The sequence below is a fragment of the Arvicanthis niloticus genome, chromosome 2 (assembly GCF_011762505.2).
Source record: "Arvicanthis niloticus isolate mArvNil1 chromosome 2, mArvNil1.pat.X, whole genome shotgun sequence".
Lineage (NCBI taxonomy): Eukaryota > Metazoa > Chordata > Mammalia > Rodentia > Muridae > Arvicanthis > Arvicanthis niloticus.
The window spans coordinates 119,951,096-120,013,076 of record NC_047659.1 but is presented as its reverse complement, the minus strand read 5'-3'; the positions used below and the strand labels follow the sequence as shown (position 1 = coordinate 120,013,076).

Sequence of the window (61,981 nt, the reverse complement as noted above, 5' to 3'; positions counted from 1 at the left end):
TCCTTAGTCTTCTGCAAAGGACATGGCAGCATGATACAGTGTGTTCTTCTGAGGGACCAAATATGGGGACCATTGGTGAACTTTCTGCTCAACAAATTTGGACCATGTTTCTCTATGTAGATGCCAGAAGATAATCAATTAGTTCTTTTTTTTTTTTAAAAAATTATCTTTTTATTGGATATTTTATTTATTTACATTTCAGATGTCATTCCCTTTCCCCATTTCACCTTCCTAGAACTTCTCCCCATCCCATCTCCCTTCCTCCTTTTTGCTTTTATATCATTTTAATTACATGCAAGTATTCAGGTCAGTTCTAGGTTGAGCAACTAGCAATACAATAAATGCAAATAGTCAAGGAACAAGCAAGATGATGAACACAAGCAAGGCAATAAACAAAATTCCGTAAACATTCCTGTGATTACTGTTTCTAAGGGCTTATCAGGATAACCAAAATATCTGAGCCAACTTCTGTGTCCTAGCCCAAAGTCATCTTCATGTCTGAAGTCTACTTCCTTGTTCTAGCCTAAAGCTTAGATTCCTGTCTGAAATTACTTCTTTGTTCCAGCCTAATATCAGATTTCTGTCTGAAGCCTACTTCCGTGTCCTTGGCCAGTTTGGAAGTCAGGTTCAGGACATTTTCAGAGACATATTTGGCAGTTAGCTGAAGTTTTCTATGATGTTATGTTAGCAAGAAATAAAATTGGGGCAGGATCTGAATTTTAAACCCGTCTTAGCACATGTGTTAAGGCTCTTTTAATTGTCAAGTTAAAATTACTTTTCTTTCTTCAACAGTATTTAATGTAAGCTGCATTGATTGTACACTTTGTAATTGAGTTAGTGTGTTGAAATCTGGCATGTCAGGGAAGTCTACCAACCAGCTTTTGTTTTATTGCCCTGAGTATCACAGAACCTTGGTATTCTGAAAAAAGCTTGCAAGTACTGGAAGAAATGAGTCAGGTTTTAAGCAGAAGCAAGTGGGTAGTGGGCTTGATTATTGCTGGTATAACATCTTTAATTACATTAATTGCTAGCACCACTGCTTCTGCTGTTGGGGGCCAACTTTTAGCAGAAAGCGGCTATCAGCTTTGCAGCCATCTTGAGCCATATACCCTGACATGAGACTTGGATTACAATAGCCTACAACAGCTGAGCACACTCTGATAATCTTGGTTTAGATACCTTGGGTGTGTGAGATTAAAGGTATGTGAGATTAAAGGTGTGTGACTTAACAGTGTGACCTAGAGATCAGATTTAGAGACAAGACCTAAGGGCATGATTAAAGGTGTAACTTAGAGGCATGGCTTAGAAGTGAGACATATAAAAGGCAGAGGCAGATCAGAGAATCAGACACTTTAGAGAGAACAACTTGGAGTTAGTTATTAGACATTAGGCACTTGGCACTTGGAAGAAGAAACTTCGAACTTGGAGGCACTAGGGACTAGGAACTAGGGACTAGGAACTCAAGACTTGGGACTTGGAGAGAAGAAGAGAGACTGAAGAATAAACAGGATTGAAAAACACTCTGTTTGGTCTCCATTCTTTGAGTCTGTCCTCACTCTCTCTCTTGCTGAACCCCGACACGGGGACCGGAACGGCAGCTTGAGCTGGGATACAGTGGCAGCCCAAACTCGGGGCAGCTTGGGCCACAACATTTTTGGCGCCCGAACAGGGACTTGAGCTCGGGCGACATTTTTTGGCGCCTGAACATGGGGCTAGTGCGGTTCCCAACATTCTGCAATTGCTTTGACACAAGAAGTTAAGACAACTACTTTTGTTAATAATTTAGCAAAAAATGTTACTAATGTGTTGAATATACAAGAGGATTTAGATAGGCATTTGGAAGAATGGATTGATGATCTTTATCCTATTCAAATTTTTGGAAGGAGGTTCAGAATTTAAAAGAGCCATCTCGAGAGTCATGCCAAATACCATTGGATTCATTTTAGTTCTAAAATTTACAGGAGTAGTCATTATAATTACGAAAAAGTTTAAAGACAGTTGCAGTGTATTTAGCATAATTTTTAACACCTCTCTGGATGTTTTAACTTTACATAGTGAGCTTATGAATTTCAAGAATGCTGTTCTGCTGAGAATTAATGTGGTAGATAATTCTGATAAAATTATCCATGGCCTGAGTTCAGTATTTCTATTTTGGTCAAGTTTCAAGAATGGCATATATAGCTTGATCCTGCTAACCCTTTTTGTCCTGGGTATACTTACCTTCCTGCCCATCATGTTAAAGCTTGTCTTTAACAACATCAACATGTTGACAGCCAAGGTACATGGCTTGAAACTAAAACTGGAACCCCAAATTTAACAGGCTGGCAAGCCAAGGACAGGCAACCTTCGCAGCACCTTACCAACCTAAGACAGAAATGCATTGCTTTTGGTAATGCATATTTCATGACAGGTAAGGAAGGCATTCTTGTCAGAATAACCTAAGACAGGCTCAGTCTTGTAAATGAAATAAAAAAGGGGAAAGGTGGAGAGCTTTTGGGGCTGCTTGGTAAGAATCTGACATTAGCCAAGGACAGGGAAATGGGCTGCTTGGCAGGAACATGACATTGCCCAATTAGTTCTTTTATTTAAGTCAATTATTTATACTTGCCAATTTGGTACTAGGGGATTGGATAGTTTTATTTGCTATTTACCTTGCTTTTGAAATGTATACAAAAATCTGTATTGTTTCTTGTGAATAAATTGAGTAGTTAAGAAAAAACCACAGGGATTTAACTAAGCAACAAAATGACTATTGTAATTAATTTTTCATGTTATTTTTATTCTTCATGTGTGTATATGTGTCTAAGTTAGGATTTTACTGCTGTGAACAGATGCCATGACCAAGGCAACTTATAGAGACAGCATTTAATTGGGGCTGGCTTAGGAGTTCAGAGGTTCACTCTGTTATCATCAAAGCACAGCATGGCAGTGTGGAAGCAAGCATGGTGCAGGAGGAGTTGAGAGTTCTACAACTTCATCTGAAGGCCACTAGAAGACTGGCTTCCAGACAGCTAGGAAGAGGGTATTAAAGGCCATGCCCACAGTGACACGCCTACTCCCACAAGGCCACACTTCCAAATAGTGTCATTCCCTGGGCCAAACAAATCACAACGTGTATTTGTATTAGGTTTCTGAAAACCACAGTTAATAAGTAGAAATCATAGGACAATTTGTAGGAATTGCTTCTTTCCTTATATCAAGTGGATTCCAGATATTGAACTCAGATCACCAGGCTTGGTGGCAGGTAACTGTACTTCTCAACCTTTGATCAAATCATCTAATTAAATGTATATACAATTTTTATTGTTCCAATACATTAGCAATCACACTAGAATATATCAACAAACTTCTGCATCCTCTAGTTGTACTTTTAAAATTTTTGAGATACACATTTCATAAACAAAAGAAAAATTCTACCAGTTTATTAAAATTTCACATGATATCCCTAATTGTAAAAGACCTACCAATTGTATTGTAAAAACATGCCCATTTCTATTCCATCTTATATGTGATAAGAACATATTCAGAGAAGTTAGTCACATGCCAACTGTGAATGTTAAACATAATATTGAAATTTTAACACAGATATGTGACTTTTACAAATGATTTCTATTCCATATTACTTGGCTTCCAGGTATTTCCGTGCTTATCAATAGGATATATGCCGTTTTTATGTAGTGTATTTGTACAGAGAGAAAGTAAGGAAATTTCTTATTGAACTGATACAGGAGGTATCAGTCTCTGTGAATTGCGTGAATTTTTAAATTATTTTTTAATTTATTTTTATATTTTATTTACATTTCAGATGCCACCCCCTTTTCCCATTTCCCCTCCCTAGAAAACCCCTATCCCATGCCTCCTTTCCTTTTTGCTTTTATACATTTTTAAAAATGTTAATCAAAAGCTTTATAAGTTTGGTAATGCTCAATCAGAAGTGTAACCCAATACCCAACCTAGATATATCAACTATCTTTGACTGGTAGAGAACATCTAATTGCATGAATTTTTAAGTCAACTATAAGCTATTTAAAACAGATGAAGGAAACACTGTTGATATAATAACATGTTCTAAGAGGCACAAAGAATCTCCTGGGTGAGGATAAAGGAAGGAGAAAGGAAATCTAAGAGAGGTTAGCAGCAGGATGAAATCAATGTCAGTAGCTAGATGGCCAGACATAGAGATGAGGATATATTTGTCACTTCAATGAGGGTACAATTCTCAGAATTAAGAAGTATTGAATACCACAGTGTTCACAAAATATTAAAAAGACACACAGATACAACTCTAAAAATCTTCATAGTGAGATACAAGAACAACAGAATATATGTGAGCTCTCAGAAAGACAGGAGAAATGTAAGTATTGCAGCCCTGAAGGGAACAGTTTCCCCCTCACAAGTTCTGCTCAGCTGCAAGAAAAGTTCCCTCAATACAACTGTAACATCTCTGCTCTGCATAGGGATGGTTTCCCAGAGAAAGAGTTACAGCTCTGTTGTGGCAAGGGGGAAGTTCCAGAGAAAATGTTATAGCTCTGCTACTGCTGGGAATGTTTACCCAGTGAAGGTGTTACAGCTCTGCTCTGATACAGCTCTGCTTCTAAAAGTATCCTGGTGTCTTAGTCACAGTTTCTATTCTTGCACAAAACATCATGACTGAGGGGCAAGTTGGGGAGAAAAGGCTTTATTCAGCTTATACTTCCACATTGCTGTTCATCACCAAAGGAAGTCAGAACTGGAACTAAGCAGGCCAGGAAGCAGGAGCTGATGCAGAGGCCATGGAGGGATGCTACTTACTGGCTTGCTTCCCCTGGCTTGCTCGCTTTGTTTTCCTATAGAACCCAAGACTACCAGCCTAGGGATGGCACCACCCACAGTGGGCCTTCCCCCCTTGATCACTAATTGAGAAAATGCCTTACAGCTGGATCTCATGGAGGCATTTCCTCAATTGAGGCTCCTTTCTCTGGGATAACTCCAGCTTGTGTCAAGTTTACACACCAAACCAGCCTGTACACCAGGCAACAGAGAACCAAAGGAATGCCACAAAGTCACATCACACAACAAACCTCACACAAGAAATATATTGGGAGGGAAAACCCCAGGAAGGTGGCTTCCTGACCAGAAGCAGAAGAGAAATGAGCAGAACCAGATGTAGAAGATCCAGGCTTTAAATCACATGCCTACTTTCAATCACTTGAGGATCTGCAACAAACATGTAAGGAATAGTAAGAGCAGAGCTCAGCATCACTGTGTTTATTACTTTATTTTCTTGTTGCTTTGAGCAAACAGCTGTCAACAAACAAAGAAATTGGACATGCCTGTCATCCTATGAGCAGGGAGGGAGGAGAAAGTCAGAAGTTCAAGGTCATTCTTAGCTACAGTACAAACTGGGATCTGGGATATTGGAGACCAAGCCAAAAGTAAATGAAGAAAGGAAAGAGAAGAAGGAAGGAAGGAAGGAAGGAAGGAAGGAAGGAAGGAAGGAAGGAGGGAAGAAAGAAGAAAAGAAGGGAAGAAAGGAAGGAGAGAAAGGGAAAGACAGAAAGAAGGAAGACAAGAGAATGGAAGTAAAAATGGCAACAGGTAATGATGAAGGAAATATAGAAAAGATGAAAAGAAGGAAACAAAGGGTAAATATTAAAATGTTTAAAAGTCACCAATGGATCTTGATGATGTGCTTGCCTTAACTATAGTTTCTTTTTCTTTCTTTCTTTTTAAAAAATTCAGCCAGGGACCTAATCCCATGAAGGGTGATACCCAAAATTGTAGTGTGTCTTCCCTTACAGTGGAACCTCTCTAGAACTCCCCACAGTTAACTGGACATTTTCCCAGTCTCTGCTCCATCCCCCTTGCCTGCATTTCTTGTAGAAAGGATAATTTTAAGGTTGAACCTTTTGAGGGTGGGTTGGTGCCTTTATTGCTCCACTGGGGTTCCTGCCTGGCTACAGGAGGTGGCCTCCTCAGGTTCCAGGTACCCAATGTTGTGATTCACAGCTAGGGTAACCTCCACTGATTCTTGGGCACCTCCCTTATCCCTGTATTTTGTCTCTTCCTGAGTTGCAGATTTCCATTAATTTTCATGGCCATCTAGTCATCTCTCCTGTCCCATACCTGATGCTGAACCCATTGCCTCCTATCTCCCTCCCTCCATCTACTGCTAATGATTATTTTGGTTAAGCCAAATTCCCCTCTTTTATAAGCTGTCTTAGACATTGTGTTCTACCACAGCAACATAAAAAGCACTTTTGTAAATATATTTGCAAGACATACAGAAAACTTTAATACCTACTCCAAACCTTTCAAATCTTTCAAAATGCAAAGTTTTACACCTAGATGAGTTATTTCATGTAATTGTTGAGGAACATGATTCTAAGTGCAAACAAAATAAATGGAGATTACTGTGTTTCCAAGTGCAAAGAAAATAAAGAAGCACATCACATCATAATGCTTGAATGGATTTTTAACACTTGTCACATTTTTTTTTCTCCAGAAAAGTAATATTGTGTAACTGAATGGAAGTGTGACAGCTATACACATTACCAAATCCTTTACAGTCACAGAGTTTCTCTCCAGTAAGAATACTTTCATGAAGATGACTGTAGAATGTTCAAATCTTTCACCGTATTAAATCTTTTTGCCCCAGTATGAATTCTTTCATGATGACGAAAGCTTGTGAAATGTGAAAAGGCTTGATCCAATGTAGTACATTCATAGTTTCTCTCCAGTATGGATTTCTTACATGATAATGAAGACTATAGAAATGTACAACGGCTTCATCATATTAAATACACTCGCAGGGTTTCTCTACAGTATAGTTTCTTTAGTGTCTTTGAAGATGTCTGACATGCAAATGCTACATCACATTGATTACAGTCATAGGGTTTCTCTACTGTATGTGTTGTGTTCTTTTATGATATTGGTGACCACTTTGACACCGAAAGGTTTTACCACATTGCTTACATTCATAAGGTTTCTCTCCAGTATGTATTCTTTTATGCACTTGGAGAGTACTGTGATTCGCAAAGGCTTTGCCACATTGCTTGCATCCATAGGGTTTCTGTCCAGTATGTACTCTTTTATGTTTTAGGAGAAGACTGTTTCGTGCAAAGGCTTTACCACATTGGTCACATTCAAAGGGTTTCTCTCCAGTATGTATTCTTTTATGCATTTGAAGATAACTGTGAACTGCAAAGGCTTTACCACATTCATTACATCCATAGGGTTTCTCTCCAGTATGTGTTCTTTTTATGATACAGGAGACTACTTTGATATGCAAAGGCTTTATCACATTGATTACATCCATAGGGTTTCTCTCCAGTATGTGTTCTTTTATGCACTTGGAGATTACTGTTATTTGTAAAGGCTTTGCCACATTGCTCACATTCATAAGGTTTCTGTCCAGGATGTATTCTTTTATGAGTTAGGAGATGGCTGTTTCGTGCAAAGGCTTTACCACATTGGTCACATTCAAAGGGTTTCTCTCCAGTATGTGTTCTTTTATGTATTTGAAGATAACTTTGAACTACAAAGGCTTTACCACATTCATTACATCCATAAAGTTTCTCTCTAGTATGTGTTCTTATATGATACAGGAGACTTTGACATGCAAAGGTTTTATCACATTGATTACATTCATAGGTTTTCTTACCAGTTTGTGTTCTTTTATGTCATAGAAATTGACTGTTTTGTGCAAAGAATTTACCACACTGATTACATTCATAGGATTTCTCTACAGTATGAATTCTTTGATGCCTTTGAAGATGACAGTGACATGCAAAAGCTTTATCACACTGGTTATATTCATAGCATTTATCTCCAGTATGTGTTCTTTTATGCTGTTGGAGACCACTTTGATATGCAAAAGCTTCATCACACTGGTTACATTCATATGGTTTCTTTCCAGGATGTGTTTTTTTTTTTTTTTTTTATGCTGTTGGAGACCACTCTGACATGCAAAGGCTTTACCACATTGCTTACATTCATAGGGTTTGCAGACTACTTCTCTGTGAAAAGGCTTTACCACATTGGTTGCATTCATAGGGTTTTTCCCCAGTATGAATTCTTTCATGTCTTTTAAGATGACTGTGATGTACAAAGGCTTTACCACACAGATTACATTCATAAGGCTTCTCTCCAGTATGTGTTCTTTGATGTATTTGGAGATTAGTATAACATGCAAAGTCTTTACCATGTTGGCTGAATTTAACAGTATGAATTCTTGCATGCTGTTGAAGATGACTGTGTTGCACAAAATTGTTACCACACTGATTACATTCATAAGGTTTTTCACCTGTATAAACTTTTTTATGCCTTTGAAGAGAATTGTGACATTCAAAGGCTTTACTACATTGGTTACATTTACAGGGTTTGTCTCCACCATGTGTTCTTTCATGTATTTGGAGACTACTGAGATATGTGAAGGCCTCAAAATACTGAATACCTTCATATGGTTTCTCAACAGTTTGAATTCCTTGATGCTTTTGAGGATGGCTCTGATATTCAAAGACTTTACCACATTGAGTAAATTCAGAGGGTTTTTCTTCAGTATGATTTTTATCATGCCTGCAAAGATAACTGGCACATGTGAAAGCTTTCCCACATTCATTACACTGTTGAGTCTTTTTGATCTGTGTGAATTAATCTTAGAGTTTGGTCTAATTATAAGGAGCAATCTGATATTAAGGTGTTATCACCATTTTACATTCATGGTGTTCACCTTCATTATGGGTTGTTTTGCATCTTTGAAGATACATGTCATATAAGAGCACTGATTAAATGGCTCACATTTATAGCATTGTTTTTCTGTAAGAGGCTTGTTCAATATTTGAAGAAACTGGAAAAACCCAGGGCTTTACCACACTGACTGCATTCATAAATTTTGCTTACTGTTAGTCATAATACATTTGCAAAGTGAACCAAGGAAAACAGAAGTATTTCCACTTAGTACTCATAGTCATATTCTTCAGTGTGAGTTTGTATATGGCCCCAATAAAGTTGGAAATCGAATTATTTGGAAACATGTAGTACATTCAAAGAGTCTACTCAAAGTGGGAAATACTATGCATTTTCTAATTATTGTTCTGGTTGAGAGATAGGTTCATTGCTACTTTCAATATTCCTATATTAATACTGCTGGCATCCATTGTGACATATGATAGTAATATCAAAAGAAAAATAGCAGGTGAAGAGGTTCCACATTACATTCAAAGAGTTGGTCCTTTTTTCCTTATCAACATGTAATATTGGGATTAAGGTTTCTCTACACATTCTTGATTCTCATAAACTGTCCCTATCACTAAACTTAGCTACATTATTACAAGAATATGAGTGATACCTGCTTTACTGTGGACTATTTTCTTATTAGAAGGTTTTGGACATAGGCTTATCACCTAATCAATGTGTGTACCCTTTGCAATATCTGAGTGGTCGTAGATTGAACACACTGGTAGTCCTACAGCATAACTACTTGGCTGTGATTCAAATGGTGAGCTCTGTTAAGGCATTGTTTTCTTGTTTTTATACTTAGAGGAATGCTGTGCAGGCACAAACTAGATACCCGACATTGACACACATTTTGTGAGTAATCACCCATAACGTAAAGCAGTGCTTCTTTCCACTCTGTTGCTTTTCTCTAAAATTTGCAGGACACATTAAAATTTATTCAGAGACATATTCTTATCAGTTCGCACATGCAAATTACCTTCCATGTCTTCTAGAACTTTGAAAATGTTCTTCAGTATTATCGTCTTCCAACTGTAGCCTAAATATAATATCAGAGAACATATGTTATATTACTGGAAATTAGGCAAAATTTAAGTTACTCTCTTCAGTGAACCTTAGAACCATGCTTGATTTATTTACCTCATTATTCCTTATTCTCAACTGAAATTACAAAAAGAAATACCAATAAAATATTCAGTTGTCCCTACATTTAAAAAAAATTCACTGTCTTACCTATAGCAGCGAGATTCCTGTAGGTCTCCAGCATCACCTCTTTGTAGAGACTCTTCTGGGAAGGACCTAGCAAAGCCCACTCTTCCTGAGTGAAGTTCACATGCACATGATCATAGGTCACAACACCCTGAAATATTCCATGCATGTGTACATGAGAAAGCATGACACTGACAACACTATAAATGTATGCTTCATTGAGAATACATTCATATAATTCTGGTGCTTCCTTCAATTATTTCCTGAAACAAATTGTTCTTATATTATCCTTCATTTTAGGAGGAAACTCAATAACAAATGAGGTTCACCTCTGTCATTTTTGTGCCCCTTGAAGAGGATAAAGAGTTGCAAGAGAAATGGCAGCTAAGAGCCAATAAAGATGGATAAGAAACAGATCAGCAGTACTGAGCACACATCAGATAAATTGTATGAACAATTGCTAACTACAAAAATGATGAGGATGCTAAGTGTATTCTTTCATGCTACCCAGCACTCAGGAGGCAGACACAAGTGTATCTTATTGAAGTGAATGCCAGCCTGGTCTAAGCCATGAGTTTACAGACAGCACAAGGTAGATATTAAGGCCCTGATTGCCCTGCAAAAATCAAGCAGTCAACAAAGAAGGTAGAAAGACCTCAGAGCTCCTTACTGGAGTTCAGACAAAAAAATTGTACATTCATTTCAGTTGAGTATTCACATTCCAGAAAACTGAAGTGCACCAGTTTAAACTTATCATTAATAAGATCTTACTACAAGGGAATGCATGTTTAAACAATTATAAATAGACAGATAAAAATATCAGCAGTATAAATGTTGACCATGAATTAGCAACATAGGCAAGGAGAGGTGGATCACTAGATCTATTGCTAGTCTTGCAAATAATTGGGGTTAATTGCCAGTATTTATATGAAGGCTTACTACTACCCATTATGCCAAGTTTAGGAGTTTTGAGGTGAGAATGAGGCCATAACATATGAAGTACATACGTGGAAAGTACTCATATTTATTAAAAAATTTAAAACAAATACAACAGTTAGTAATAATGCCAACACTTGCAATCCAATGGAATACCCAGGTAGATTTAATGTCATAAATACAAGACATTCTGACAAATTTAATATATTGTCTGCCAAATTTCAAAATTTCAGATGTGGTTGAAGGTCAGAAACACAGCATATGCTTTCATTTAAAAAAAAAAAAACCAACATTCCAGGCCCATCAGCTAATAATATAGAAACAAACTGAGCCAGTCATTTTGGTCTACATCTGTTCCCAGCACTCAGGAGTTATATGGATTACTAAATTCATACATTCCTACTTTGGACAGCAAGGGCTACAGAGAGATACTTTGTCTTCAATATCAAAAACAACAAAAAATATTAAAAATATAAACATATCATGCTAGCAAAGCAGCTTAGCATTGAATACCAATTGGTTCTACTGTATCTTATGTGGCTTAAGAGATAGAATCTATAATGATGAGGACATGACAGCAGAAGAAGGAAGCTGACTGATCAGTTTCAACCACAACATAGTAGACACAAAAAACAGGAAATGGTATGAGTGTATAGATACTCAAATCCTGTCCCCACTTTGTAATCGAGAAAGGCTTCTTTTTTTTTTTTTTTTTTTTTTTTTTTTTTTCGAGACAGGGTTTCTTTGTGTAGTCCTGGCTGTCCTGGAACTCACTCTGAAGACCAGGCTGGCCTTGAACTCAGAAATCCACCTGCCTCTGCCTCCCAAGTGTTGGGATTAAAGGCATGCGCCACCACTGCCCAGCTGAGAAAGGCTTCTTGACAAAACCTTCCGTAATCTCCTCAAAAAAGCCACAAAAGAGAGACAGGTGTTCAAAGACATCATCCTACATAGGAGCTTTTTTGATTCAATCAACTGCATTGTGATTCTGGTCACTATAGGCTCATGTTCATCTTCTCATGAAAATATATGTAGTCTAAATTCAATGATTCTTATAATCTGCAATAGTCCGTAAAGTGTTCAAAAGCTCAAAGATTTATTTTACACTCTAGTCAATCTCTTGACTGTCATATATTGTGATATCAGATAACATTTTGTGTCTTTTCAGTATACAATGAAACAGAATACTCATTCCTGTTTCAATAGTGAGAATTTTGTACATTAGACCAAGGCAAGAATCCCAACAGGACAAACACTAAATCCTGTAGTTCTGTCACAGACACATGTGGCTCTATCCCTGCAACTTCTCTTACATCTCTCAGTTTCGGTACTTCTACTCTCTATATCCATCTTTCCGTGGAAAATTCCTCATAGCTTAGGTATCTCAACATCTTGTAGTCTCCAAATGCAACTCAGGCACCTTCCTCATAGCTTCATTCAATGAACTCTTACAGAATCCTCACTGGGGCTCTGACTCTGCCAAACATAGATGGCTGAAATAATGTTGAACTGAAACCAGAATGGAAGAATCCATGATCATAATTTTCCATCTTCCTCATTTCCAGAACCAGCACAATATGGGTGAGCCTCTGAAGATTGGCTTCTAATTGGGATGGACCCTGTCACAGGAGGACTATAGTTGCAGCAGGTTTTATATGAAGTTCCTTCCTAGGTATTACTTTGCCTACTCCTTCCATTAATTGAACACTTAGCAGAAGGGGGTCTTACTCTTAGGGCACCATCTTACTTAGCCTTCTAATACAGAGCAAGGACTTTCTCTTTAATGGTGATAATGTCCTTGAAAATTCTTGCCTCTGTGTCAGCACTGACTGCCATCTGAAACTATGTAGTGCTGTTTTTCTCTTCAAACCAGACTTTGCATTTCTTTCTACTCCACTTTTTGTTTTTTGTTTTCTCCCTGAAGTCCTGAATGTGTTACAGGTAATACCATCCAACAGACTCAATATTCAAACTAAGAATCAGCCCCTTATCTTTTGATTCCTCTTACTCAATTTCACAGGTCATGGACAGAATAAAAAACATTTGTGGCCAAAATATCACACATGACCTCTAGCTAAATTTTTTCATAGAATCTATTTCCCAGTGAAATCCTATGACCTCAACTTCCTCTGCCTGTATTGGTCTAAACAGTGTCTTCTGCCAGGTCCTACAAGAAGAGCAGATGAAGATCTGTGTACAGCTTTCTATGCCCTTTGCCATCTCAGTCCTTATATTTTCCACATTCCTCCAAAAGAAGACATCCCCAGGTTCTGTTCAGAATCAAAATCAATTTTTGTGTATCATTTTTGTTCTAACTTGCTACTAAGGTAATGAACAATTTTTCTTTATTTTTTATTTTTTAAAATTTTTTATTGGATATATTATTTACATTTCAGATGCCATCCCCTTTCCCCATTCCCTCCCCCCAAACCCCGGGAAAACCCCTATCCCATGCCCCCTTTCCCTTTTTGCATTAATACACTTTTAAAAAATGTTAATTAAAGGCTTTACAAGTTTGGTAATGCTCAATCAGAAGTGTAACCCAATACCCAACCTAGATATATCAACTATCTTTGACTGGTGGAGACACATGAATATCTGCCTCCCTGTCTTTCTCCCTCTTTCTCTCTCTCATAACCTAGCTTCTCCACTCCTTTTTCTCCTCCTCTCCTTACTCCTTCTCTTCCTCTCAGTACTCCTCCCACCTTAGCTCTTCCTACATATCACTCTTCCTGTTAAATAAAACTTTTCTCTCAAAATACAATTTGAGCATAATTATGCCAATTTGTACCAGTGAGGTACAAGATAGTCCTAATACCCAGTCCATCATTTTGTTGACTAACCAGAACCTCTGTCATCTCTCCTAACTAAAACACTTAGTTCTGAACCTGGCTTTTTCCTTGGCTTTAGAATGAATGTCAGCTGAAAACCATCCACTCAAATCTTTTCTCTCAAGGTAAATAGCCAGGATTGGCTATGAGACCATAAGTTTTCAACCCTGTCAGAAATCCAGAATGACTGAGTTAACTAAAATTGTGGGAAGCACAAAGCATAGCTTCTAAAACTTAGCCAATTTATAGAGACTACTGAACACCTGGACACTCCCTATACTACAAAACGTTGGAGTATCTGTTCTTCTGCCTTCTGGCCCAGGATCATCTGACAGACCTTAGTGCTGCAGAATTATTAAGGGCTGATTACTCTGTCTAGGCAGATATAATCAGTTGACTATTCTGTAAGTGTGTCCTTTTCTGGACAATAATTTGTCTGTAGATGGAAAGAGGCAATTCTTGTCTAGTGGCTGTCTCACACAACTGGAGTAACTCCAAAGATGCTCAATTTCTTCTTAGAATCCAAGACAGGAAGCTGTCAGGAACAGACAGGTCTCTAATCAAAATGAACATTACTACAGAAATGTTTGTAACGTCAATTCTGTGGACTTCTGAGGTTTTGAAAACCAACTATCCATGTAAGGTAATCTGGACTGTTGTCTGCTAACTCCACTCAGCTATTTCTAAATAAAACATAGAAAACACCCTAAAAATAAACTCCAAGCAATGAATTTGCTATAGTCCCTTAACTCACAGGCTAACCATCTCAAATCTGTTAAAAAAAGTTAAAGAAGGACTGGGTCTAAGCCTTGTATTCGTAAATGTGTTATACAGGTACAATGCCTATGAGAGTCTCAATATTCATCTCACTTTTATATCAATAAAAAGCTCATACCAATGAAAACCTTAAATTTGTAATCAAAGTAAATTTGTGCCATTTGAGAAGTTATAACTTCATCTTGATAATAATTGTACAGATTTCTACCAATAGGTTATGGCTATGCAATAAATCCTAGCTAATCCTTTCTGTTTCCACAAAACCACTACTTTTCCCTAGAAAGACAGCCCAATATTTACCCTCTTAGTCCCCAAGCCCAGGGAATAGGGGCGTTGACTCTTCATTAACTTCTTCAAGCTGATTATGGGTGTTGAGATATTAGAAGAGGGGTGGGGGGAAGAGTAAATTGATAAGCCTCTGACACTGTGTCTTCACTGCATCCAGAAGGGAATTCCAGGACCTCAGAAGTTTGAGCAGGTCTGCTCAGTTTGCTTGATGAGTAGATACACCAAGGCTGTGTATTTTGCAATATACAATTCTCAAAACAAATTTTAGTATCAAGGTATTTTTTAAGAGGGCTGACATTTTATTAAAGATGTTGGTTCTAACACCTTTCCTTTTTTTCCCCTCTTTTATTGAATATAATATTTACATTTCAAATTTTTTTATTTTATTTTATATTTTATTTACATTTAAGATGCCATCCCCTTTCCCCATTTCCCCTCCCTAGAAAACCCCTGTCCCATGCCCCCCCTTTCCTTTTTGCTTTCATACAATTTTTTAAAATGTTAATCAAAGGATTTATAAGTTTGGTAATGCTCAATCAGAAGCATAACCCAATATCCAACCTAGATATAAAAACTATCTTTGACTGGTGGAGACATGTGAACATCTGCCTCCATGCCCCCTCTCTCTTTCTCTCTCTCATCACCTATCTTCTCCTCTCCTTCATCTTCTCTCCTTACTCCATTTCTTCCTCTCAGTACTCCTTCCCACTTAGCTCCTCCTACATATCTCTCTTCCTGTTAAAGTAAAACTTTTCTCTCAAAATACAATTAGAGCATACTTATTCCTAATTGTATCAGTGAGGTACAAGATAGTCCTAATACCCAGTCCATCATTTTGTTGACTAACCAGAACCTCTGTCATCTCTTCTAACTAAAACACTTACTTTTGATCCTGGCCCCTTTTTTTTGGGGGGGGGGGGGCTTTAGAATGAATGTCAGCTGAAAACCATCTACTTAGATCTTTTCTCTCAAAGTAAATAGCCAGGATTGGCTATGAGACTATAGGTCTTCAACTCTGTCAGAAATCCAGAATGACTGAGTTAACTGAAGTTATGGGAAGCACTAAACATAGCTTCTAAAACATAGCCAATTTATAGAGACCGCTGAACACCCCTATACTACTGAACGTTGGAGCATCAAATCTTCAGCCTTCTGGCCCAGAGTCATCTGACAGATCTTAGTGATGCAGGAGTATTAAGGGCTGATTACTCTGTCTAGGCAGATATAATCAGTCAACTATTCTGCATGTGTGTCCTTGACGACCCATTCAAATGTCTGCCCTATCAACTTTCCATGGTAGTCGCCGTGCCTACCATGGTGACCACGGGTGATGGGGAATCAGGGTTTGATTCCAGAGAGGGAGCCTGAGAAACGGCTACCACATCCAAGAAAGGCAGCAGGCTCAAAAATTACCCACTCCCGACCCGGGGAGGTAGTGACGAAAAATAACAATACAGGACTCTTTCGAGGCCCTGTAATTGGAATGAGTCTACATTTAGAATTTTATCCCCTTACCCCCATTCCCCCCACCACCCAGGAACCCCTTATCCCATCCCTCCTTTTTCTGCTTCTATAAGGGTGTGCAGTCACCTATCCCCCACTCCCACTTCCCCACCCTCAGATTCCTCCCCCCCCCACTCAGTGTTCAGCCTTCGAGGGACCAAAGATCTCTTCTCCCACCTATGCCCAACAAGGCCATCCTCCCCTACATATACAGATGGAGTCATGTGTCCCTCCATATGTGCTCCTAGGCTGGTGGTTTACACCCTGGGGAGCTCTGGCTGGGTGGTATTGTTGCTCTCCTCATGGTACCACCAATCCTTTTGGCTCCTTCAGTCTACTCTCTAACTTCTCCATTGGGAACCCTTGATCAGATTAATGGTTAGCTGTGAGTATCTGTCTCTGTGTATGTCAGACTCTGGGAGACCTCTAAGTAGACAGCCTTATCAGGCTGCTGTAAGCATTCACTTCTTGTCATCCATATATTCATCTATTTTTGGTGACTGCACATGGGATGAATACCCAGGTGGAATGGTCTCTATACAACCTCTCCTTCAGTTTCTGTCCCCCACTTTGTCTCCATATTTGCTCCCTTGGGTATTTTGTTGCTCCTTCTAAGAAAGACCTAGGCATCCACACTTGTTCTTCCTTCTTCATGAGCTTCCTGTGGTCTGTTAGTTGAATCTTTGTTGTTTCAAACTTTTAGGCTAATCTCCACTTATCAGTGAGTAAATACCATGTGTGTTCTTTTCTGATTGGGTTACTTCACTCAGGATGATATTTTCTAGATCCATCCACTTACCTAAGAATTTCTCAAATTCATTATTTTTAATAGGTGAGTAATAATCCATTGTGTAAATGTACCACATTTTCTGTATCCATTCCTCTGTTGAAGGGCATCTGGGTTCTTTCCAGCTTCTGGCTATTATAAATAAGGCTACTATGAACATAGTGGAGCATATGTCTTTGTTATATGTTGGGACATTTTCTGGGTATATGCCCAGGAGTGGTATAGCTGGGTCCTCATGTAGTGCTATGTCCAATTTTCTTAGGAACCACCAGACTAACTTCCAGAGTGGTTGTACCAGCTTGCAACCCCACCAACAATGAAGGAGTGTTCCTCTTTCTCCACATCCTGTGCCCTTTGTTTAGTCTGGCTAAGGGTTTATCTATCTTGTTGATTTTCTCAAAAAACGAGCTCCTGGTTTTGTTCATATTTTGTATAATTCTTTTTGTTTCTACTTGATTGATTTCTGCCAAATTTGATTATTTCCTGCCGTGTACTCCTCTTGGGTATATTAGCTTCTTTTTGTTCTAGATCTTTCAGGTGTTCTGTCAAATTGTTAGTGTATGCTCTTTCCAGTTTCTTTTTGTGGGCACTTAGAGCTATGAGTTTTCCTCTTAGTACTGCTTTCATGGAGTCCCACAAGTTTTGGTATGATGTATCCTCATTTTCATTAAATTCCAAAAAGTCTTTAATTTCTTCCTTTATCTCTTCCTTGACCAAGTCATCATTGAGTAGAGCATTGTTCAGTTTCCATGTGTATGTGGGCTTTCCATTGTTTTTGTCATTATTAAAGACCAGCCTTAGTCCATGGTGATCTGATAGAGTACAAGGGATTATTTCAATCTTTTTGTATCTGTTGAGGTCTGTTTTGTGACCAATTATATGGTCTATTTGGAGAAGGTACCATGAGGTGCTGAGAAAACGGTATATTCTTTTGCTTTAGGATGAAATGTTCTATAGATGCCAGTTAAGTCCAATTGGTTCATAACTTCTGTTAGTTTTATTGTGTCTCAGTTTAGTTTTTGTTTCCATGATCTGTCCATTGCTGAGAGTAGGGTGTTGAAATCTCCCACTATTATTGTGTGAGGTGTAATGCATGCTTTAAGCTTCAGTAAAGTTTCTTTTATGTGTGGGGATGTCCTTGCATTTGGGGCATAGATGTTCAGAATTGCAAGTTCCTCTTGATACATTTTTCCTTTGATGAATATGAAGTGTCCTTTTTTATCTTTTTTGATTACTTTTGGTTGAAAATTGATTTTATTTGATATTAGAATCGCTACTCCAGCTTGTTTCTTGGGAACATTTGCTTGGAAGATTGTTTTCCATCCTTTTACTCTGAGGTAATGTCTGTCTTTTTCACAGAGGTGCGTTTACTGTATGCAGCAAAATGCTGGGTCGTGTTTATGTATCCAGTCTGATAGTCTATGTCTTTTTATTGGAGAATTGATTCCATTAATATTAAGAGATATTAAGGAGAAATGAATGTTGTTTCCTGTTATTTTTGTTATTGGTGGTGGAGTTATATTTGTGTAGCTATCTTCTTTTAGGGTTGTTGGAAGATTACTTTCTTGCTTTTTCTAGGTTGTAGCTTCCCTTTTTGTGTTGGGATTTTCCACCAATTATCCTTTGAAGTGCTGAACTTGTGGTAAGATATTATGTAAATTTGGTTTTTTCATGGAATATTTTGGTTTCTCCATCAATATTGATTGAGAGTTTTGCTGGGTATAGTAGTCTGGGCTGGTATTTGTGTTCTCTTAGGGTCTGTATGATATCAGTCCAGGATCTTCTGGCTTTTATGGTCTCTGGTGAGAAGCCTGGTGTAATTCTTATAGGTCTGCCTTTATATGTTACTTTACCTTTTTCCCTTACTGCTTTTAGTACTTTTTCTTTGTTTTGTACATTTGATGTTTTGATTATTGTGTGGTGGGAGGTATTTCTTTTCTGGTCTAAACTATTTGGAGTTCTGTAGGCTTCTTGTATATTTATGGACATCTCTTTCTGTAGGTTAGGAAAATTTTCCTTTATAATTTTGTTGAAGATATTTACTGGTCCTTTAAGTTAGGAGTCTTCCCCCTCATCTATACCTATTATCCTTAGGTTTGGCCTTCTCATTGTGTCTTAGATTTCCTGTATGTTTTGGGTTAGTAGCTTTTTGTATTTTGCATTTTCTTTGACAGTTGTGTCAATGTTTTCCATGGTATCTTCTGCAATGAGATTCTCTCTTCTATCTCTTATATTCTATTGGTGATACTTGTGTCTATGCCTCCTGAACTTTTTCCTAGGTTTTCTATCTCCAGGGTAGTCTGTCTTTGTGATTTCTTTATTGTTTCTACTTCCATTTTTAGATCTTGGATGGTTTTGCTTAATTTCTTCACCTGATTGGTTGTGTTTTCTTGCAATTCATTAAAGGTTTTTTTGTGTTTCCTCTTTAAGGGCTTCTATCTGTCTAACTGTGTTCTCCTTAAATTCTTTGAGAGTGTTATTTATGTCCTTAAAGTCCTCTATCATCATCATGAGAGGTGATTTTAATTCTGAAACCTGCTTTTCCGGTGTGATGGGGTGTTCAGGGCTTCCTATGATTGGGGAACTGGGTTCTGATGATGCCATGTAACTTTGGATTCTGTTGCTTACATTCTTGCGCTTGCCTTTCGCCATCTGGTTAACTCTAGTGCTACCTGTACTCACTGTCTCTAACTGAAGCTTGCCTTTCCAGTTATTTTGCTTTTATCTGATCTCCTTGGGGTTTAGATGTCTCTGTGATCTTCTCCAGCTGCTCTGAGTACAGTGGTACCTCTAGGATGACTCAGGATAAGGTGTCTCCAAGGTAGCAGAGCAGCTAGGTGTCTGCTGTTCTGTGTGCCGTGTCTCCTCTAGGATGTCTCAGGATAAGGTGTCCACTGTTCTGAGTGCAGTGGCTCCTCTAGGATATCTTAGGATATGTTGTCTGTTGCTCTGAGTTCAGTTGTTCCTCTGCCGCTCTGGGTTCTGTGGTACCTCTGCCACTCTGGGTTGAGTGGACCTTCCAGAATGTCTCAGGCAGAATCCGGTATCCACACAAGAGCAGACCGGGCAGAGGTCTGCTCCAGGCCTCAGATCCTGGAGAGGGGAGGAAGGGGAGTGCTATTCCGCAGGGGTGGGGGGGGGTTGGGTATCTGATGGAATCTGAGTGCTTCCAGCACCCAGCTGTGGGCGTAGGAAGTGTGTGGGTCTTCCTACCTATGACTCTGGGATCAGTGGAGCCTCCAAGATGTGTCTTGAGGAACCCAGTGCCCACACAAGAGCAGACCGGGCAGGGGTCTGCTCCAGTGAACAATTTTTCTTGATGCTTCTTTCAGATCATAGTACATCACTTTGAGAGCTTAAGACAGAAACCGAAGCTAGAAAATACAGGCAAAAATATGGGAAACACTGTTTCCTGGCTTGCTCTCTTGTTTGCACAGTCTCATGCTCAGCTAATTAGCTCTCTTATCCTGCCTCTTGTTTAGGGATATTGCCACCCTCAGTGGAAGTGGCTTCAAACACCAATCATCAATCAACACAAGCTCTCACAGACATACCAACCAGCTATTCCAATGGGGCGATAAGGCACACTCTCAACTGAGGTTCTCTCATGAATAGTTGCTCTGAAATGTTGAGAACGGAAGCTGATTATGACTCACAGACAATAATTTATGAGAAAGCTTTAATAACCCTAAACTAATGTAATACCCACACCAATCACTTTAGCAAAACCCCAAACACTGATGATTACAACAACTGGAAATCAAGAATAGCCAGTACAACTATCTAGACAGGAGAGGTAAGAATTTTTTTTTTTTTTATTGTGCCGGGCAAGGAGATCATGGGAGCCATTTCCAAAGAAATGATTTTCTTCTAATAAAGGAAGCATTGGGACTTTACTTAGGGAATGTGGGTACATTCACATAGATGTTTGCCTACTCCTAAGCATGCTAAGTTAAATCTTCTTATGAACTTGGTCACAAGGTAAAAGCAGAGATTTTTAAGGGTATTCTTAGCTCAAAGTCATGCAGAAACATGTAAATTATAAAAATGATGGACAGAAATGCCTGTGGGAAGTTTGTCTTGTAATACAATGTCTGAGCTGAAAATAAAGTGAATGACACTGTGAAAGTAGATTGCTTGGGGCCAGCTACCTATTAATCATGATCTGTGATGTAACAAACAAATGTGGCAATGCCACAATTCTCACATATAGAAAGGAAAAAGAACACAAATGCCAAGGACCAAACTTGCCTAGGTCTGGGTTAAGAGAAGGGTGTTTGAGAGCAGTAAGGGAACAAGCAAATTGAAGTTAAACCATGTGTTCAAGCTGGCGGCTTATGTTCTGCTGAGTTGGCTTTCCAGATGAGGTAAGCCAGCTCCACCTCTCTGTGTGTGTCTGTGGTGTATGTGTGTGTGTGAGGGGTGAGGGGTTCTACTTTGCTCTAGCTGTTTCTTGCTATTCTAAAAACTCTCTATTTGAGACAGGTATCTTTCTGCTCAAGACAGCTTGGTCTCTGCTAGTAAAAATTCTAAAAGCTTGCTAGATAGCTCATGGGCTTTATAGAAGAATTCTTGGATCTACTAGCTAAGTTAAAAGGAAAACTTCTAAAAATAATTATTGGGTTATCAAAATCAGAAACCAAGTAACAACAACAACAGTAGTAGTAGTAATAATAATTCTGAAAGAGCTGTGTTTACTCTTCAGACAACCTTCTCTGGATAGCTGCTAGAAAACATTTTAATGATCTGTGTCAGCTGTCTAAGTAATTCTTTGGGTTTCTGACCTCAGAAATCCTTTTAGAAAAAATCCTTGAAGAGCTGTGTTTACTCTCCAGAGATCTTCAGATAGCTCACTCAACTCTCACTACAGAAAAATTCTAAAGATGAACATCTATCATTTCCTGCTCGCTCAGTTATGCAGACTGAAAACCCAGGTATTTTTAATTACATATGAATTTGGTTATTTATTCCAGGGTCCCTTTCAATTGTTCTATGAATCAACATCTGTGACCCCAGGCCCTTGATACTTAGAAGACAGAAAGTGCATTTTTTTCTTTTTTCTTTTCTTTTCTTTTCTTTTCTTTTCTTTCTTTTTGGTTTTCCCAGACAGGGTTTCTCTGTGTAGCCCTGGCTGTCCTGGAATTCACTCTGCAGACCAGGCTGGCCTCGAACTCAGAAATCTGCCTGCCTCTGCCTCCCAAGTGCTGGGATTAAAGGCATGCGCCACCATTGCCTGGTGCTTTTTTTTTTAACACTGCAAAAAACTTCGGAGATCTTGCATGCCTCTGATATTCACAGATTAAAAAGCAGCTGAGTGGGAGTGTACTGGAGGGACACAGCATGGTTGAAAGCAGTTGAACGCTTCAAGATAGGGAAGGCCACTGCTGAAAGTGTAACTTCAGTTGCTAGGGAATCCTGGTGTGTCAGTGATTCTCAGACATTTGGATGGATGGCCATTTAGATCACAAGCATTCGTGGGATAATTTGGAAATCAGCCTATGCCATAATCTTGTGTTTTGTGTGGTGTGGAGGGCAAAACTAGAAAATTCAAGCTGCACAATCACATTTTGACACAGAACATTTGATGTTGCGTCCGGCAGCTACCCTACTCTTGTGGGCCAGAAATGTTGAGAGCCTCTCTGCCCCACACTTGGGGGCCAAAATGTCTTGGACCGATCTGTCAATGTTGAGACCCGAACTGCCAAAGGCCTTGGGGACTAACTTGTTAGCCTGCACTGCCCCAAGCTGCTCAGGTCCGCGGGTCAGGGTTCAGAAAGAGAGAGAGTGAGGATGGACGCCAGGAATGGAGACCAGACAGAGTGTGATTCAATCCCGTTTATTCTTCAGTCTCTCTTCTTCTCTCCAAGTCCCAAGTCCTAACTAAGTTCCTAGTCCCTAGTGCCTCCAAGTTCCAAGTTACTTCTTCCAAGTGCTGAGTGCCTAATGTCTAATTCTAAGTTCTTCCTCCAAGTGCCAAGTGCCTAATACCTAATAACTAACTCCAAGTTGTTCTCTCTGAAGTGTCTGATTCTCTGATACGCTCTTCTCTCTGCCTCTCGCCTTTTATATGTCTCACTTCTAAGCCACGCCTCTAAGTCACACCTTTAATCATGCCCTTAGGTCTTGTCTCTAAATCTGATCTCTAAGTCACTCCCTTAAGTCACACACCTTTAAGTCTCACACACACAAGGGAAAATCCTGGGTATCTAAAGCAAGATGTTATCAGAGTGTGCTCAGCTGTTGTAGGCTAAAGCAATCAAGTCTCTGGTCATGGTATATGGCTCAAGATGGCTGCAAGGATGATAGCCGCCTTCTGTCGGCTCCCCACAATTTGAGTCCCAAAGCTAGACACTGAGTTATTTATACTACTGGAACTTTTCTTGACTTCACTTTGGAACTGTGCAATGATTTATCTGCTACATATGTACAGGGGGCCTAAGCCCAATCCATGCTCACTCTTTTGTTGGTTATTCCATCTTTGGGAGTTCCCAAGGGTCCAGGTTAGTTGACTGTTTTGGTCTTTTGTGGAGTCCCTGTCCTTTTTGCCTAACCCTGAGTTGTAGTGTAAGGCCCCCACGAATGGAGGACCTCACCCAAGTCTCGGGTATTCATGGCCACCCATTAACTGCAAGACACCAAACTTGATATAATCAGCAAGAGGCATATTTTAATCAGTATACTGAGGTCAAGACCCATGACCCATGCAGGGGCAGTGGGGTCTGACCCCTGGGCTTTGGAGACAGAGAGAATTTAAAGCCCAAAACCACAACTCGGGGGGGGGGGACCACAACCCAGTGGGAGTAAGGGAGGGCTATTGGAGAGCACCTGTGGAAAGTCCCAGCCCATTATTCAGTTTGTGACAGGGTACAAGGAACAGGCTATTCTCTAAGATCCTATATGTAATCAGCCATCTATCTTGTGGTCAGCCAAGTTCCTGGTATCCAGGGTGTACAGGCATGCTAACTTGAACTCCCAGCTCAAACCCTATTCAATCTATCTTATGGTCAATTTTTAGTTCCTGGTACCCATAGCACTTGGTCATGCTGTCCTGAACTTCCAGCTCTGAACTCTTATTTATTTTGTCTTGTGGATAGCTAGTTTCCTAGGACCCAGAGCACAGAACAAGCTGATCTGTACTCTTGACTCCATCTGTGGAAGATTTAAAAATTTTTAATTTCAGTATAAAATAACCACATTTTCTGTATCCATTCTTCAGTTGAGGGACACTTTGGTTCTTCACAGTTTCTGGCTATTAGGAATAAAGCTGCTATGAACATATATATGAACATATGCAGGAGAATTTATGGATATATGCCCAGGATGGTATACTTGGTTCTTCAGGTAGAACTATTTCTATTTTAGTGACAAAGAGCCAGACTGATGTCCTGAGTGGTTATACATATTTGCACTCCCATTAGCAATGGAGGAGTGTTCCCCTTGCTCTACATCCTTGCTAATATGTGCTGTTGCTTAAGTTTTTGATCTTAGCCATTCCAGTGCATATATGATGGTCTCTCATGGGTATTTTCATTTGCTGATGACTAAGGATGTTTAGCATTTCTTTAATTGCTTCTCCACCATTCAAGATTCCTCTCTGGAGAATTCTTGGTGTAGCTCTGTACCCCATTTTTAACTGGTTTATTTGGATTGTTGGTATCTAACATCTTGAGTTCTTTATATATTTTGGATATTAGCCCTCTATTAAATGCAGGGTTAGTGAAGATCATTTCCAACTTCTTTAGGCTGCCATTTAGTCTTATTGAACGTGTCCTTTGCATTGTAGAAGCTTTTCAATCTCATTAGGTCCCATTTATCAATTGTTGATTTTAGGCCCTGAGCCATTGGTGTTCTATTCAGGAAATTGTCTCCTGTACCAATGTGTTGAAAGCTTTTTACCACTTTTTCTTCTAATAAATCTAGTTTATCCTGTTTTATGTTGATGTTTTTGATCCACTTGGACTTGAGTTTTGTTTAGGATGATAAATATGGATCTATTTGCATTCTTCTATATGCAGGCATCCAATTAGACCAGCTCCATTTGTTAAAAATGCTTTCTGATGTACACTGTATGTTTTTTTCCTTTTTTGTCAAAAGTCAAGTGTCCTTTGATTTGATTTCATTCCCTTGATCAACCTGTCTATTTCTATACCAATACCATGAAGATTTTATTATTATTTCTTTGTAGTATAGCTTAAGATTGGGGATGGTGATTCCTCCAGAAATTCTTTTATTGTTTAGGATTGTTTATGGTATCCTGGTTTTTAAAATTGTTTTTGTTTTTTCATATGAAGTTGAGAAGTTGAAGTTTCTTTCAAGCTCTGTAAAAAACTGTGTTGAAATTTTGGTGAGAATTGCATTGAATCTATAGATTGCTTTTGATAAGATGGCTGTTTTCACTATTTAATCCCACTCATCCTAGAGCATGGGAGAGCTATTCATCTTCTGATATCTTCTTCAATTTCTTTTGTTGGTAACTTGAAATTCTTGTCATATAAGACATTTACTTGCCTAGTTAGAATTATACCAAGATATGTTGTATTATTTGTGGCTATTGTGAAGGGTGTTGCTTCTTTAATTTCTTTCTTAGCCCATGTATTGCTTGTATTATGGAAGCTACTTACTTCTTTGAGTTAATTTTGTATCCAGCCACTTTGCTGAAGGTGTTTATCAGGTGTAGGAGTTCTGTGGTAGGATTTTTGGGGTTACTTTTGTATGCTATCAAAGTATCTGTGAATAGAAGTATTTTGGCTTCTTCCTTTCCAGTTTGTATTTCCTTGATCTCCTTTAGTTGTCTTCTTACTATAGCTAGAATTTCAAGTACTATATAGAATAGATAGGAATATCATGGGCAAGATTGTCTGGTCTCTGATTTTCATGGAATTGCTTTGAGTTTCTCTCCATTTATTTGATGTTGGCTATTGGCTTGCTGTATATTGCCTTTATTATTTTTAGATATGCACCTTGTATCTATGATCCCTCTAAGACTTTTAACATGAAAGGGTGTTGGATTTTATCAAAGTCGTTTTCAACATCCAATGAGGTGATCATCTGAGTATTTTCTCTTAGTTTGTGTATATGGTGGATTATACTGTGGACTACATTGATGGAGTTTTGTATATTGAACCAGACCTGCATCCCTGGAATGCCTATATGGTCATGGTAAATGATGTTTTTGATGTGTTCTTTGATTTCATTTGCCAGTATTTTATTGAGTACTTTTGCATCGATGTTCAGGAAAAAAAGTTATTCTGAAATTCTATCTTTTTTTTTGTTTAGTCTTTGTGTGGTTGATGTATTGGGGGGTGATTGTGGCCTCATAGAATGAGTTTGACATTGTTCCTTCTATTTCTATTTTGTGGAATAGCTTGCTAAGTATTAGTGTTAGTATTGGTATTGTCATTGGTCAAATTCTGTGCTAAAACACTCTGTCTCTGGAATTTCTTTCTTTTTTTTTTTTTTTTTTGGTTGGGAGATTTTTGTTTTTTGCTTTGATTAAAATTTTCATTGAAATCTCTCAAATATCATCAAAAATAGTGTTTTTTTTTGCAAATAAGTGGGGGTGGTTAACAAATGCAACATGAGCGCTCCCTTTGCTGGTCTGCATTAAGTTGATATGTGACAAACATTCCCAGAGACAACTCTAACTTGCAGGAGAGGAGGAGAAAAGACAGGTGTATTGGGCTTTGCCTCTGGAGAGAAACACTGGGCATACAGTGAAATGGGATAGGTGAAAACAGCATGAGGAAGAAGATCAGGCACTTACTTTGGTCAATACAGTGGGTACTGGGCCCACATTTCAGGGCTACTGGGGTAAAGTACAGGTACTGTGAGCTCTTATGGCTCTCTGTCAATGAACTGAGTACAGTGGAGTACTGGGCAGAGGTTTGGAATCTGACTTAGATAGGGTTTTACTTCTGTGAACAGACACCATGACCAAGGCAAGTCTTATAAAGGACAACATTTAAGTGGGGCTGGCTTACAGGTTCAGAGGTTCAGTTCATTACCATCATGGCAGGAACATGACAGTATCTAAGCAGGCAATGTTCAGGAGGAAATGAGAGTTCTACAACATCTGAAGACTGCTAGCAGAATACTGACTCCCACCCAGGCAGCTAGGAAAAGGGTATTAAATCCCACACCCACAAGGCCACACCTAAGTATATGATTGTTAGCGGAAACATAGGGGAAAGAATCAGGTATTGGCAGTTTCTTCACATTCATTTGTGTGTGGACTTTTAATATAAATGCAAGATGTAAACATTAATGCAAGCAAAATGTTTCAGTGAACACATTTCAACAGTTTAATGTTATAACAATTATAAGTAAACCTGTTAAAACTTTCTGGACAATGCCAGCATTTGGATTTTTTTTTTAAAAAAAAGTAAATTTCTTATTGACAGCAACTAAATGGTATTTTTGGCATTTTTATCATACAGTGCATTCCATCCATTCACTATACTTTTCTAACTGAGTTGTCCTACATGCGAGTACATGTTTTTTAATGTTTTCTGTCTTCTGTGCTGTTTCTGTAAGTTCGATATTAAAATACATTAAACTATAAAAAATTTATGTGTATGGCAGTTTTGATTGCATGTACACCTAGGTATCCCATGCATGCCTAATGTTTTTAGAGGCCCCAAAAGTGGAATAGATCCGCATGGAGCTGGAGTTATGTATGGATGTGTGTCCTGCGGATACTGGGCATCAAAACTGGAACCACTAAAAGAGTAGCCAGTGCTCTTTAACCACTGAGACTCCTCTCCTGCCCCTTGACATGCTATTTCAATGCTGCTGCTAGCAATTAATTTTTAAAAATCTTGCTTGTTTCATTCAGAAAGAAAAGTAATGACTTCAAATGCAAATTAACCCACATATTCTAATAATGTTGGAAAATTAGAAATAAATATGATATCTCTTTTCTTGGCTGTAGTTCTGCCTAGCAAAGTATATGCTACCACTCAGAATTCCACATATGAATTCCAATACTTATCCTGGTTAAAATCGTGTCTGTCCCACCATATTCTGCTATGGAAGTGACTGTGTAGAACAGGGTGGCCTCAAATTCATAGATATAAATTTGCCTCTGAAGTGCTGGGATTAATAGCACATGCTATCATGCTTGACAATATTAATTTTTGAAAATGATTGTATGGGCAGTGGTTCCAAATAACTGATATGGTGCTCAGGGTGATTGTATTTTCCCAGTTCTCCAGTGCTTCTTTTATCTATGTCATTATTTTTGTTCTTCTTTTCCAGTGTGTGTGTGTGTGTGTGTGTGTGTGTGTGTGTGTGTGTGTGTCTGTGTCTGTGTCTGTGTGTGTACTGTATAGCATGGGCTTTCCTAAAACTCAAAGTGATCTTCCTGCCTGTGTGTTCTGAGTGCTGAGATGAAAGAAATGCACTACTATGCCCAACCTGGACCATAAGTTGTATTCTCTCCCTCTCCTTTTTCCTCTTCCTCCCCACTCTCTCTCTTACACACACACACACACACACACACACACACACACACACACGCACACACGCACACGCACACGCACACGCACACGCACGCACACACACACACACAGAGGCACACGCACATGCACACGCACAAATATTTTAGACACTACTTTATTTATATGAATATTTTGCCTGTGTCTTAGGGCTTTACTGTGAGCAGACACTATTACCACGGAAACTCTTATAAGGACAATATTTACTTGGGGCTGGCTTACAGGTATAGAAGTTTAATCCATTGTCATTAAGGCTGGAGCATGCAGCATCCAGGCAGGCATCATGCAGGAAGAGCTGAGAGTTCTACATCTTTATCAGAAGGCTGCTAGGAGAACACTGGCTCCCACGTGGTTAGGAGGAGGGTCCCAGGGCCCACCCCCACAATGATAGATTTCCTCCTACCAGGCCATACCTAGTCCAACAAGGCCACACCTCCTAATAGTGCCACTCCCTGGGCCAAGCATAGTCAAACAACCACATTCCAGTAACTGATCCCCATAGGTTTGTTCAAACACATGGGTCTATAGGGGCCATACCTAGCCATAGCATAATTTACATTCCAAACTCCCCATAGTCTATAATAGTCTCAAAAATGTTAAGATTCTAAAGTTCAAAGTCTTTTCTGAGATTCATCCAATCACTTAATTGTAATCCCCAAAGCACCACAAGAAACCAGCTGGGCAAACTCCAAACTCTGCATCTCCATGGCTGAAGTCAAAGCCGACTTCAGTTTCAGATCTCCAAGTCCTTTTTATCTTTGTTGACTGGAACAAACATTTCTCCTTGGCAGCTTCTACACCCTGTTAATGACTTTCCTCAGCAGATGTTCCATGGCTCTGGCAACTCTAACATCTTTGGGTCTCCAAGGCAACTTTAAGGTTGCAGCTTCTTGTTAAAATGTCTGAGATCCACACATGGTCTTCCCTGCTCATCATTTGGGCCACTTCTCCAGCACTGCCCTCTGTAGCACTCTAGGCTTTGGTTGACTCTGCTTCACTGTTGCTGCTGTTCTTGGTGACCATCCTATGGTGCTGGGATCTCAAACACACTGTGGTCTTCTGCTGCAACTAGGCTTCACCAATAGCCTTTCATGGGCTCTCTTCATGGTGTTGAGCCTTCACGTCTTTGCATGACCCTTCAGTCATAGGCTGACCGCACCTTCACCAATGGTCTTCCCTGGTCTCTCACAGTCCCAAGTCTCAGCTGCTCTCCACGACGTCTTCATACCATCAAAACCACTAACACCTGGGTGATTCTTAAACATTACTAAGTCCAAATGCATCACAAGGTACAATATTGGCTATCTCTGGAACACAGCTTCTTTGTGCTCTCAGAAAACACTTCCCAAATTTTACCTCAGTGATGCTGGTCTCTTCTGAATCACTGCTAATTTCTTAGCTCAGGTTAACCAGCATCAATTGTCCTAGTAGTCACTTCTAGTTTTTATTCCAAAGCCAGAGCCACATGACCAAAGCTGCTTAGTTATACTGCTTGTTTGAGCTCAACATGCCCTCCTTGTTCTATTACATTATCATCAGCTTTCTGTTCTCCAACTCCTCCATTGCCTAAGCTTGGCAGTCCTGGAACTTGCTCTGTAGATTGACATGGATAGAACTCAGAGATCTGCATGCCTCTGTGTTTTGAATTCTGGGATCAAAGGTGTGTATCACCACACTTGGACTTAAGCTTTCCTGTACTTGGGACTTGCTCTGCACAAGGCTGGCCTGGAACTGAAGAGATCTGCTTGCCTCTGTCTCCTGAAATTAAAGGTGTGTACCACCATGCTTGCCTAAGCTTTGTTGGTTGGGATCTTGCCCCAAAGCTACCACCCCCTTATTCTGTTTATCTCCTTGAGATCATTTGGTTGGTTAGATCACAGATAATGATTAATGGGAAGCATTGGCTCCTGAGTGATCTACTTTTACAGTGTTGTTTATTTGATAGTTAGCTAAGATTTTGTAGTACAAGATGAACACTCCAGAAGCCTTTCTGTCCATCATTTTTATAATTTACATGTTTCTGCATGACTTTGAGCCAAGAATGCCCTTAGAAATCTCTGCTTTTACCTTGTAACCAAGTTCAGAAGAGGATTTAAGAGGATATAACATAGCATGCATAGGGGTAGGCAAACCTATATGTGAACATATCAATGTTCCCCGAGAAAAGTCTCAATGCTTCATTTTTTAGAAGAAAATTATTGCTTTGGAAATGGCTCCCATGCTCTCCTTCCTGCAATGGGAGGTGGTGTCAGGAAATTCTTTCTCAGCTTTCCTGTCTAAATTGTTGTATCGTCTATTCTTGGTAGTCAAATTGACTAGATCTGGAATTAAGTAAAACCCAAAAAGTTGTCTACTATGGGGATTTTTTTCTTTTTTTAAATTATAGCTTTTGAGGTAGGAAAACCTTTCTTTAATCTGGATCTTTTGAGTAGATAAAATCCTCTTTTAATCTATGATACAGCTTCTGTTGTCAGCCTACATATATACAGGTCACTGAAGGAGATAGATACCTCTTTTTCTTTGTCTGCTTGTTCTGTCTCTGGCTAGCAGTTTTATTTTTTTATTGGTATTAGAGCCTATTTCTTCAGAATTCTGATATATACTGAAGGCCAGCTGAGGCATGCAGCCACATGAACTGAACCACTACTGGATTATTTAGTCTTCCACAGGTAGGCAGGGACTGTGTGGTTCAACAAACCACACAGTTCTTGAGCCCTTAAATAAATCCATTTTTTTTTAACAGACTGATTCTATCAGTTCTGCTCATCATTAGTAAAGAGAACCTTTACTAATGCAGTTGTGTATTTTCTAGTTGTTTGTTTTACCTACCTGTGAGGAAGACCCGTTGGTTAACAATGGTGCTCCACAGGGTTTGTCCTGTGTTTCCTACTTTACTCTCAGGGGTTGTCTCATATCCATCAAGTGAAAAGTACTTACAGTTTACCTGACCCAGATTGAAGACACAAAACAAAAATCATGTCTCCTATAATTCCTCTTTAGTTGTTAATATTCTGGGCATACTTCCACTTGTGGGACAGGTTGATAACTTCACTCTAAGTTGTGAAATGGGCCATGTAATATGGACCTTGATTCCTAGAGGAAGAACGGGAAGTGCCTACTAAGTGTTGTGATTGAAACTCAGGAAAGCTCCAAATTTCCATGGCCCACAAAGGGGAGAAGCCAGTAACTGAACAACAGCAAATTGGAGTTGTGGGTCCTCCCCTGACCAGGGTGGGGAAAACCGACCGGTAAGCAATTGGAGGACAGACACAAGTGGTACTGAAATGCAAATTTCTACAGACCCGGAAGAGGACTGGCCTCAGACTGGCAACCTGTGCCTGAATCTATTCTGCGGTATCCCTTCAGCACTCTCTAATCCTATGGGTAGTTCTTGTGTCACTCAAGATTCACGAGCCAATCAGAACATCTAAGTGGACCTGCCACTCAAAAGGAAAGGCGGGCTCTTCCGGGTGCGATCGTGCAAGTTCCTCTTTGAAGCAGACAGTCTTGAATGTTTCTGCTTGATGTGGTCTGTGTGCCGCTCCTGGGTGCGGAGAGCTCTGGCAAGCTCAGAAGTCCGGACATGGTAAGCGCAGGGCCATCTCCCACAAAGGGGAGGAGCAGGCGGCTGAGCCGAGGGAGCTGGTGTGGTGGGTCGTCCCTGGGGCTCGGTGGTAAACAGCAGCCTGACAGAAGCTGTGACTTGTGAGGCTCCTTGTGAGGTTTCCCTGTGGTCCTGTTCTCTCCCTGGACCGGTGGTGGGATCTGAATAACTTCACTTGGTGGCTGCATCTACACAGAGCACTTTGGGTAGGGGCTTCTGTGTAGAAACATCCTTGGCAGGATGCCAAACTCGGAGAGCCCTAGTTTCTCTAGTGTCTTCAGTAAGTTCTGGCCTTAGCGTTTAGCCGCTTTACATGTAGGTAGAAGATCCATTTAGAGTTAATTTTGTGGAGGCTGTAAAAGGCATCTCGTGTGCTGGGTAGCACTCCAATGTTAAGCTGTGATGTAGAAGGGTAGAGTAGATGATGAGAAGGATTTAGTAAAGCTTATAGTGACACCAAGTAGAATGTAGCCGAGGGAGGACTGCCTCTAAAACACCCCACAGATACATAGTATGCTAACCAGGCCTGTTAGAGAATCGGGTGCTAGTATACATGTGTTAGTTATATACAAGTCCAGTGTGGGCTTGGTCAGAAATGTTTTTGAGATGTCCAGTGTTCCCCGTCTTTCCTTTCTCTTATTAGATCCCTGAGGTGTTTTTCCCGTTGTATGAGATAGTTTGTGCTGACTTCACAGAAGTCTCCCATTTTTTTCCGTTTTCCCCCTGTATGACGTATACATAATGCTATTCTTCAGAAGCCTACTTGGCATAAGACAGAGCTTGTACAAGAACTTTTCTTATGTTCTATCTTCTGGCACCTTCAACTCAGGACCCCATCACCAAAGAGTGGCCTGCTGTTTCAGTGCACTGGTGTATTTAATAAGTAATTATGGTTATATCTTTTCTCCCATCTTTGGGACTTGCAGCCTCCAGTCCATATTTAAATTGTTTAAAACATAACCAGGGGCCTGAACCTAAAAGAGGTTTAAGGGCTGAGAGCATATGTAGAATATAAAATCTGTTCTTGGCTGTCTCTTCTCTGAGCATCAGACAGAGCTGAATGCATGCTGTCATTACAGAGATTTTTCTTAATTAATCTTGTAATCATTGGGGAAGGTGTATTAATTCTAGGATAACTGCATCTTCTTCCCTTTTATAGAAATGTTTCTAAGACAAGCTATGTTGACTTAGGTACCTTTGATCCCAGTCTCTTGCTACCCACCCAATGGCCTTGTTTTTGTTGTTTTGTTATTTGCTTTCTGGTTTGTTTGTTTGTTTTTCAAGACAGGGTTTCTCTGTGTAAGCCTGGCAGTCCCGGAGCTCACTCACTGTATAGACCAGGCTGGCCTTGAACTCAGAAAATTCACCCACCTGCCTTTGCCTCCAAAGTGCTGCAATTAAAGGTGTGCACCACCACTGCCTGGTTCCTAAATTCTTGAGTTAAAGGATTATACCACAACAGTTTTTTAAAATTCCTCTTTTGAGTTGTGTAATGAAGTGTCCATTTCAGTAACAGGTAAAGAGTTTTGCCAGTGGAGCATGCCTTCTGCCTTCAGACCAAGAGAAAAGTTTACTGTCAGATGAAACAAGGAAGACAATAGCTCGGCCTCAGACTAAAGTTTAAAGGTGTCAGCGTCGGGCATCATCGTTATGAAAGAGGACCTAATTCAGACAGGGTGAATGACTTTGTCATTTTCCATCATTTATTCATTTATGCATGTTGTGGTGGCTATTCCTGGTTGTCAGCTTGTTTATATCCAGAAATGAACTGCAATCCAGAAATTGAGGGCACACCTGTTATCCAGATGTTGAGACTAGGAGACACAGGCTTTTGACTTGGATGTTGACATGGGATGGCACAAGCTTTTGATCCAGATCTTGAGGATTAGGGGATCTTGAGGATACACACCTTTAATCCCAGTCAACAGAAGAAGAGTTCAAGGCCAGCCAGGGATACAGCAAGTTCCAAATCCAGGCGTGGGCGTACACACCTATAATCTGGGTCACACCTTCTGCTGGAGTCCTACATAAGGACTATGGAAGAAGGAAGGCCTCCTTCTCTTCCTCTTCTTTCTCTTCTTTCTTCTTCTCTTGCTTTCACTTACTTGCCAGCACATCTGTTGGATACTACTTCAGGATTCCAGTTTATTCAGAAGGCCAGCTGAAACACCTACCCTCCTGAAACTGAGCAACTACTGGATTCTTGGACTTCCCTTTCACAGCTGCTCATTGTTGGGTTAGTTGGAGTGTAGACTGTAACTTGTTCTAGTAATTTCCTTTAATATATAGAGATATTACATAAGTTCTGTGATTCTAGAGAACCCTGACTAATACACATGTGAATAAAAACAGACCATACTGGTGGGTGTATAAGTTGACTAGGTTAGGTGGAATGAATGAATATTGAATTTCTATTTAAGAGACGTATATAGGTATGTGCAATCCTCATTGGCCCAGTTAAGTCAGCATTTATCTTTTTACAAAGTCAATTGTTGGTGTTACTTTTAAAGTTTCATTTCCTTTATGCATTGCTGTTCTGGTCTCGTTTTTATTCTCTCAAGTTCCTCATTCATTAAGAATTTCATTCTTTTTCCTAAAGAGATTTCGTGTTTGTGTTTGTTTAGAGCAACATCTCCCATAGCTCACCCTTTCCTTCTGCTATGTAGTTAAGACTTGTTATGAACATCTACCTAATCCTGCCTCGGCTGCCCAGTGCTTGGAAGACTCTTTTGCAACTCCTTTCAGGTTGGGCTCTGACTGGTCAGTGAGGAAAAAGAAAAAGAGCAGTGAATGAGTGTCCTCCAGCCTCCCTGGATTGGGGTGAAGGGATAGAAATAAAGAGGGACCTGTGTAAGAATTGAATTCTCTGAAGAAGCTGGTGTAATCTCAGCACAGAAAAGCAGGGGGAAGAAGGACAGCCAGGGCCTTTCTGCTGCTTTGACAGTCGTTGGTAATAGCAATGAGTAATCAGGTAATCAGTTTTAGACAGCCAGTAAAAGTCCAAACTGGCCATCTAGGAGATTTTGAGATCAGGGCAATCAGGAATCTGGATGAGGAACCGAATTTATTTCTAGAAACCAAATTTCTGTATTTAAACTAGTTAAAGCAACACAAGATCTAGATGAAGTGGTGTGGCCATGCCTAACTGGAATATTATTTTTTTCTGGCTTAAAAATACACAATATGAGCGAAAAGATATGAATAATACTTGATGGACTCTAGGACATATGTTTAGTCCCAAACAGTATTGGACCATAAAGCATGGTTTTTTTGTTTGTTTTTTGTTTGTTTGTTTTGTTTTGTTTTTTTTAGAGACAAGGTTTCTCTGTATAGTCCTGGCTGTTCTGGAACTCACTCTGTAGACCAGGCTGGCCTTGAACTCAGAAATCCGCCTGCCTCTGTCTCCCAAGTGCTGGGATTAAAGGCGTGTGCCACCACCGCCCGGCACATGTTTTAACTTTTAAAAATAATTTTTGAGAGTATAATTAAATCATTTCATCCTTCTCCTTTCTCCCTACCAGTAAGTCTGAAACCCTGGAACAAATGGCTGAAGAGCCTATTTAACAAATCAAAGCAGACCTGCCTGTCAGGTTCTCTCAGCAGACCTCAGTCCCTACCTGATACAGGGTATGGTTTGCATACCTTGCCTGTAGCCCAGTGTTAGGGCTGCTCTTCCTCCTCCCAGCTGCCATTCCTCATGTAACCCAACCATGTTGGTTACTGCTCTTTTACATCTACCATTTATCATCCTGATCTCTTAATCTGCCTCTTGCTTCTTCCTTCCTTTCTCTCTCTCACATTTGTCCCCTCTTGACTCTCCCGGATATTCCTGGTTATGCTCTCCTTTTTTTGAATAGTAAACTTTGTCCTCCACAAGAGGAACAGTCATGTCCTTTCTTTTTTATTTCTTTTCTTACTTTTTTTTTCATTCACCTCTCATTAGCCTCTCCTTACTTTAAAATTCCCAACCATGTTTTGCTTTAATTGTTACTGTTTGAATTTGACTGAAGTTTGGCTGCAGGACTTCCCAACTATGAAGCAGAGATGGACACTGTGTGTGTAATGGAGCATAAGAACAAAGGACCCAGTGTCTTGGAAGAGAAAAAGAAGTGCTTTGGGAGACTACGAAATTCTATTAAATACAGTCTTCCCAGAGTAGGGCACTGTCTGCACTTAGGGTGGAAGCCAGAGCTAGGAAGTCTTCAGCTGTCTGAGTTATTTGCTGTCTGATCCCCAGTAGAGGAGCTACTACCACCAGGAGGCCCAGATGGATTTTCCAAGCTATCCAGGATAGCAATCAGGATCACCAGTGGAAGGTAGCTTGCAGATTCTTTCCAGGATTCTCCTCAGATGTAAATGTAGAAATCTATGAGGAAGACCATTAGCCATGCATGGTTAGTGTGGGAGCCATTGTCCCAGGCCAGGAGGAGCATGTCTGCTGGGCTATCAGTCTGATCTGCTGGGATTGAGATGGACTGTGGGTTAGATTGTGGTTCTATTGGTCCATGTGGTGATCTGAGCCCTTGTCCTGTGCCCCTCCCTGAGTGTGGATTTCCTGGGGGGGGGGGCTTAAGAGCACTGGCTGTGTAAAGCTGTGGTGCTTATATCACTATCCAGTGTGTACACAAAGGCAGTGCGTTTGCTGTACAGGTGGGAGGCAGACTGGGAAAGTGGAGGTCTGGTTTCTGTAAGTACTGACCCTCGCATTCCACATTCAGTTTTGTGTGACAAATTTTATAAGTAGTTTAGAAATTAATAGAAAGGAGGTGATAGGGATGATCCTTCATTAATATCTGATTAGAATCTGTTTACTTTTCCACTACAACCAGTCACAATGGCATGATTCAGAGAAATTCAGTTCCAAGGTATAAAAGGAGTTTCTAAGTTGCAGAATTTCTCAGGTGTGCATGGTGACGAGTAGGTGGATAAGACAAGATTGCAGATCTTGTGACATAATCCATGTAACAGGAAGCAGACATTAAAATGGTCTTCAAAGTTGTTTTGTTGTGTGGGCTTCAGTGGGGCTGAGTTTGCAAGAAACCACAGTGGGCCATAAGGGGCTGCAGGGTCAGCCTACCTTTCTGATTGATCACCTCCATTTACAGAGACAGCTCTAGAGCGTGGGGCAAAAATATAACAGTTTAGGGAACTACTTGAGTCATTTCTATAGGAGTCATGAAGTCTGTGTTTAATTTGTATACTCGTACAATCACAGGTAACATTGGTCAAGTTTGCATTTTTCCTGGTGTAGTTACTTTACGTACTTAGATGAAACCTCAAATATATTTTTAGGCTTATGTTTCTGGCTTTTTATCTCCATCCTCACAGTTTTTCACAAATATTGTACATATTCTAGATTATTGTGTCTTTGTTGTAAGTACAGAAGTTACATTGTCCCAGTGTGTGTACTATTTCTTCATATTCCTATTGAGAATGCTGAGTTTTCTCATAACATATAGCTTTGTAATCAATGTTCCTGTTATACATTTTTAGGAATTTTTTCCTGTTTTTCTTAAATTATTTATTTATTTATTTATTTATTTACAGTCCAGCCATTGCCTCTGCTTTCTAGTACCCCATCCCACAGTTTCACATCCCATTCCTCCTCCTCCTCTGTCTTTGAGAGGATGCTCTTCACCACCACTAGGCCTCCCCCATTGCCCCCCGGGGCCTCAAGTCTCTAGAGAATTAGGCTCCTCTTCTCCCACTGAGGCCAGACGAAGCAGTCCTCTGATATACATGGGTCAGGGCATTGGACCAGCTCATGCTAGGTATTGGTGGCTCAGTGTCTGGGAGCTCCCAGGGTTTTAGGTTAGTTGAGACTGCTGGTCTTCCTATGGGGTCGCCCTCCTCTTCAGCTTCTTCCATCTTTCCCCTAATTCAACCATAGAAGTCCAATGGTTGGGTTTAAGCATTTGTGTTTGTCTCAGTCAGCTACTGTGTGGGCCTCTCAGAGGACAGCCATGCTAGCCTCCTGTCTGTAAGCACACCATAGCATCATTAATAGTATCAGGCCATAGTGGCTCTCCATGTGATGGGTCCTAAGTTGAACTGGTCGCTGGACCATCTTTCCCTCTGTCTCTTCTCCATTTTTGTCTCTGCAGTTCTTTTAGACAGTAATAATTCTGGGTCAGAATTTTTGACTGTTAGTTGGCAACCCCATCCCTCCACGTGAGGCCCTGTCTATCTACTGGAGTGGAATCTCCCCACTGTTGGGAATTTCATCTAATGTTACTCTCCTTGAGTCCTGAGTCTAACCTCCCAGATCTCTGGTACTTTCTAGATGGTCCCCCACCTCTCACCTCCCGAGGCTGCATATTTTCATTCATTCTTCTGGTCCTTTGGTCTTCTTTCCTGTCTCCTTTCTCTTCTTTCCCCCATACCTGATCCTGTTCGCCTTTTCCTTGTCCCCTCTCCCACCCAGGTCCCTCCCTCTGCCTCTGCAATTATTTTTCCCCTTTCTAAGTGAGATTGAAGCATCCTCATTGAGCCTTTCTGCATGTAAAATTTCTTAAGTTCTATAGGGTATATCCTAGGTATTCTGTCCTTTTTGGCTAATATCCACTTATTAGTGAATACATACCATGCATGTTCTTTTGGGTCTAGGTTACCTCACTTAGGGTGATATTTTCTAGTTTCATCCATTTACCTGCAAAACTCACGACATCCTCATTCTTAATAGCTGAGTAGTATTCCATAGTGTAAATGAACCACATTTTCTGAATCTGTTCTTTGGATGAGGGAAATCTGGGTTGTTTCCAGCTTCTGGCTATTATAAATAAGGCTGCTATGAACATGAAGGAGCATCTTTTGGGTATATGCCCAAGCTGAGTCTTCAGCTAGATCAATTTCAAATTTTCTGAGGAACCTCCAGATTATTTTCCAGAGCGGTTGTACCAGTTTGCAATCCCACCAACAATGGAAGAGTGTTCCTGTTTCTCCATATCCTTGCTGCCATCTGCTGTCACCAGAGTTTTTGATCTTAGCCATTTTGATTGGTATAAGGGGGTATCTCAGGGTTGTTTTGATTTGTATTTCCCTGTTCACTACAGATTTTGAACATTTCTTTCTGTGTTTCTTGGTCATTTGAGATTCCTCTGTTGTGAATTCTCTGTTTAGCTCTGTACCTCATTTTTAAATTTGTTTTTTTTTTTGAGGTTAGTTTCTTGAGTTCTTTATATATTTTGGATATTAGCTCTCTATTGGATGTGGAGTTAGTGAAGATTTTTTTCCCAATCTGTAGGTTGCTGATTTGTCCTATTGACAGTGTCTTTTGCCTTACAGAAGCCTTTCATTTTCAGGAGGTCCCATTTGTCAATTGTTGATCTTAGAGCCTGAGCCATTGGAGTTCTGTTTAGGAAATTTCCCCCTGTGCCAATGAGTTTGAGGATCTTTCCCGTTTTCTCTTCTATTCAGTTCAGTGTTATCTGGTTTTATGTTGAGGTCCTTGATACACTTGGACTTGAGCTTTGTGCAAGATGATAAATATGGATCTTTTTTCACTTTTTTACTTACAGACTACCAGTGAGACTAGCACCATTTATTGAAAATGCTTTCTTTTTTCCATTGTATATCTTTTGCTTCTTTATCAAAGACCAAGTGTCCATAGATAGGTAAATTTATTTCTCGGTCTTTAGTTTTATTCTACTGATTGACCTGTCTGTCTCTGTACCAATACCATTCTTTTTTTAAATCACTATTGCTCTGTAGTATAGCATGAGGTCAGGGACGGTGATTCTCTGAGAAGTTCTTTTAGTGTTAAGAATTGCTGCCGAGTGGTAGTGGCGCAGGCCTTTAATCCCAGCACTTGGGAGGCAGAGGCAGGCGGATTTCTGAGTTCGAGGCCAGCCTGGTCTACAGAGTGAGTTCCAGGACAGCCCGGGCTACACAGAGAAACCCTGTCTCGAAAACCAAAAAAAAAAAAAAAAAAAAAAAAAGAAGGAAAAAGAAAGAATTGTTTTTGCTATCCTGCTTTTTTTTCTTTTCCATATGAAATTGAGAATTTTTCTTTCCATATCTGTGATTGAATTGTGTTGGAATTATGATGCGAATTGCATTGGATCTGTAGATTGCTTTTAATAGGTTGGCCCCTTTTACTAAGTTAATTTTATCAATCAATGATCATGGGAAATCTTTCCATCTTCTGAGGTCTTCGATTTCTTTCTTGAGAGACTTGAAGTTCTTGCCATACTGATCTTTCACTTGTTTGGTTAGAGTTACATCGAGATATGTTATATTTGTGACTATTGTGAAGGGTGTTGTTTCCCTATTTTCTTTCTCAGTCTGTTTATCATTTGTATAAAAGAAGGCTACTGATTTGTTTGAGTTAATTTTATATCCAGTCACTTTGGCAATGTTATTTCTCAGCTGTAGAAGTTCTCTGGTAGAATTTTTGGGTCGCTTATACATGCCATCCTATCATCTGCAGAGAGTGTTACCATGACTTTTACTTTTCAAATTTGTATCCCCTTGATCTTTTGTTGTCTTATTGATCTAGCTAGAACTTCAAGTACTATATTGAATAGATACGGAGAGAGTGGGCAGCCTTGTCTTTTCCCTGATTCTTGTGGGATTGCTTCAAGTACCTGTCCATTTAATTTAATATTGGCTGTTGGTTTGCTATATATTGATTTTATTAGGTTTATGAGTTTTGATTATTTCCTGCCATCCACTCATCTTGTGTTTGTTTGCTTTTTTTTTTGTTGTTGTTGTTATAGAGCTTTTAGGTGTGCTGTTAAGTTACTAGTGTACGATCTCTCCTATTTCTTTATGAAGGTACATAGTGCTATGAATTTTCCTCTTAGCACTGCTTTCATTGTGTCCCTTAAGTTTGAGTATGCTGTGTCTTCGTTTTCATTGAATTCTAGAACCTCGTTAATTTCTTCCCTGACCAAGTTATCATTGAGTAGAGAGTTGTTCAGTTTCCGTGGGTGTGTTGGCTTTCTGTTGTCTTTGATCTTATTGAAGTCTAGCCTTAGTTCGTGGTGATCTGATAGAATACATTGGATTATTTCAGTCCACCTGTATCTGTTGAGGCTTGTTTTGTGACCGATTATATGGTCAGTTTTGGAGAATGTACCATTAGGTGCTGAGAATATATACTCTTGTTTTGAGGTGAAATGTTCTTTAGATATCTGTTAAATCCATTTGGTTCATAACTTCTGTTAGTTTCACTATGTCTCTGTTTAGTTTCTGTTTCCATGATCTATCCGTTGCTGAGAGTGGGGTGTTGAAGTCTCCCACTATTATTGTGTGAGGTTCAATGTGCATTTTGAGCTTTAGTAAAGTTTTTTTATGAATGTGGGTGCCTTTGCATTTGGGGCATACATGTTCAGAATCGAGAGTTTCTCTTGGTGGATTTTTCCTTTGATGAATAAGAAGTTTCCTTCCCCATCTAGTTTGATAACTTTTGGTTGAAAGTCTATTTTATTGGATATTATAATGGCAACTCCCACTTGTTTCTTGAAAACATTTGCTTGGAAAACTTTTTTCCAGCCTTTTACTCTGAGATAGTATCTGCGTTGTCACTGAGATGTGTTTCTTGTATGCAGCAAGATGCTGGATCCTGCTTTTGTATTCTGTCTGTTAGCTTATGTCTTTTTACTGGGGAATTGTGTCCATTGATTTTAAGAGGTATTAAAGACAGATGATTGTTCATTCCTATTGTGTTTGTTATTGGAGATAGTATTGTGTGTGTGTGTGTGTGTGTGTGTGTGTGTGTGTGTGTGTGTGAGATGGTTGTCTTGCTTTTTTCTTTGGTATAGATACTCCCTTTGCATTGGAGTTTTCCTTCTAGAATCCTCTGTAAGGCTGGAATGGTAGATATATATTGTTTAAATTTGGTTTTGTCATGAAATATTTTGGTTTCTTTATATATTATGATTGAAAGTTTTGCAGGATATAGTTAGTATCCTGGGCTGGCATTTGTGTTCCCTTAGGATCTGTCCAGGGTCTTCTGGCTTTTATAGTCTCTGTTGAGAAGTCTGGTGTAATTCTGATAGGTCTGTCTTTATGTTACTTGGCCTTTATCCCTTACAGCTTTTAATATTCTTTCTTTGTTCTGTGCATTTAGTGTTTCAATTATTATGTGACTGAAGAGTTTTGTTTTCTGGTCTGGTTTGTGTGTGTGTGTGTGTGTGTGTGTGTGTGTGTGTGTGTGTGTGTGTGTGTGTGTGTTCTGTTGGCTTCTTGACCATTTATGGCCATCTTTTTCTTTATGTTGGGGAAGTTTTCTTCTATGATTTTGTTGAAGATGTTTTCTGGTCCTTTGATTCCTGTTATTCTAGGTCTTCTATTCCTGTTATTGTTAGGTTTGAGAATCCATCTAAAGTATTGAGATATGGACATTTGAGATTCCTGGGTATCCTGGATTTCCTGGTTATTTCTACTGCAACTATGGTCCACGTGTGGCAGGGTACATCCCAATTTAGCAGCTAAACTTCACAGGCTCATGCATATTGTGCTGATTCTGGAAACAAGGGGTTGCAAAATGCATGGTCAGAGATTCTCCCACTCTGGTTTCAGTTCAGCACTAGTCCATCCATTTTTGTTTGGCAGAGTCCAGTCCCCAGTGAGGATATTATGATAGTTCATTGCATGATGCTGGGAAGATGAAGCCCGAGTTTTGTTTTGAGACCACAAGATGTTGCTATTCCTAAGCAATGAGGGATTTGTCATGGAGATGTGTATATAGGAAGTGGACGTACTGAAACTGAGAGATGTATGAGAGGTTGAAGGGATAGAGCCATCTAAGCCCTTTGAAACTGAAGTCCCATGTGTCTGAGACAGAGCTACAGAATTTGGTGTTTGCCTTCTTGGGTTTCTTGCCTTTGTCCAACTTACACATTCCTCTCTATAGGAATGGCAAAGCGTATTCTGTGCCAATGTGTGCTGAAAAGATATAACTTGTTTTCTGATTGTACAAGATGTGGCAATCAAGAGATCACCTTTAATATCAAAAGAGTCTTTGGATGTTTCAACAGTATAGGGGCTGTTGCAGACTATTAGGACCAGTGGAGTTAGACTAAATATATTTTTATGATAGGATGATCATGATCCTAGAGTCACAATGTACTTGATAGAATAAAAAAAAAAAAAAAAAGCTTTTAAATAGCATGATGTCTCTGAACACTTGTCTCTCCTTTGTGGCTTTTGTGAAAAGCTTATGGAAGTTTTTGTAGGAGGGCCCTTTGTAGATAAGTTATTGGGTATGATATTTGTGTGTCTATACACTCAACCTGTTTCCTGTTTGTGTCTAGTGTGTTGTGCTTGAAACTAATCAGTCAGCTTCCTTTTGCTGCTGTCATGTACTCACCATTATTGACTCTGTCCCTGAGTCACATCGGCTACAGTAGAAAGAATTGTTATTTGATGCTAAGCCGTTTTGCAAGCCTGGTGTTTTTATATTTTTAACTTGGTTGGTTTTGGTTTTGATTTTGAAGACAGTGTATTTCTGTGTAGCTGTGGCTGTCCTGAAGTAGGTATGTAGACCAGGCAGGCCTTGAATGTAGTGATCCATCTGACTACAGAGTCCAGGGATTAGATGTGGGCCAAATGTCTGACTTGTTTTGTTTTTTATATTATTAGCCGATGGCCTTGGAATGTAGGTACATGCAAGCATATGATGATGTTCATCCAAATCTTGAATTTTGAAATTTAGCAGAGAGTATATTATTTTTCCCAGGATTCAGGACATTCAGACCACCTGGGCCTTCTGAGTCACTGGATTATTGGAGTGTGGCATTATTACTACCTGTTGTGTTTGCTTTGAATTTTTTTGAATGAATTCAAAATATATGAATACACACGAATATGTATATCATGTGTGCCTCATCCTCAAGAGCTCCTTAACTTGGTATAATGGATAGTTTTGAGCCTCCATGTAAGTACTGGCAGTTGACCCTAATATAATTATTGGCATGACCAGCCATAGCTCTGGTGAGCCATCTCTCCTGCCTTATGTTGCTTTTTCTGATCATCATTTATATTGCTAATATTTTCATCTGTCCATTTGTAACTGTTGAAATATGCATTTGTTTTTAGTAATATCATTAATCTTATAGTTTAAACTGTGTCACTTCAGGTTTCTCAAAGATGAATACAGAACTGGAATGAATGTACAGTTTTTTTGTAGAAACCTCAGGAAATACTGCTGAGTTCATTCTTTTTTGTTTGATTGATTTTTGCAGGGGAGTTGGAGTATTAATATGTACCTCTTACTGTCCTCAAACTCACTTCATTCATGAGGCTGACATCCAACTCTATGATATATGCCTGGATCTGCCTCTTGACTGCTGGGGTTACAGGCATGAGTAACCAGTGTACTTATCATTTTTTAGTTAGTAATTGTTTATACAATTTATCTGATATGTGCTCAGTACTATTGATGTGGTTGCTTATGTGTCTTTATGTTTGTTAATTACCATTTCTCTTGCAAGGCTTCATCATATTCAAGGGGTGCAGAAATGACAGAAGTGCTCATTCATTATTTACTTTTCTTCTAAGATTACTTTGGGTTACATTAGATCATTTGTGTCAGGAAATAAGTAGAGGTTATTTCATTCTAGTGTAAGCACCAGAAGTACAGGAATATTTTGTCAATGAAGTATACATTTACAGTGTTGTCAGGGTCATACTTTCTCACATATACATGTGTGGGATCTTTTAGTACTTAGTGACCTATGATGATGTGCATGTGGACTTCACTTGGGAAGAGTGGGCTTTGCTGGATCCTTCTCAGAAGAGCCTCTACAAAGATGTGATGCTGGAGACCTATAGGAATCTCACTGCTATAGGTAATACAGTAAATTTTCTTTCACTTTTTAAAATCTGGGGGTGACTGTTTCTTTGTTGTTTCTTTGTTGTTGTTTTTTGTAATTTCAGTTGAGAATGAGGAAGGATGAGGTGAATAAATCAGTCATGGTTCTAAGGTTCTCTGAAGATAGTAACTTAAATTTTGCCTAGTTTCCAATAATATAACATACATTCTTTGGTACTATATTTCAGGTTACAATTGGAAAAACCATAATATTGAAGGACATTTTCAAAGTTCTAGAAGAAATGGAAGGTAATTTTCATGTGTAAGCTGATAAGAATATGCCTCGGAAGAAATTTTAGTATGTCCTGCAAGTTTTAAAGAAAAGCAACAGGGAAAAAAAAAAAAAAACACTGCTTTAAGTTATAGATGATTATTAAATTCTCACAAAACCATGTGTGTCAATGTCAGGTAAATAATTTGTGTTTACCAGGCATTCCTCTAAGTACAAATACAAGGAAACAATGCCTTAACAGAGCTCACCCTTTGAATCACAGCCCAATAGAGTTATGCTGTAGGACTGCCAGTGTGTTTAGACATTGTGTTTAGACACTTAGACATTGTAAGATATATACATTGAGTAGGTGATAAGTATATGTCCAAAACCTTCTAATAAGCAAATAGTTCATATTAAAGCTGGTGTTATTGTTGTAATAATGTTTCTAAATTTAGTGAGATGGGTAGTTTAGATAGTCAAGAATGCTGTTGTGGAGATACCGTAATCTAATTGGTATTCTAACTTTACTGGTGACATCCACAAACATGTACTTCAGAAAATTTCTGAGTACTAGGACTGTGGAATTCTTCTGTTTGTCTTGGTTCACTTTGCAAATGTAGTATGACTCACACAATAAGAAAATTTATGAATGCAATCGGTGTGGTAGAGCTCTGAGTTCTTTTAGTTCTCTTCAAATGTATGAAAAACCTCTTATAGCAAAAAGATGCAATAAATATGAGCCATGTAATCTATGCTCTTCCATCCCATGTATCTTCAAAGATGTAAAACAACCATAATGAAGGGGAACCCTGTGAATAGAGTGATAATATTTTACACCTGGCTTCCTCTTTACATTTAGACCAAATTGTAAAAGTAATTTGTACACATAAAAATAATTCATCAGTGTATTGAATATGGAAATGTTTTCACATGTGCCAATTATCTTTGCAGGCATGAAAGAAGTTATACTGAAGAGAAACTTTATGAATTTACCCAATATGATAAAGACTTTGCATATCAGAGTCATCCTCAAAGGCATGAAAGAATTCATTCTGGAGAGAAGTCCTATGACGGTATCCAATATTTTGAAGCCTTTGCACATCACAGTAGTCTCCAAATACATAAAAGAACACATATTGTAGAAAAACCCTATGAGTGTAACCAATGTGGTAAAGCCTTTGCATATCATAGTTATCTTCAAAGGCATGAAAGAAGTCATACAGGAGAGAAACCTTACAAATGTAATCTATGTGGTAAAGCCTTTGGACGCCACAGTCATCTTCAGAGGCATGAAAGAATTCATACAGGAGAAAAAAGCTATGAATGTAATCAATGTGGTAAAACATTTCTACATCACAGTCATCTTCAAATACATAAAAGAACCCATATTGGAGAGAAACCCTTTGAATGTAACCAATGTGGTAAAGCCTTTGCACGAAACAGTCATCTCTTAATACATCAAAGAATACATACTGGAGAGAAACCCTATGAATGTAAGCAATGTGGTAAAGCCTTTGCATATCAAAGTGGCCTCCTATATCATAAACGAAGATATATTGTAGAGAAACCCTATGAGTGTAACCAATGTGGTAAAGCCTTTGCATGTCACAATAGTCTCCAAGTACATAAAAGAACACATACAGGAGAGAAACCCTATAAATGCAATCAATGTGGAAGAGCCTTTGGACGCTACAGTTCTCTTCAAAGGCATGAAAGAATTCATACAGGAGAGAAACCTTATGAATGTAATCAGTGTGGTAAAGCATTTGGACGTCACAGTTCTCTTCAAAGGCATGTAAGAATTCATACAGGGCAGAAACCTGATGAATGTAGTCAATGGTGTGAAGATTGTGGATGTTACAGTAGTCTCCGGATACATAAAAGACCACATACTGGAGAGAAATACTTTGAGTGTAACCAATGTGGTAAAGGCTTTTCACAAAACAGTAGTCTCCAAATACATAAAACAACATTACTGTAGGGGAACTCTATTAGTGTAACCAATGTGGTAAAGCTTTTGTATATCATGATCATCTTTGAATACATAAAAAAACATGTACTCCAGAGAAACCCTATGAATGTAATCAATATAGTAAAGCCTTTGCATGTCAGTAACCTTCAAAGGCATGAAAGAAACCATACTGCAGAGAAAGCCTGTGAGTGTATTTAATATGGTGAAGCCTTTGCCCATTTCTGTAGTCTTCATCATCATGAAAGAAATCCATACTGGAGAAAAACCCTATGAATGTATTTAATGTGCGGAAGCCTTTTTTCATATCATAAGTCTTCATTATTGTGAAATAATTCATACCAGAGAGAAACCTTTTAAGTATATTTAATATGGTAAAGCCTTTGCATATTTCAATAGTCTTCATTATCATGAAAGTATTCATACTGGAGAGAAATTCTGTAAGTATAAGCAATGTGGTAAAGCCTTTGTGTTATAGGGTCCTCTGAGATCCAACAAAACTCAAACTCAGGTAATCAAATGACAAGAACTTATTGTAATCAAGCTGCTACTGATGTATCAGGGTCACAGAACACAGTTGGATACAGAACTGTGACTGCTGCCCATCCATCTCCCCACCCAGAGCAAAAATGTTATAGAGCTTTTAAATTCGAAAACGAGAAATATCTGTGCCAAGTTGCAGCTCCATTGGTTTTCACCAATCAGGAGTTAGGGATAAGGGCTTTCCTTATCCAGTTGGTCTATGTCAACTGATACAGCCTAACTAATTATATGTATTCTTTTGTGGTTGGGAACAGGCATTATGTTTTGAGGAACAAAAGATGCATAACAGAAGCCATGGTTAAGGACAGTCAATATGTTTTTATGAACAAAGATGAATAATGGAAGCTGGTCTGCAACTTGAACTTAGGTATATACCATATGATTAAATGGAGGCTGATTAACAAAAAATGCAGTACTTAGGACAAGTTTCCTCCTTTACTTGTTTCTAACAGTTGCCTATCACAGGCATTTTTGAATACTTAAAAGAATAACCACATTGGAGTGAAACTTCAAATTGTAATCAACATGATAAAGCTGTTTTACAACACAGTTATGTACATAAGAGACTACATACTGGAGAGAAAGCCTATGAATATGCAATGTGGTAAATCCTTTGCATGTAGCAGTAGTCTTAAAAAATCATGAGAAAAAGTCATACTGTGAAGAAAACCATAGATGTCCTCAGGATGCTAACAGTTTGCACTTGATGGTATCTGTATACAAGAGTAAACGCTGAGAGTGTAATTCATCTTTTGCATACCACAGTAATCTTTAAGGACCTTAAGGAACTGATAGTGAAAAGAATCTATGACTAAAGAATTTGGAAAGATCTGTAGCTAACATCCTTGCATTCAGTGTCAGGTACAACATGGTTGTGAATATGGCCGCATGACACAGTTTCAGCTGTGGGAGCACCTTCGATCTGAGTCATGCACCTCTGGCTTTCTCGTAGACAGATGGCACTGCTCTTTCTTGCATGCTTGTCTGTTACACATTTTTCAGTCAATTCAGGCATAATTCGACAAGGGATTTTATGGAGGCTGACTGCCTTAATTGTTCTCTGGGACATTTTTGCCAACTCATGATGATTATGTTGTACCAGGAAATATTTGAAGCAGGAAATATTTTTGAGAAACCTGAAGTTTTAGTAGTTAAAAGAAATAAAGACCCCCAAGGAAAAGGAACACTGGGCCTGGGTCACTAAGGACAGGAATGACTATAGAAAATACAATGAACAAGATAGAGGAAGAAATAGCTGGGTCTACTGGCTAAGTGAGCAGTGGTGAGAGCCCTCAGGAGAGGAGATGTCTAATAAGAGAAAGTTTGATTTAAAAACAGTATTGGGGAAAATTGGAAAGTATCTATCTATCTATCTATCTATCTATCTATCTATCTATCTATCTATCATCTATCATCTATCTATCATCTATCTAGCTATAAAATACAAAAGGGTGGGTAGAAATGTTTGGACCCCACAAGCAGGCTATTGATTAGTGAACTGACCTTCCTGGAAAGATTGGAACATACTAATTTGATCCCCTGGCATCTCCTACCTAAGGAAATTAGGGTACAAGTTCTAAGAGATAGAATTTGAGCTTGTGAAGGAGTCCTGCAGGAAGCTGTAAAAGAAATTAATATTGCATATGGAAAATAATTTGAAAAACACTGTAGAAATAGATATTCAGAAGAGTTTAGTAAACTGGATGAAGAGATTCTGTAAGTTAGACAAGCTAAAAATGCTAACATTACCCTGACCTGGGTAGCACCTTTCTGTTCTCATGCTAATGCTGTAAGCACAAGTTTATGCCCAGATGACCTGTGATGTGGAGGTTTGGCTAAGAGTTAAAAGTTAATGTATAACTTGCTTTTGCAGACACCAAACTGTGACTTTATGTGTGCTTTGTGTTTTCTATCGACATAGTTACATGGGTTTTTTTTTTTTTTTTTTTTTTTTTTGGAAAAAATGGGTTTGAGGAAAATAATGAAAAGGCTTTTGATTATGTATTGTATAAGAAGGAAGTGTGTAACCAATGAAAGACTGAGGTGAACTCAGAGACAGAACCTGAAAGCTGTCTCAGGGCACAGCTTCAGAACAACAATGAGTTACCTGTCAGGTTGCACCTGAGACTCTTTATTTTGTGCTAATCTAATCCATCTGGTTTTAAGATCCTTGAAACAACTGAGGCTGGTCCTGGGCAATTCAATTATATAAGATTATGGTTCTGAAGGGAAAATATGACAAGGGATAAAAATCTGTTCAAACAGTATGACGTCCTCTTTATTTTGTTTGTACTTGCTTACTCATGTGGACAAAAGCCCTATGAATTTAAACAATAAGGTAATCCTTTCAGATTTCACTGTTCTCTTCAATTACATGAAATAACTCATCCTGGTCATAAACTTTATGGGTGTATATTAGTAACTTTCTGTTGCTGTGATAAAACACAATGTCTAAGACACGTACAAAAGAGGTAAACCTGGTTAATGTTTCCAGAAGGGTCTGAGTGCCACCTACACACAGCTCAGGTAGGCAGAACACATTCTGTAAGGAGGGTCCTTGCTCTGGGAGGAAAACAGGAATCTTCGACTATTTTTGTGCTTCCCGGTCTCTTGAATACCCAGGTGCCACTGGCATAGTGCTGGGAGTGGGCAGTGGGGGTGCGAGATTCACACTTCCCTCAGGTCATGCCAGGCACAAAGGAGACAGCAGAGCCTGGGATGGGGCAGAGCCCAGTTTGTTTCCCAATGAGTGTGGACAATACAGAGGGCCTGGGAGAGAGAGGGCCTTCTCTGGGAGGTTTCCGAATGGCTCTTTATGAGGAGATCAGTAGCCCTCCTTTATACAAATGATAAACGGGCTGAGAAAGAAGCTAGGGAGATAACACCCTTCACAATAGCCACAATATAAAATATCTTGGAGTAACTCTAAGCAAGGAAGTGAAAGACTTGTATGATAAGAACTTCAAGTTGGGTTAGGGTTATGGTTAGGTTAGGGTTTGGATTAGGTTTTGGGTAAGGAGTTAGGGAAATCAGTGTGGGGCACCTCTGGGACTCACGGGAACCTGAGATGGGGGAGGCTAAGGGGACTCTATGCCAGTGACCCAAGCTGAGATTCCTACCAGCAGGGGATATGGAGAAGGGGCCACCTCCTGTAGTGAGGTGGGACTGCCAAAGGAGGGAGGGTGTCATCAACCCACCCACCAAACTTTCAACCCAAAATCTGCCATGCCTACAAGATGCACGGGGATAAAGATGGAGCAGAACTGGGAAGAGAAGTAGAAAGAATCCTCTGTCTCTAACCAAGAAACTTTCTTAAATTGATATTCATAAAGAAAATTAGTTCTCTGGAAAGGGGTCTCTGGGTTTACAAAACACTTAAGTGCATGCCCCAATGCAAAATGAACTCAGTGGTATTTTTGAAGACTTGATCAGCTCTACTGGCTAATCATCTGTTATTTTTATACACAGAATTATTTACTCCTTCTCCATAGCCTTTCTTTTCATGGTGTACACCAAAAACCTGTTAACACACCCCTAGAACACAAGATCGAGGATATCAGGCTCAACCTAGAATGAGTGTTTTAATTGACCATTAACTTGTCCCAAGCCTGGTTTGTTTTTTTTTTTTTCTTGCTACTACAGATGCGTGCTTGTAAGGTGCGAATGCTCACTCCACTCCATTCTCTAAGTTATGAAGCTCTTGCCAGTCTATGAGGAAGGAGCACATTCTATTCCTCATTCTACCTTCAAACTTTCAACTACTCTAACTTTCCAAGATAATTTGAATCAATCTAACTTCCAAAAAAACTATTTAAATCAGGAATTTCATAAAATGATTCATCTAAATAGCATCATCCCATGAAAGTTCATCTTCATTTTGATTTGTTGAAACTTGACCAACAGAATGGGCTATCACCCAGAAAGTAATAACATCAGTGTAAGCACTGAGAAAGCCAGATATATAGGGAATATGGTAATGACAAGCATGACAAGGCACATCAATAGCAAGAATTAATTCTGAGACAAATCTCCTGGGGTCATTAACTCTCCAGGGTACACCCACTACAGGTACTCCAGTTGTTTGCCAAATCTTCAAAACATTCAAAGGTTAGCATTATGTCATAAAATCTTTTCCAGAGGATGGACAGGCAAGGCAATGCCCTGAACCACTATTCCCTAACAAATAATGAGATTACAAAGGAGACCTGGTTGAAGCACTCAAAGTCTGTTTTATCTGTTCTAAGCAAGTAACAGGTGATCCCAACTAAGAAGCCATTATAGTTGAATGAACATAAGCATGATCTAACACATCATGTAAAGGTTCCATCCATTTGTATCAGGATCAGGGAGGGTGTGGAGAAGCAAAAGAGAAGGCCAGGAGAATGAATGGAAATTTGCAGCTGGTAGAAGAGGGGGGTTTGTAGTCATCACTAGGACCTGCCAGAGACCTGGGATTGGGGAGTCAATGCAGGTAAACTCAACTGAGACGCACAGCAGTGGGAATATGGAACCTGAAGAAGCCACCTCCTGTAACCAGGTAGGACCACCAGTGGAGGAATATGAGCACCAACCCACCTACAAAACTTTTGACCCGAAATGAGTCCCATCTAAGAGCAATGCAGATCTAAAAGATGTAGCAGAGACTGAAGAAATGGCCAAACAATAATGGGCAAGCACCAATGCCTGATACTGAAAGCTCCAAAAACATTAGTAATAAGAAATTTCAATTCCCCAGGAAGCGTACCCAGCTTCTCAGAAGGAACCTCTGACAATGGTTCCTTTAGTCAGTGATGCCCCTGAATTAGGGAAGATAATTCTGGAGTTGAGTCAGCTCCTGGAACATCTAGCTAGAGGAGATAACAAGGCTAGAACTGAGCTGGTTTTCAATTTTTTTTTCAGTGTCTTACCAAGTATAATGAAACTAACATAGCAACCAATTAAAAAAATAAAAAAAACCCTCTACTAATATCACTGGTTTTTCTTCTATCAATCATCAGAGACTTAGCCACCAACCAGAGAGTATACATGGCCTGGATGGAGGCCCCAAGCATGTATGTAGCAGTAGAGGTCACATAACTCTTCTGGAAAGCTCTCCTAGCTGTACATAAAAAGGGGACCTGCAAGCCATTCAAGGGGTCACCATTTTGATGCTGGTAATTTCTGCAGAATAAATACTCTCTGCCTTTGCATACTATTTGAGTCTGGGGTATTCCTTCAGCAATTCTTGGACCCTAACAACACTATCAATGATTCACTGTTTTGTGTTCAGACAAGAGCATAGAATGACTGTCCTCTGAGAGACTACCCAGCAGCTGACTGAAACAGATGCAGAGACCCACAGCTAAGCACTGAATGGAGCTGGGAGATTCTTATGGAAAAGTTGAGAGGATTGAGGTCCCTGAAGGGGATAGAAACTCCACAGAGGGACCAGCAGAGTCAACTAAGGTGGACCCTTGGGCACTCTCAGAAGCTTAGCCATCAACCAAAGAGCATACATGGACTGGATCAAGGTCCCAGGCACATATGTAGTAGTTGTGCAGCTCAGTCTTCATGTGGGTCCCCCAGCATCTGTAGTGTGTATGGAGGGTATAAAGGGAGGTGTCCATAAAGCTGATGCTTTATGTGGAATCTGTTCCTCTAACTGGGCTGCTTTGTCTGGCCTCAGTGAAAAAGGATGTGTGGCCTCAGTGGAAAAGGATGCACCTAACCATGAAGAGATTTGATGTGACCGGGTGGGGAGACCTCCACTCTCTCAGAGGAGGAGAGGGGTGGTATGGGGAAGGAACCAGGAAAGTGGGTACTGATAGGGATGTAAAATGAATACATAATTTTTTAAATTTCATTTAATTTTTACTGACTTTTGCTGACACAAAGAAGCCCAGAGTCATTGAGCTCTTGGTATAACTGTGGCTGAGCCATGAAGAAGACACATCCAAAATCTCACAAGGCATCCTAAGGAAACAAAGGGCCAACCCTTCATAGAAATCTTTTTGATGAAATATCAAAAAAGCAGAGTATCAAGCATGTCTGAAAGCAACATATCTAAGACAATGTAATGGCAACTTATTTGATCATGATTGAGAAATTGACCCAGCACTCATGGAAATTAGACCACATCAGATAGCATTGTGGAACAATAACTCCTGAACATATTCACAAATTACCTGTCTTTAAGATTCCTATCTCCGGGGCTGGAGTGATGGCTCAGTGGTTAAGAGCATTTCATTAGCTACTCTTACAGGAGTATCCAGGTTCAATTCCCAGCACCACATGGCAGTTCACACCTGTCTGTAACTCTAGTTCCAGGGGAATCTAACATCCTCGTGCAGACATATATGCAGCCAAAACACTAATGAACATAAAAAAATAAAATTATTTTTAAAAAAGATTCCTATCTCCTGGAAGAGGAGTACCTGCCCATCCAAAACCTTTCCCACAGCATAGATACATGTATCGCCTCAGGAACAAAACTTGCAGAGAGACTGAGACCATCATGCATTCCAAGGATTATCAAAGTTCAAATGTGAACAAATCCAAAACATGAGTCCTGAGACCTCTCAGAACCTACATACAAACACATTATTCTAGAATATGTGGATTGTGTTTTCGCTGCTAGGAACCTCAGAGTAAAAGCCTAGGAATAGAAACCTCAGAAGATAACAGCCCATTCTCCAGGAAAACAAACCCTCATTAGTGCCTATGACCACATTACCAGGGAGTGCCTTAGACTGCAATTTGTCCCTCATAGGGTCCAGTAGCAAAACCAATAAGAGCTTCCTACTGATATCTGAAGTCTTGGAGTGAAACTGCAATTTCAGTAACTGGCCAGCTCACACCAAAAGTAATGGAGAACTCAAAAATTAAGTTAAAAAATCCACTAATCCCTCATCACCTCTATCAGAAGCTGAGAGTTCTAAGCAATCAGATATGGGCAATAGATGCCACAAAGACGCCAGCAGTCTTGAAAGTCACAGCACACCAGTGGCTGTGTCACAAGGAAGAAACATCAATCATAAGCTCAGGAAAACTCACAAGAGAATCTGGCATTATGCCAGAAATACTATTTCAGTGACACACAGAATGCTGGAGCTGAAAGAATTCTGAGAACACACAAAACATGAACACGCAGTGGCTAAATACTTCATCATAAAGAAAAAGAATCACACTTTAATTTCGATTCCAAGGGTATGTCTGATAATCAAGGTGGTAAAAGAACGATCATGTCTGGCTTTTTATACCTGTGCTGGAGAGCTGAACTTGGGGCCTCATGCTTGCTTGGAAGGTACTTTGGTCATTGATTCATATCTTTACCCATGTACTGAGGATTGAGCTCAGGTATACTGTTTTACTTTTGCTTCTGATTTTGCCATTATCCATCTTTGGATTGGCATATATTTGGAGTGCCTATAGATGCTATCCTTCCTTTCTACTTCAAGGAGCATCCTAAGGAGCACAGGGCACAGTTGTTCTTTAAAACTTGGGAGAGAGTCCATTGTGATTACACCCAGTTTGAGATCTCTTTTCTGAAGATACACGTTTTGTTCTTCCTATTAGAAGTTTTCTGACTTTTGTTTGTCTGCTTAAGCATTTTCCATCATCTTGATTCAGTTTCAGTAGGTCTGATGTGCCTAGAAATTTATTAAGATATTTTTCTATTTGCTATGACTCTCAATTATAAAATCATTACCCAAGGATCACCTGGATTCAAGTGACATGTAGGTAGATTTCAATTTTCTGTTATCTTTCCCACTTCCAGTCTCTTGTCCTTGACAATTATAAGGAATCTCAGTAATATGGGTAATGTTAAATTGCTGCCAAAGAGCCTCAAATGTTTGACTGTGATAGCCAGTTCCATTATCTGTTTTTTACTTGTTTGTTTTTCTTTTTTTTTATTATTGGATACTTTATTTATCTACATTTCAGACATCATCTATACTCTTTCCCCATTCCTTTCCCCAGAAACCCCTAACCCATCCTCCCTCCTCCTATTTCTATGATGGTGTGGCTCCACCCATCCACCCACTCCCACCTCCCCACCCTTGAATTCCCCCTCTTTGGGGCATCCAGCATTCAAGGGACCAAGGCCCTCCTCTCCCACTGAAGCTCAACAAGTCCATCCTCCTCTACATATACAGCTGGAGACATGGGTCCCTCCATGTCTGTTCCCACCTAGCTGTTTAGATGCTGGGAGCTCCGATTGGTTGGTAATGTTGCTCTCCCCATGGGGCCCCAAGACCCTTCAACTCCTCCAGTCTTCTCTCTAACTCCTCCACTGGGGACCCTGTGATCAGTTTGATGGTTAGCTGTATGCATCCACCTCTGTATATGTCAGGCTCTGGCAGTGCCTCTCAAGAGACAGGTATATCAGGCTCTTGTCAGCATGCACTTCTGGATATCCACAACAGTGTTTGCATATGTTGATTGCACCTGGGATGGATCCCCAGGTGGAGCAGTCTTTGGACTGTCCCTCCTCCAGTTTCTGCCCTACACATTGTTTTGTATTTGCTCCTGTGAGTATTTTGTTACTCCTTCTAAGAAGGACCTAAGTGCCCACACTTTGGTCTTTCTTTTTCTTTGGCTTCATGTATCTCTACAACTTTATATGGATTAAAATATATTAGAACCTCCAATGATTAAACTTGCATTTACCAACTTTGTCTCTTCTTAGTTGTCTGTTTCAAACTGTACCTTACAAACACAAAATAGGAGATTAAATAAAGATTAATCTTGAAATTAACTGTATCAGTATTTAGCATGACTTTAAATATATTTCTGAACATTGTAAAGGATTTGGTCATGTTCAAGGTTACTGACTCTCAATCTCTGTTAGACTTGAACCTTAAAAAGTTTCAGTTTTGAAATGAAGCTCTTATAGTACCAAAAAATTTTAACCCATAAACATATTCCATAAACAGACTAGGAACTTTTCTAACCTTTGTCTGGCATATTATCATAAAACATAACAGATTTCTACATGATTTTGTTTAAGCTGAAGCCAGTGTCAGAACTGGAAAAAGTTAACAAGTTTGGAAAAACTGCAAGGATCTTGGCTGAGAGAACTCTTACCTGCTCCTTGGGTATCCTAGAGACTTACCAGAACTCAGGCAAACTTAAGAGACTTTTTATTGCTATAAACATCTAAAAATGTTAAATTATCAAATTCTTTAATTTGTAGTCCTGGTATCATTACCTTAATGTACAGAGCAATGTATACCTGATGTAATGAGAAGAGGAAAGACAAAACTACAACAGATAAAAACACCACCTAAAGAATGTGTATCTAATTGACATCTTATTGTATTAATCACAGCTATATTTTTGGCAAACTGTAGCTATGACAGTCCTGAATAAGAAGCTGTCCTGTGTAAGCTGCAGTAACTTTTCTGACTATGGATCACCATTCTTTCTTTGGTAGATTTTTACAGTTTCTCTAATGCATTTGGGATGACTGTCTCAAAGTAACCTACAGCTTTCCAGACAACACTTCATTCTTTCTCCTGCTAAGAACTGCAGCCTGTTTCTGTTTTATTTTAAAACCATTTGTCACTACACCTGCCATTTTCATCACCAGATCCATAGCAATCAAAGGGACTTCCTGAGCTTTCTCCACCAAAATTACACCTTTTCAAGGGTCCAGTTTCAACTACTGTTATGGGCCAATTGAATAATGTTCCAACAAGGTGTTGATGCACAGAGTACAAAGGTCTTCCCTTTGACATCTGGAGCCTTAATATGTCCTCTAAATTTTAGAAATACACAGCTCCCTTTCAGAGATGCAGAGAATTCAAAATCAAAAGGCAGGTTTTTGTTGTATGCCAAACTGTATGTCAGAACACCTCCCCCCAGAACTTAAAGTTCCACTATATCAATTACTGAAGATGGAATCACACAGATTATTGTAATTCTAAATTATGGGGCACCAATGGCTGAGCCCTAATGAAGACACAAGGATTTCTGCAGAAGAAATCTAATGAGAACCCAGATCCCAATCAAACATTTAAAAAGTTTTTAATGGGTTATGAAATACAAGAAGTCAGAGATGCCTTAAAGCATCCAAAATATGACCCTGTAATGGAAAAGAATTAAGTATGAAGAAGTAGTTCACCTGGCAGTGCAAATGTGACCACAATAAACAGTAGAGTTGTACAGTGACTCCAACACAAACTCCCAACCTCTCACTGCCTCTGAGGAAGGGGACCTAGTGCCCATCCCTTTCACACCTTCACACCTTCACTCTTGCTGAGCAACCTGGAGATGAGAAGATAGGGCACTGGGACAGTGTTCCTTTTAATCATTATTCCCTAAAGAAGAACTTCCTAGACAAAAGGTAACTCCAGCATGGATGTTATTCTCACACCAGGAACAGGAGCCACAGAGAGCAGCATCAGTTTCATGGATTCACTCTTGTTAAGCATGTTTTCAGAGTTTTTATCTTCATTAACTTCAAATATGAAAAAAATCCAAACCAAACAAACAAAGAAAAAAACAACATGTGATCGCTGATAGTTCTCAGAATCTAGACACAAGCACATCCACATATTTGTATCATATTCTTTTCCATAGAAGAATCTCAGAGTTTTTAAAAGCACAAGCATTAAAGCCTCAAAAGTTAGCGGCCCATCCTCCAAGGAAACAGATTCTCTAAAACAGTCCAGGGTTACAAGCAGGTTTTGTATTAGATAGAATATTATGTCGCATGGGTGCAGAATAGAATATACTATGAAGCACTTCTTGCTGACATCTGGAGCCTTGGAATGGTCCTCTATAGAAACTTGGCACCCCCTTTCATAGAGACAGAATTTAAAATCCAAATAATAGATTCTATCCTGAAATGTTTACCTAAAATTATCTATGCCCAGAGCTTGAAAATCTATTTGATCAATTAATGGCAGTAGATGTCCAAAATAGGCCCAAAATACTGAAAGTCATGGTATACCTGTAACTGTACCAAGCTGAAGACATGAAAAATATCCTTAGAAGAAATTTGGAGGCGACCAGACAACAATCTGGAATTATATTTTTAATGGGGTACAGAATATATGGTATCAAAATGCTTTAAAGAACCAATGACATATGGCAACATATTTACTCATGTATAAAAATTTCACCTGCCAATTAAAATCTGAACACAATAGAGGAAGTATACAAAGACCCCTGTAAAGCTTCCCAAATTCCCTCTGCTTTGAACAAGGGGAACTAGTGTCCCTACCCTTCCCATAGTATTTTTGGCCACTCATGTTGAGCTGTCAGGAGATGTGAAAATGGGATGCCTAAGATAAAATTGGCTCCCACCCTGTCTATTCTGAAGAGGACATTCCCAGACAAAACTGGCCCCCACATTGTACTTATGCCTCATCTCAAAGACATGGCATGCAGAGAGACTGGGAGGAGCATCAGCTCTGAGAAGTTATCAACAAGCACATTTTCACCAACTTCAAACTATGCTGTGACCACTGACAGCAAGAACCTAGACTCAAGCAGGCTCTGCTATGTACTGAGGCACTTTTCAAGTAATAAAGTCCACAGTAAGAGCACAAGCATAGAATCCTCAGAAGTCAGCAGCCCGTCCTCTAGGCAAATAGATGTTCAGGGCCATCTGTGCTGGCAGTGCATGGGTGTGAATTTGGGTTAACACTGTGACCCACAAGTGTTCAAGAGCACAATCTGAAGGGCTTCCCAATATTATCTTGGTCCTTTGAGTGCTCCTCTGCTTTTTAGTGATGAGGGCTTTGCATAAAGAGAGAAAGAAAATTCAAGTAACAAATTTAATCCTTAAATAATATCAAATACTAACAGTAGATGTCACAGAGCAGGCAACAATCATCATGTCATTGTACACCCATGGGTGTTCCCTGATGTAGACTCTTCAAATTTTTTTTAATTTTTAATTTTAGAAAAAATCCATAGGGACCCTACCAAAAGGTTGCATTAAAAATGGTTTTAGTGGCAGAGGGAATACAAAATAGTCAAAACATTTTAAAGCAAAAAAAAAAAAAAAAAAAAAAAAAAAAAAAAAAAAAAAAAAAAAAAACCAAAAAAAACCCACTACACCAACACCACCAACAAAAAAAACCGTACAACCAAGTAATAGAAACTTACTAAATTCTGAAAATGAAAGTTTCTAGTATCATGAATATGGCCACAATAAAGGGCAGTGTGGTACAATTAAATAATCATAACCTTCCCAACCTTGTCTGCTTCTAAGGAGCAGAACTAGTTTCCATCCACTAAGTTTGAGTGAGCAATTCACACCTGAGTTGGAACAACAAAATTCAAGGCTCCAATGTCAGATTTTTGTCCTGAAAGATGTAAACAGGAACATTTCTCCCCAAAGCTTACAGATATACTTAAACTAGTACTATTAACAGTGAAAACCAAGAAGAGCCTGCAATTCTAGATGCCTGTGCCCTGATATGCACTCATCAAAGATTTCATTAGTCAAAGTTGCAAGGGAACCAGAAAATTGAAATAATGCCTTGTATCTTTATAAGACCTGCATGGATTAAAGCTAAACTTCAATAACAACACACTCAAAGAAATTGAACAAGTCTCTACTCAGTGATCTCTGGGTCAGGGAAGAAATAAAGAAATTAAAGACTTTCTAGAATTCAGTGAACATAAAGGCACAACATACCCAAATCCATGAGTTACAATGAACGCAGTTCTAAAGGGAATGTCCATAGCACTAAGTGCCTCCGTAAAGACAATAGAAAGTTCTTGTACCAACAGTTTAAAAGTATACCTCAAAGATATAGGAAGAAGAAGAGGAGGAAGAGGAGGAGCAAGAGCAGGAGGAGAAAAAAGAAGGAGGAGGAGGAGAAGAAGAAGATTCCAGTACTCCCCAAATTATTCCACAAAATAGAAACAGAAGGAACACTGCCAAACTCATTCTATGAGGCCACAGTCTTCTTAATTCCTAAATCACCCAAAGATTCAACAAAGAAAGTGAATTTGAGACAGATTTCTCTTATGAACACTGATGCAAAAACACTCAATAAAATATTTGCAAACTGAGTCTAAGAACACATGAAAGAAAGCATCCATCAAGATTAAGGTGGCTTCATCTCAGAGATGCAGAGATGGTTCAATATACAAAAACCCATGATCATAATCTATCATATAAACTGAAAGAAAAATTCATATCATCATCTCATTAGATGCTAAAAAAGCTTTTGACAAAAATCAAATACCCCTTCAGGTTAAATGTCTTAGAGGGATCAGGGATACAGGTCCATCTCTAAATATGATAGGGCAACATACTGCAAGCCAATAACCAACATCAAAGTAAATGAAGAGAAATTTAAAGCAATCCCATTAAAGTCAGGAACAAGAGAAGGCTACGTAGTCTCTCTGTATCTATTCAACATAGTACTTGAAGTTTTTGCTAGAGAAATAAAACAACAAAGGAGATCACGGGTGTACAATTTGGAAAGCAAGAAGTAAAAGTATCACTATTTGCAAATGATGTGATAGTATACATAACTGACCACCAAAATTCTACTGGAGAACTCCTACAGCTGATAAACACCTTCATCAAAGTGGCTGAATACAAAATCAACTAAGAAAATATTCCATAGCTCACTTTTATAGAAATGATAAACAGGCTGAGAAAGAAATTAGGGGGAATTGCAATAGCCATGAATAATATAAAATATCGTGGTGTAACTCTAACCAAGCAAGTGAAATATCTGTATGACAAGAACTTTAAGTCCTTGAAGAAAGAAACTGAAGACATCAGAAGATGGAATAATCTCCCATTCTTACGAATAAGCAGGATTAGCATAGTGAAAATGGCCATTTTACCAAAAGCCATCTACAGATCTAATGCAATTCCAATCAATATTCCAACACATTTTTACAGGCTTTGAAACAGCAATTCTCAACCTCATATGGAAAACAAAACAAAACAAAACAGCAACTCACCATCCCTGACCTCAAAGTGTAATACAGAGCAATAATGATAAAAAATTTCATGGTATTGGTACAGAAACACACACATTAATCAATGGAATCGAATCAACAATGAGAAATAAATCCACACACCTATGGACAGTTGATATTTGATAAAGAAGCCAAAACCATACAATGAAGAAGTGAAAATATCTCCAACAAATGCTGCTAGTCTAAATGGATGTCTGCAGTTAAAAGAATGAAACAAATTCACATTTATCACGCTGCACAAAACTCAAGTCCAATGGATCATGGACCTCAACAAAACCAGATGCATTAAATCTCATAGAAGAGAACGTGGAAAACAGCCTTGAGCACATTGGTACAAGAGACAATTTCCTGA

General features: G+C 39.3%; 1 protein-coding gene and 1 pseudogene across 3 annotated transcripts; one reads left to right on the top strand and one right to left on the bottom strand.

The window, feature by feature from the left end:
- Positions 1-6,847: 6,847 nt before the first annotated feature.
- On the bottom strand, positions 6,848-10,093 carry LOC117703234 (uncharacterized; annotated as a pseudogene).
- Positions 10,094-31,994: 21,901 nt separating this feature from the next.
- Positions 31,995-50,040, top strand: LOC117704611 (uncharacterized). 3 transcript variants are annotated; one of them, XM_076929934.1, is made up of 5 exons: positions 31,995-32,127; positions 43,829-44,026; positions 44,813-44,939; positions 45,151-45,211; positions 46,128-50,040. In XM_076929934.1, exons 3-5 carry the CDS (start codon positions 44,906-44,908, stop codon positions 47,155-47,157), a joined length of 1,125 nt encoding a protein of 374 aa, XP_076786049.1. In that variant the 5' UTR covers positions 31,995-32,127; positions 43,829-44,026; positions 44,813-44,905; the 3' UTR covers positions 47,158-50,040. The 3 variants fall into 3 exon arrangements, with proteins under 3 accessions (XP_076786049.1, XP_034352716.1, XP_076786050.1); XM_076929935.1 differs by lacking the exon at positions 43,829-44,026 and adding an exon at positions 33,656-33,821 and having other exon boundaries at positions 32,038-32,127; XM_034496825.2 differs by lacking the exon at positions 43,829-44,026 and having other exon boundaries at positions 31,998-32,127.
- Positions 50,041-61,981: the final 11,941 nt, after the last annotated feature.

Excerpts from the sequence above, each read along its gene's own strand:
- LOC117704611 (XM_034496825.2), top strand. The coding sequence starts at position 32,053 with ATGTTTCTGCTTGATGTGGTCTGTGTGCCGCTCCTGGGTGCGGAGAGC. Across the intron at positions 32,128-44,812 it reads AGCTCAGAAGTCCGGACATG|TACTTAGTGACCTATGATGA; the intron begins GTAAGCGCAGGG and ends GGGATCTTTTAG. Across the intron at positions 44,940-45,150 it reads TAGGAATCTCACTGCTATAG|GTTACAATTGGAAAAACCAT; the intron begins GTAATACAGTAA and ends ACTATATTTCAG.